The sequence below is a fragment of the Cupressus sempervirens genome, chromosome 11, assembly GCF_028749045.1.
Source record: "Cupressus sempervirens isolate cs-2001-9-10 chromosome 11, ASM2874904v1, whole genome shotgun sequence".
Lineage (NCBI taxonomy): Eukaryota > Viridiplantae > Streptophyta > Pinopsida > Cupressales > Cupressaceae > Cupressus > Cupressus sempervirens.
This window is the reverse complement of record NC_143128.1, coordinates 69298619-69370707: the sequence shown is the minus strand read 5'-3', so window position 1 is coordinate 69370707 and position 72089 is coordinate 69298619.

Sequence of the window (72089 nt, the reverse complement as noted above, 5' to 3'; positions counted from 1 at the left end):
ATATTAATGATGGAAAAGACTGTTACTCTAAAATACTGGAGAGAAGCTGTAAGTGTAGCTGTTCATACACTAAACCAAGTACAAGTCAAGAAAGGTACAAATAAAACACCTTTTGAATTATGGTATGGTCACTCACCCGATGTAAAACATTTTAAAGTGTTTGGTTGCAAGTGCTTTATCCTTAAAGATGCTAGAAATGGAAAATTTGATGCAAAAAGTAATGAAGGCATATTTCTTGGTTACTCCACTAGAAGTAAGGCATACAAGTGTTTGAATACTAACACTAACAAAATTGTGGAAAGTGTAAATATAAACTTTGATGAGCATACAGAAGTCCAAGTTGAAGAACCAAAGAGAAAGAATGAATACAAAACCTTCGTGTATTCTTATGAAGGAATTCCTATTGGTGAGGATGCTGTCAATCAAATTGAAACTCAACAACAAATTTCAGTTTCAGCTGAGTCACAACTAGTGAATGCCGAGTTGCATTCAGAAGCCGAGTTGTAGAATGAAAAAAATGCACAATCTGATTCAGAAGTCAGTACACATGACATAGATTAAGAACAACTTGACAACTCAGTACATAGTGACCCTGAATCAGAAAGATCAAACATGGAAACAAGGACAGAACCAAGATTATCCAAATATGTAAAAAGACATCACCCTGCTGAACAGATAATTGGTGACAAAGATGCAAGACCAATGAAAAGGAACAAACTGAGACATGAATCATGTCTGATTAGCAAATTTGAACCTAAAATAGTATATGGTGCATTACAAGATGATGATTGGTATAAAGCTATGGAAGAAGAGATTGATCAAATAAAGAAGAATAAAACTTGGAGTTTAGTTCCTAGACTAGTTGACAAAAATGTGATTGGCACCAAGTGGGTATTCAAGAACAAGCTAGATGAGAATGGTGAGATTAATAGAAACAAAGCTAGACTAGTATGCAAGGGTTATGCTCAAGAAGAAGGACTAGACTATGGGGAAACATTTTCCCTTGTTGCTAGAATGGAAGGAGTAAGAACTTTACTTGCATATGCTGCATATAAAGATTTCAAAATTTATCAAATGGATGTAAAGTTTGCTTTTCTAAATGGTATACTAGAAGAAGAAGTCTACATTGAACAACCAAAAGGATTTGTTGATGAGAAAAATAGGGATATGGTTTGTAAATTACATAAAGCACTCTATGGTCTAAAACAAGCACCTAGAGCATGGTATGAGAGACTTCACAAGTATCTAGTGCAAATAGGATTTGAAAGAATAGATGATAACAACAACATGTACATCAAAGTAGAAGAAGGTAAGAATAATATTGTATCTAAAATCTTTGTGGATGACATAGTGTTTGGAGGAAAGGAAGTGCTTTGCAAATGTTTTGCTGACAAAATGAAACATGAGTTTGAAATGTCTATGTTTGGAGAGATCAAATTTATTGTTGGATTGCAAGTACATCAACTAAAACATAGTATATTTGTGACACAATCAAAGTATATCAAATAAATATTCAAAATGTTTGGATTGGAGGAGTCCAAACCAGTTAGCACACCAATGGCAATAGGAAATAAGCTATCCAAAAATGATGAATCAGTTGAAGTCAATCAAACAATATATAGATCCATGATTGAAAAACTACAATATGTTGTACATAGCAGACCAGACATAGCATTAGCAATTGGAATAGTGGCTAGATTATCTGCTAATCCCAAAGAAAATAATCTCATAGTAGTAAAAAGAATAATGAGATATCTTAAAGGAACTGATAACTTTGGTCTATACTACAAAAAGAATGGAAAGTTTGAACTCAATGCATATACAGATGCAGATTGGGGAGGCAACATTGATGATAGAAAAAGCACAAGTGGAGGTGCATTATTTTTTAGGTAAAAGGCTAGTTACTTGGAATAGCAAGAAACAAACATGCACATCCCAGTCCACTGCAGAATCAGAATATGTAGCAACTGCAGTCAATTGCACAAACATTGTGTGGCTCACACATCTATTAAGAGGAATGAAAGAAGAGGTGACAAAACCTATGATATTGTATTGTGATAATACAAGTGCTATAAACATATCCAAAAATCTAGTAATGCATGCAAAAACCAAGCATATTGCAATCAAGTATCATTATGTTAGAGAATTGGTAGAAGACAAACAAGTGAAGTTGGAATACATTGCCCAAGGATACTTACGAATATCTTAGAGGCAAGTTGGGGGTAATACCCCTAACTCAAGCAGTTTAAAGCAACAAGGATGCTACCCTGCATCAACAGGAACAAATCATTGAAATATTAGAACAATGATGTAGAAGATGATAGTAGGAACATAAACTCCAAATCAGTCACAAGCATTGTGATAGAGGGAGAAAACATGAGATGCAAAGCTTATATTTTGCATGATAAAGATGCTACATCTTTGGAATTTATGTCAAAGAGGGAGAAATATGTAGAAACCTGATCAATACAAAGCAAGAGGGAGATATATATGAAAGAAGGAGATTAGTGAAGAAACTGAAAGATATATATGAGATCAGTAGTAAAGATGCAGCAGCCAGGAAAAGTAGCAAACAATTGCAAACAACATATACAATCTTGGTGGTAACTAAGTTGATCAATTGATTAGTTTGGTTTTGCCATCAATGCCAAAGAGGGAGATTGTTGGAAATGATTGAAAAGATCATAAGGAAAATTGTTGGAATAATCATATGGAACCGGTAAAGAATGTTCTCAATCATTATTTTATCATTGATGTCAAACTTGCTACTTGCAGGAATGACAATTACTTTAGTGATCCAAATACTATCAAGTGGTTGATTGACAAGGAGAAGGCAATCAATAAGTTGTAACTAGAACACCTAGAGAAATGTTGAAGTTATGATGTTGAAATGAAGTAGAGGGATTAGCTAAGCCATTGATGAAAAAGTGTATTGATGACAGACACAGAGAATAGGCACATTGAAACATATCAAAGATGTAAGGTTTTAGCTAAGACATCTATAAAGCCTAACTAAAGTTCATTAGAGAGAGGGAGCCAAGCAAGCTAGTAGGTACCGAACAGATTCCTAGTTAAAGCCGAGCGAGTGAACTTCAGATGTCGAGTGAACTTCAGATGCCGAGTGAACTTTAGGTGCTGAGTAAACTTCAAATGTTGAGTGAACTTTAGATGCCGAGTGAACTTCAGGTGCCGAGTAAAATCAAGTGCCGAGTAGATACAAGTGCTGAGTAGAAACAGATGCTGAGCATCAAAAAACTAATAGTGCCGAGTAACATAAAGATGCCAAGCATCAGTAAATCAATAATGTTGAGTTGCTACATTATTTTTAAAATCAAAGATTCACCAGATCCAAGGAAACAAGGTTGATATCTAGAAATCTGTGAATTAAATGGAAGATAAGAATGATGAGCTGGTGGCACAAAACACCATGTAGAACATTTTTGGAGATTACAACTGGAGTCTAGACAAAGTTTCTAGATAAGAGAAAGATATAGGGTAGATACATTGTATCCTACCTAATCCATTTGAAACCCTAAAGTTGGAAAGGGAGAATTGAGCAGCAAAGGCAAACTAGATTTCTATTTAAGAAGTCATAAGGTCATGAAGCAAATAGAGGAGAAGGTGGTCGAGCATAAAAGCATGAAGTGCTGAAGGAGGTGCTAAGGAGAAAGAGAGCACAATTACTCTATTTTGATAAGAAGACCCCAGATATGATTGCATTGGCATGATGAGTAAGAAGACTCAAGGAGAGAAGCTTGAGAGGAAGACAAGTTGTCAGAGCTGAAGTGATTAAAGCCAAGCAAAAGGATAGAACTAAAGAGTGATCTGAAATCTGCAAAGTATGTTGTAAGTTGTATCAGATCAACATTCCATTATTGTTACTCTCTAGCAATTTTAATAGTTAGTTTAAATCCTATAGACTTAGGTTGGTTTAATAGCCATGAGATAAATCCTTTAACAGGGTGACATTCCATGTGAATGTTCTAAAGTCCTTTGATTAGGCCCATTGTTAACAGTTTGGTGAAATCCTCTAACAAGGTCACATTTAATAGTGTGTTGTAAGCCTTTATTAGGGTAGGCTTTTAATAGGGCATGAATTTAGAAGAGTGAGAATCAAGTAGCATGTTACTAGTGGTTTTTCCCAAATTGGGTTTCCATGTAAATCATTGTGTCATTTGTTAATATTGCATGTTTTATTACTGCATGTTGATTTGATGTAACTTGCAAATATGGTTGAACTAAGTTTGGATGGATGAAAAGTGTATGATTAATGAAACTAATGATACTAAACAAAATTCTTGTAGCACCACCAAGACTATACCCATGGCTTATAGTAGGAAACAACACTCTTATAACTTAAAAATGATCACACTTTGAGAGTCTTTTGCCATGTCACTCCAATAAGATATTTCCAAATGAATAACCCAATCATTTTCTTAGATACTCTTACAACCATTCAATTGTTAGTTGTTAACTAATGCACCTAATGATACTAAAAAAAATCCTTGTAGCACCACCAAGACTATACCCATGGCTTACAGTAGGAAACAACACTCTTATAATTTAAATTAATCTAGAGAACCTCTCAAAAAATCTACATGCTCTCTATCATCCTTGCGTGCAATCTAACAAAGTCTCACAAATACCTACACTACTACTTATACTTTAATGTTGTGACTATTGCAAAAGCATGAGAAAACATTGTCATCATATTCTTGCTACTAGGAAATATGACAATAACTTATCTTGTGAATCTAATTAATTTTTTAGTTACAAAGCATACTAGTCCTTAATCTTACACATTACAAAATGCCAATAAATTTAGGTGCTAAGCTACTTCAATCAATTCTAAAAATGTGCTTGCATATTCTATCTTTTAGTTTTTTATGATTCTAAAACAGAAAATGATCTATTGAAAATTGTCATTTACATTTTTCAATGGCTACTTTCCTTTTGTATTATTCTTTCATTTTAGACATCTTTAATGATCTCATTTAGTACTTTTTAATAAATAATATTATATTTTGGCTTCTCTAATACACACAAGGATTTAGATGCTCTTGCAAATGTCGGTCACAACTCCAAATACTAAATTTGGATTTGGACCTGAAAGATGAATATTTCATATTCTATATAAAATTTTTGTTCATTATGATGAATGCCATTTTTTAATCCTTTGAATAATAATTTAGTGTTCTATATAGCACAGATCACTATAAAATGAATGAGTACAAATTCATTTTTAATTTTAGGAAAATTATTTGCTAGAGTAAATCAGAAATAATGAATCAAGAACCTAATGAATCAAGGTAGAGGTCAAGCCATGACCAGTGTAGAGAGAAAAAATATATTTGGTAAAAATTGCTCTAAAAGCTTCAAGAATAAACCTATCAGCAAGGGTTTGTTTTTATTTTGTATTCTAACCATTGGAAAAATGTGATACTTAGTTTTTCTTGAAATATACTTATAGACATTCGATATGCATCTACTCTCATTTCAAATGGTTTGGTATAATGAAAGAAATGTGATGCCCTATATCATGTTTCTCTCATTTTTCTGCTATTTTGGGATAGAAAAATAGGTCTCAATATGGGGTGCATAAGTTTGAATTCAACCATTGGATTCTCATAATTTTTGGATATGTTTTCATAAACCTAGTTATCTACAATATCAATAGAGGGATTCTCAAAATTTATAGTGGTTGTGTGCACATCTGTAAAATTGTCATGATGCTGGCAACAACAATGACAATTCTTGTTTCTCATTGATTGGTATAAATGGAAATCGATTGCAATAGGTTGGAAAATGTTTGAAGGTGATGCAAGGAGATCCCCTTAATACCATAAACTCATAATAGAAACAAATAAACAATAGCAAATGTGACAACAAAATATGGACTTCTTATTATTGTCACAACTGGGGAATTACAGAACTCTCAATTACAATATGCTAACCCAAATGGGTGCCTTCATTACAGTAATCAACAAGACAAGCTGCCAACTATCACCTAGAGCTATCCTAGACAATGTTCGGGGCTTTCTTAAATAGGCAGTTGTATGCCACTTAGGAAGGTTCTAGATGCTCAAACTTAATACCTATTGCCAACAAACCCTAAAAATACACATAGAGTCGGCCAAATACATCTTTGAAAAATTATTTTAGAATTTTGGTAGCCCAAATTTTGAAGGCCATAACTCGCAAATCATTGGTTTGATTGGCTATTATAACCACTTTTTAGAAATGCCATCTCCTAATCTACAAGCTCAAAATTATGCTAGCACCCTTCAGTGGAGTTTTTGGACCTCATTCGGGCACTCTAAAGCCTCCAAGGGTGAGCCTGAAGATTTTTCAGCAATTTTTTCCACCAAAAATCTGCAATAACTTCTTTGATACTTATGCTTGAGCAATGAGATTTTTATGGTAGGCTTACAAATTTAAATTGAACCTTCCTATAGAAAATGAGAACATTCCAAATTCATATGAAAAACTTACTAAAAATAACAAGTTCCCATAAATAGTAACCACTCTGTCTACTAGTCCTTATTAAAATAGAAAAGACTAAAATACAAATATTTTTGGGTGATGCAAGATTGCTCTTACACCGAGGATGCTCCTGCATTAGAAGGAATGTAATTAAACCTCTGGAATCCTTGAATGAAAGATTTGTATAAATGTTTAATCTTTGTGAATAAAAATTAACTGTCAAGAATGAAATAGTGATAGTATCCATCCCGAGTGACAATAAACCAATGTTGTTATTATTATTACTTGTTATACAAGGTTCAATGGATATAATATGTTAAATTAGTTATTGAAGTGGTTTAGGACAATGTGAATGTTGGTGTGAATGTTTGGGAATTGAATGGTAACCATTATCAAATTACCACAGAGTGCCTATAGTATTCTAATCCTGATCTAGACAGTACTTATCAGTCTAATATTATTGGAAAATGTTACTAACATAATATTGATACATTGCTAACAAGATAACTTTGATTAGAGCTTGTGAAGGGTTGTTTTGTGTGGATTTGGGAAAGAAGGATATTGATTGATTGATTGATAAGTGAAGTTATTTGAATTGTGCATTTGAACTTGAATGGTAGAGAAATCTTGTGAATACAATGATTGAATATAAGGAATTGGTTGGAATCAAGTACAAGAAAGTATCTTGTTGTGTGAATTAGACATTGAATGTTTCATAGAGGGAATGTAAGAGTCTATCAAAGTTCCATATTAACCTACTCATAGTAATGAAGATGCACGATTTTTAATACCTCTAACGAGTGGATTTGTTGATGAAATCAAAAGTGGATCAATAGGATCCAATGACTTAGATGTATGGAATGGTGCCTCTATATCACTAAGGGGCCATGTATCTAATTGAAAACTCAACAATAAATCTCTAAGTGTTGTGTTGCTTCCTCTAGTCAAGACTTAAGATAGATGATTCATAATATTATGTTATATGTTACTTCTTAATCATATTTGTAATATTATTAACAATATTTTCTTTCTTTATTATAATAATTTGAATAATAATATTTTATAATGTATTATCATTTATTTGATTAACATGACTAATTTTTTTTTTGGCGAAAGGCGGAAAGTCACCATAGATATATTTATATTAATAAAGCTAGTTCAAGGGCTCATGAAGGGAAGAATGTAGGAAGAAAACCTTTAGTCTTTACCCAGATTACAAAATTTAACTGATATATTGCTGTACATTTCAACAAAATTGATAACCTTTGCTAAAAAATTACATTTATGAATAATACTGATTGACACAAAGAACAGAATTATGAAGATGAAAAATTTAATGCCCAATAGCCATAGCCTCAAAATGACATGCAAAAGTTTATTACAAAACCATCTACACTATACCAACATCATATTAAATCCAATACAATGCACTCCAAAAATCCAGATGAACAAAAATGTAAACTGTCAGTATGGTTCCCATGACTATTATTATGATTATGATTATATTAAACTTAATTTTTTGTTTAACTTTGTATTTAGGCCCTATTGTCATTCAAATCTAGCTCTGAAAAGGGGACATTACATTATGGTCAAGGATACAAAGTTTGTGATTATGATCAACCATTTCAAGATCCATCAATGTATGGTTTTGGGGCTTATCCTATAATTGGGGTTATTAATAGGTGAAGTATAGCCATTGCCTACCGGACTTACTAGTCCATTATTTCCTTTTGTTATAAATTTTTTTAAAACAATTTATCATAAACATATTATTTAGTTCTTTGTTACATTTATGAATTGACACCAATTTCTCTATTACTAGGAATAACTTAATTATAGATCATTGATAAAAAACTTTCTTTTCATGTGCCTTATTTTGATCAAATTCCTATTTTTATGTTCTTTGTAGACTAAGGTTCAATAAATGTCAACATTAGGTGTAATTAAAATTTTTAGCACCCACTTGAGCATAAGGAAGAGGAAATATTTGATCCTTTGGCACCTCCATATGTTAAAAAGTGAGTATTTCAATTGATTGTGTTTCATAGTTTTTAATAGATGTGATTTTTTAATGGCATTTGATGTTTTTTGTTTAATGCAAAGGTCTATTTTCTTGACTTAAATTGCATAATCATTTGTATCTTTTTTTGAGAAGTTAGCACAAGAAACAATACTTGTGTGTGGCCAAAGTGCTCCAAATTATATTTTATAAGAGTATATCACTACAATAATTTAGAGTAGTGTAATTGACATGAAATATAATTTTAAAATGATTAATAGAAGAATTTAAAATTGTTAAATTATTATTGATAAAGATTTAGATTGTTGCATTTCATGATAACTAAAATTTGTGTTCTTTGAGAAGAGTATATCATGTTACAGTGGCCATGATCATGGTAGATCCAATGTTGGGAAGACAACTTTGTCAATTTTTTGCATTATTCTTTAAAAGATACTAACTCAATGGAAGAACAACTAATTAATAAGTAGGAGGATGGTGGTTCAATTCCATCATGCCCTAATATGACTAAATTAATGATTAAATAAACTACCAAATATATTACCAAATATACTACCATATATACCAAATATACTACCAAATATGCTACCATATATACTACTCAAAAAACTACCAAATATATTACCAAATATAGTACCAAATGAATTACCAAATATACTACCAAATAAACTACCAAAATTACCAAATAAACTACCAAGTAATAATAATAAATGACTAAATCAATGACCTAATCAATGATTAAAATAGTTTCATCATAAATTTGGTTGGGAGATAAATGTTTGGAAATAAACTACCATTGGTCATGTAATCAAAATTAGTCACATATCTACAATTTTCAGTAGTTTATTTAGTAATATATACTTATTTTTGTGCTATTGGTTGGTATAAAAGCCTTACCATTAGGAGATAGTGACTAAGTAGTTAGGGAAGAAGTGAAGTTACTCATGGGAAGTAGTTAAAATTTTTAGTTGAATGACAAAAAGGACAAAATGGAGAGAGGAAAATAATGACTTTAATAGGTTCTTAAGTTGTATACACGTTCATCTTGGAAACACCTGTAGAAAATAAACCCAAATTGTACTTGAAGATCAATTGCCACTTGTCAGTTTTTGAACTACTGCCCATCTTCCATCGAAATACAAAGAATTTTTTGCAAAAGAAAAGGATTTGATGTCTTTGTATTTATTTTTGAATCAAATTTTGACAAGTATCCTCCCTTCTATAGCTTGTATAAAATCCTTTTCTTATAAAAGGATTTCCAAGATATGGAGTGAGGATGTGAATTCTATTTTCTCTTTGTAATAATACTATTTTGTAGTCGATCCAAAGTTTGGTGTTAATTTTATGTTGTTTCAAATTTGTATTTCAATAATAAGGTGATAAATGAAACACTTATCATATCCTAACTTATTATTGAGTCTTGTATTAGATAAATGTATCATTTTGAAGAAGATTAATACAAAGGAGGGAATTACTGAATAACTGTCTTGATTTTCCATATCCTTTTTCATATACTTGTTATTCTGAAATTAAATAAGAAAAGTTCATCTCTGATGCAGGAGCATCTAGAGGTATAAGAGCAATCCTGTGTCAACCAAAAAAAAAAGTACTTAGACTTAGTTTCTGTTTCAATTGTCTTCATTTTTGGATACCCATTTGGGTCAAATAAGGGTTCCAACTCTCATAGTTCCACTATCAATGTTCTAGGATAGAGTATTTGAACACCTTGGGATATGTGTAAGTGCCAAAAAAAAGGAGTATGTAATTGAGCCACCATTTTGGTGAACTAGAAGGTGTAAATTGGTCAGAAGATTGTAATTGTAATTTAGAGCATTCCAGAAAAAGAATCTGGTTGAAAGGCCCCACGGTTTGAAAGTTATTGCAATTTTTCAATTTTTGGAGACCTCTTAAGAATGCTTCAAAGTCAGGTTAGGGGCATTAAATGACCTCAAATAGGGCTGAAAAATGGGGGACAAGCGAAGCTGGTCCATAGGGCTATAGAGTGCTTTGAGAGCTTTCCATAAATGTAAACGCTTCGTCAATCAAAGCTACGGTTCAAAAGTTATGCCTCCCGAAAGTTTGATTACTATTTTTGGATTCTTCTAATTTTGTGCCGACTTCTAATGTGACTTCTAGAGCCTTCTATTTGGTCGGTGGATGCCAACTAGCACTTTCTAGAATGTATTCCTAATCCTTAACTCTTCGAGGTCTATTTAAGAACATTTCTGGCATTGTAAAAGGTAGTTCGGAGTGGAGTTTGAGAGGAGGTACTAAAAGGAGAAATTATCTCCAAACTTATACTGTTGTAAGCCCTTAGGGCATGTTTTGAAGTCTATTTTCTCTGTACTAAAGGTAATAGCATATTTACATAGTTAATACAATTTTCCCTTTCTTGTTGTGTCCATTTTGTGCTTGGGTCATGTCCCAATCAAGTGGTATCAAAGCCAATTTTCCTGAGTGTGTAGACAGAGCATCGACTGTGAGGCAGTTTTCACCAGGACTATGTGGTTGTGGGTTTAAGTTAAGAAGATTCCTCCATGAAGAGAGCATGGTGGAAGGGTCGGAGCTATTAATCCTGAGGAGGTTAGAGCCCTCCAAAGGCAGGTACAAGCATTGTAGGAGGAGCTTCGTAGAGGAACAAATGTTACTGTAGGTGATGAAAGTGAGGACGACAATGAAGAAGAAGAAATTGGACCAGAAGGGGAATTTGATGGGGAAGTTCTAAATCAGGCAGAGGAAAGGCTTTTTAGGGCCATCACTAAGTTTGGGAAAAGACCTACAATTGATGTAGGTGTATTTTTAGGAAATTTGAAACCAGATGAGTTGATCGATTGGATTAATGAACTGGAAGAGTACTTTGAGTATGAGGATATCAGGGATCTAGATAGGGTTAAGTTTGGAAAGGCCAAACAAAAAGGCCATGCCAAAATCTAGTGGCAAGAGGTTCAATTGGAAAGAAATAGAAGAGGAAAGGAGAAGATCACAAGGTGGGATCATATGGTGGACAAATTGAAGAAGCAATTCATTCTTGTTGATTATGAGCTTGATTTGTTTAAGAAGATGCATGGGTTAAAGCAAGCAGAAAAATCAGTCCAAGAATATATAGAGGAGTTTTATCAACTTCTGATTAGAGCAGGGCATGCAGAAGAAAATAAGGAGAAGGTTGCTCGTCATATCAGTGGGTTGCAACCTAGCATCTAGAGGAATTAAGTCTGGTAAGAATGACCAGCATTGAAGAGGCATACTAGTTTGCCCTACGAGTTGAAGAAAAGCTAAATAAGAGGTTTAAAGGGAGACAAAGAGGGCATGGTCAAGGAGGAAGGGGTAGTGGTAGGTCATCGAGAGGCCAAAATGAAACCCAAAAGAAAAATGACAATGTGGGTACTAGCAGGAACCAGAGGAACAAGGGTTTCAACCGCTCCCGTGACCAAGACTTTGGAAATTAGAGAGGAAGAGGTAGAGGATGAGGACAAGGAAGAGGAAGCTTTTGTGGTACCTATTTCCATTGCAATGAAGAAGGTCATCATGCCTTTGAATGCCCTCAATGAAAAGGAAGGACAGATAGGAGAGCTAAGGGTCAAGTTAGGGTTTCTCATGTGGATGAGGATGCACAATCATCACATTCAGAGGATGCAAAAAGAGGAGAGACTTTAGTAAATGAAAGGGTCCTACTAAGTGGCGAGATTGAACCAGGAAAAAAGAGGAGTTTATTCTGTACCAGGTGCAAGTGTGAGGATAAATGTTGTGATGTGATCATTGATGGTGGTAGCACCGATAACTTGGTATCAAAGGAGATGGTCTCTAAGCTGAAGCTCAAGATGGAGAAACACCCCCAGCCCTATCGAATTGCTTGGTTGAAAGATGATCATAAGTTCCTGGTAAGTGAACAATGTTTAGTGAAATTCAAAATTGGGAGTTACCATGATGAAGTTCTCTGTGATGTTATTCCAATGGATGTTTTCCATTTATTGTTGGGTAGACCGTGGCCATTTGATAGGCATGTAGTACATGATGGTCATGCAAACACATACTATCTAACAAAGGGTGGAGTTCGCTACAAACTGAAGCCCATGAAAAAGGAAGGTGAAAAGGTATGTAGCAGTGCTAGGATTTGTCTTGTTGATGGAAGGAAGTTTTTAGATGGCATGAAGCATCAACATATGTGCTGTGCTTTGATTCCTAGGAAAGATAAAGAAGGTAGTAGTGAAATGCCACTTGAAGTTTCAGATTTACTAGGTGAGTTTGGAGATATCATCTTTGATAATGTTCCAGAAGGATTACCACCAGTAAGGCAAATCAGTCATCAGATAGATTTGATCCCAGGAGCTAGTTTGCCTAACAAGGCTGCTCACAGGATGACTCCTACTGAAACTAAGGAGCTAAATAGATAGGTTCAGGAGCTATTGAGGAAGGGTTTGATTCAGGAGAGCCTGAGTCCATGTGAAGTACCTGCAGTACTAGCACCAAATAAGGATGGAGAGTGGAGGATGTGTACAGAATCTCAAGCTATAAATAGGATAACCATCAAGTATCAATTTTCTTTGCCAAGAATGGATGATCTTATGGACTGCTTGAGTGGAGCTCAATACTTTACAAAGATAGATCTCAAGAGTGGCTATCATCAGATATGGATACAAGAAGGAGATGAGTGGAAAACTACCTTCAAGACCAAGGAGGGTCTTTATGAGTGGTTAGTCATGCCCTTTGGATTGATGAATGCCCCAAGCACCTTCATGTGGCTTATGAATGAGGTACTTAAGAATTTCTTGGAAAAATTTATTATTGTCTATTTGGATGATATTTTAAGTTTCAACAAGACTTTGGAAGAACATTTATTGCATATTCGTAGTGTCCTTGAAAGGTTAAGGTAAGAAAAACTATTAATTAATTTCAAGAAGTGTATCTTTGCAAAAAGGGAGTTAGTCTATTTGGCATTTGTTATATCACCTGAAGGTCTCAAAATGGATCTAGAGAAGGTAAAAGCCATATTGGAATGGTCTACTCCAAGGTTTGCTACTGAGATAAGATCATTTCATGGTCTAGTTATTTTTTATAGAAAGTTCATTAAGAATTTTAGTGCATATGTGCACACCTAACTGACACAATAAGAGGGGATAGAAAAGAGTTCAAATGGATTGCGATAGCTGTGAGAAGTTTTGAATTACTGAAGAAGAAGGTGATAGAACAACCTATGTTGGCACTTCTAGATTTTAGAAAGGTGTTCCAGGTGGATTGTGATGCTAGTGGCAGTACTATTGGGGCTGTATTAAGCCAAGAAGGTAAGCCTATTGCATATTTTAGTGAAAAATTGAATGATGCGAAAAGGAAGTATTCTATTTATGATCAAGAGTTATATGAAATCGTTCAGGCGTTAAAGAAATGGAGGCATTATTTATTGCCAAAAGAATTTGTTTTGTATACTAATCATTAGGCATTACAGTACTTAAATAGCTAAGGTAAATTGAATCAGAGACACATAAAGTGGGTAGAGTTCTTACATAGCTATATATTTGTGTTGAAGGATAGAAGTGGAAAATCTAACAGGGTTGCAGATGCACTAAGTAGGAGATAGTTGTTGCTTACAGTAATGCAGGTTGAAGTAGTTGGGTTTGATGAGCTCAAGAATCTATACCCTGAGGATCCTAATTTTGCTGAAGCATGGAAAGCTTGTAAAGATCTTGTTGTTGTAGACAGAACTAAGTGGTTTGACTATTTGATTCAGGATGGTATGTTATTCAAGGGCAGTCAATTATGCATTCCAAGGAGTTCCATGAGGGAAAATCTGATTAAGGAGAAACATAGTGGAGGGATGGTAGGACATTTTGGTCGAGATAAAACCATTGCCATTCTTAGATAACATTATTTTTGGCCTCAGATTTCATAGGATGTGAAGAAGTTTGTACAGAGTTGTCAGATTTGTCAAGTTGCCAAGTGATTTAGTCACAATACTGGACTATATCAGCCATTGCCTATTCCATCAAATCCATGGGAGGAAATAAGTATGGATTTTGTTCTTGGATTGTTGAGGACACAAACGGGTAATGACTCAGTATTTGTGGTGGTTGATAGGTTCTCCAAAAATGGCACATTTCATTCCATGCCACAAAACTCATGATGCTATCCATATTGCAGACTTGTTTTTTAGAGAGGTGGTAAGACTACATGGTCTCCCAAGGAGTATAGTTTCTGACAGAGACACTAAACTTGTGGGGTATTTTTGGAGAACATTGTGGAAAAAGTTGAGAACAAACTTGAAATTCAGTTTGACACATCACCCGTAGACTGACAGCCAAATAGAAGTGGTAAACATAAGTCTAGGCAATTTGTTGAGATGTTTAGTTGGGGATAAGCCCAAGGGATGAGATTTTATTCTACCACAAGTGGAGTTTTCTTACAATAACTCTATAAATAGGAGTACTGGTAGATCACCATTCCAAATTGTATATGGAAGCAGCCCAAGGACTGCACCAGAGTTGAGGAAGATAGAGCAAGGGGAGAGGACAAGTGCTGAAGCTGAAGAATTTGCTGAACATATCAAGCATCTACATGAGGAGGTTCAAGCACACATTACCAAGATGAATCAAGAGTATAAGGCTAGGGCTGATCAAAGGAGAAGACATAAGGAATTCCAAGTAGGGGATCTAGTCATGGTACACTTAAGAAAAGAAAGATTTCCAGCTGGTACTTAAAACAAGCTAAAAATGAAGAAATTTGGCCCCTACAAAATTCTGAAGAAACATGACTCAGGAAATGCATATGAGGTGGAGTTTCTAGATGGTATTCACATTTCTCCTATTTTCAACATTGCAGACTTAACAGAGTATCATGATGATGGTGCAGATGAGGAGCTGATGTTAGAGCCATTTCCAATTCGTACTTCTAAGAAGGAGGAGATAGAGGAGATTCTGGATAGTTGTGTGGGTAGGAGTACCAGAAATAGGCAGTATGAAGAGTAATTTTTTCAAGTGGAAAGGATGACCGATAGAGGACTCAACTTGGATTTTAGCAGCTGAGGTTTCCCATTTGGGATTTCCTCTACCATTCATAAAGTGACAGGGTCACTTTTCAATCTACCTTGGGTGTCTGATACAGGAGCATCTAGAGGTATAAGGGCAATCCTATGTCAACCAAAAAAAAATGTACTTATACTTAGTTTCTATTTCATGTGTCTTCATTTCTAGATACCCATTTGGGTCAAATAAAGGTTCCAACTCTCACAGTTCCACTATTAGTGTTCTAGGATAGAGTATTTGAACACCTTGGGATATGTATAAGTGCCAAAAAAATAGGAGTATGTAATTGAGCCATCATTTTGGTGAACTAGAAGGTGTAAATTGGTTAGAAGATTGTAATTGTAATTCAGAGCATTCTAGAAAAAGAATCAGGTCGAAAGGCCCCACACTTTGAAAGTTATTGCAATTTTATAGTTTCTAGAGACCTCCTAAGAATGCTTCAAAGTTAGGTTAGGGGCACTAAATGAACTCAAATAGGGCTTAAAATGGGGGATGAGTGAAGTTGGTCCATAGGGCTATAGAGAACTTTGAGAACTTTTCGAAAATGTAAACGGTTTGTCAATCGGAGCTACGGTTCAACAGTTATACCTCTACAAAGTTTGGTTACCATTTCTAGATTCTTCTAATTTTGAGCCTGTAGGGCCCATTTGCCGTTGCACCAAAAGCCATGACTGTTAGTGAACATGGAACACCACATAATTAACCACCTGTGGGCAGGGGAGCGCGTTGCATCACCCAACAATCTCCCCCTCGACGCGCATACCAGGTGCTTACGCGGGTCGGGAAGGCACCGGGAAGATTTGAACCCATGACCAAGCCAAAACCAGGCTCTGATGCCACTTGTTAGGATAAACCACGGACAGAAATAAAAACTACATGAAAATATAACCAATAACAGAAAATAATAGAACACACAGAAATGAACACAAGGCACGAAGATTTAACGTGGTTCACCCAATCCCTGGGCTACGTCCACCAAACAGCAAGTCCGATCTTATTACAATCCAGTGATTACAACCTGATTACAATCCGTAATCCCTTACAGCTCAATACCGCTGCAAGAACCAATTTCGTATCACCACACATCAAAAAATACCCAACCCTAAGCCCTTTTTATACAAGTATTAAACCGCTTTAGGGTTATAACATGTCGGCCATATGTCGGCCATAATATGTCGGCTAGCATGTCGATGTCGGCTACTTCCAAAAATTTTTTTTTTACCCCACTATTTATGAAGTATGTACAGTACTTTCCTGATCAGTCACCACAATCTAACAATCTCCCACTTGGGGACTGATCAGGCTCCACACTAAACAACAATCTCCCACTTGGAGACTGATCCTGTAGCAATACAACTACCGCATGGGGCTCCCACTGGATCAAACCACCCTGGACTCTGCTGTTCTTTTATTCACATTTAGTCTAAAAGACCAACTGAAGCTGAAGAGGAGTTTAGCTTCTCCCTTGTGACAACCTTTGTCAACATATCTGCTGGATTTTCATTGGTATGTATCTTCTCCAGCTTTAACTGTCCATCCTCCAAAACTGACCGAATGAAATGGTACCGCAACTGTATGTGTTTGGTCTTAGAATGCAGAGCTGAATTCTTAGCAAGATGAATGGCACTCTGACTATCTATGAACAAAAAATTATCCTTCTGAGGATGTCCCAATTCTTCCAAGAAGAACTGAAGCCATATCATCTCTTTGGCGGCCTCTGTAGCAGCAACATACTCTGCCTCTGTAGTGGAGAGAGCATTAATCTTCTGTAGCCTAGGAACCCAGCTCACGGCTGCCCCACCAACAGTAAAGACATAACCTGTAGTACTCCGCCTGGTATCAATATCCCCAGCCAAATCTGAGTCAACATAGCCCTGTAAATCAGTAGTAGAGCCCCCAAAGTGTAAACACTTATTGGATGTTCCTCTCAAATATCTGAGAATCCACTTGACAGCATTCCAATGCTGAAAACCTGGATGACTCATATACCTGCTAACGACTCCCACTGCATGTGCAATATCTGGCCTAGTGCATACCATAGCATACATCAAACTTCCTACAGCTGAAGCATAGGGTACCTTGGACATCTTATCCTCCTCTTCCTGTGTCTTGGGACACATCTCCTTAGTCAATTTCAAATGACCAGGTAAAGGTGTGCTGACAGCTTTAGCATTCTCCATAGAGAAACGTTGCAACACCTTCTCAACATAATCAGCTTGAGATAGCGTCAATGTTCTGTTCTTCCTATCTCTGCAAATCTTCATACCAAGGATTTGTTTTGCTGCCCCCAAATCCTTCATAGCAAATGCATGTGCTAATTGGCGTTTCAGCCCCTTAATATGATCCATGTTAGACCCAGCTATAAGCATATCATCAACATATAAACATAAAATAATGTAGCTATCATCATCCAACCTCTTAAAATAAACACAGTAATCTGAATGACACCTAGTATATCCATGCTCATGCATAAAATTGTCAAATTTCAGATACCATTGCCGAGGTGCTTGCTTCAGGCCATATAAACTTTTCTTCAATTTGCACACTAAGTTCTCCTTACCGTTGACCTCAAAACCCTGTGGCTGAGCCATATATATTTCTTCATCCAAATCACCATGAAGAAAGGCTGTTTTAACATCCATCTGCTCTAAATGCAAATCTTCAGTAGCCACAAGACTTAAAACAGTACGAATAGAAGTCATTTTAACAACAGGAGAAAATATTTCATCAAAATCAATTCCTTTTTTCTGTGCAAATCCTTTTACAACTAACCTGGCCTTAAATCTTTTCTTACCTCCTTCCTCTTCTTTCAACCTGTAAACCCATTTATTCTGTAAAACCTTTTTACCTGCAGGCAACTTGCACAAATCCCATGTCTTATTTTTGAGCAAAGAGTCCATTTCATCTTTCATTGCAGACTCCCACTGAATCTTAGTATCCACCTGCACAGCTTCATCATAACTTTCAGGTTCACCAGCATCAGTAAGTAAAATAGAATACAAAGAGGGAGAAAACCTTTGTGGAGGTCTAATTGGCCTTGTTGACCGTCTAACATTCATTGGTGTATGTGGTATTTGTTGTTGCGGTTGTTGCACATCATGAGGAATGGCTGGAACATCAGCTTTTGGAGTATCATCCAGCACTACATAATCATCTTCTTTCTTCTCATGTTGCTGCAACAGATCTTTGTACAACACTTTTTCATTGAATATGACATCCCGGCTTCTTATAATTTTATGATTTTCAAAATCCCAAAGCCTATAACCAAATTCATTAATGCCATATCCAACAAAGACACATTTCTTTGATTTAGCTTCTAGCTTGGTTCTATTTTCAGAGTCAATATGAGCAAAAGCTTCACAACCGAAGGTCTTGAGGAAAGAATAACTCACCTTCTTACCAGTCCATGCTTCCTCTGGAATACCACAACCCGAAGGAGTAGAGGGACCTCTATTAATCAAATATACTGCAGTATTGACAGCCTCCGCCCACATGTGTAAGGGCAACCCAGCATGCAACCTCATGCTCCTTGCGCGCTCCATTATAGTCCTGTTCATGCGTTCAGCCACTCCATTTTCCTGTGGAGTCCTTGGAACAGTTTTTTGTCTACGAATACCATTAGTGGAGCAATAATCTTCAAATTCATGACTGCAATACTCACCACCATTATCAGATCTGAGACATTTTAATTTCTTACCAGTCTCATTTTCAACCAAGCATTTCCATTTCTTAAAAGTTTGAAATACATCAGATTTCTGTTTAAGGAAATAAACCCATACTTTTCTAGTTGCATCATCAATAAATGTAACATAATAATGAGAGCCACCAAGGGAAGATACCTGAGCCGGTCCCCATACATCTGTATGTACAAGTTCTAATTTCTCCTTTTTGTTTTCCTTCCCTGTCTTTACAAAACTCACTCTCTTTTGTTTTCCATACACACAACTTTCACAGAAATCCATATTCACACATTTTAGACCTGGTAAAACTTTCCTTGAATGAAGTACTTTCATACCTTTCTCACTCATGTGCCCAAGTCTATTGTGCCACAGCGCTGTATCAGAATCCACAGCAGCTATTTGTTCTCCCTGCTCATCTGCAGTAATTGTTCCTGAATATTCATTTTTCTCTGAAACAATCAAAGTAGAAGGAACAATATGACCTGTACAAAGATATAAGGTGCCTACTTTCACACCTTTTGCTACTACAAGGGAACCTTTTGAAACCTTCCAATTTTTATCAGTAAAAGTAACTACACAACCCTCATCACCAAGTTGCCCTACTGAAATTAAATTTCTACTTAGTTTTGGAACATGTCTTACCTCATGTAGTAGCCAATGATTCCCATTCTGCAACTTAATCTTAATTTTTCCCTTTCCAACAATCTGACAGGGTTCATTATCCCCCAAATAAACAAGCCCAAAATCCCCTTGGACATAATCAATGAAATAACCTCTATGAGGTGTAGCATGAAAAGAAGCACCAGAATCTAAAACCCATGAATCATCAACACTCTCTAAAGACAGAAGCAAAGCATCCTCTTCGGATTTGTTACTTACCACATTTGCCTCTTTGTCTCCATCTGATTTATCTCCTTCATTTTTCTTTCGAGTCCAGCAATCTTTCTTTTTGTGCCCTGGTTTCCCACAGTACCAGCAATCATTTGGTCCTCTCGATTGAGACCTCCTCCCCTTTGACTTTCCTCTTGATTTCCCACGATTTCCAGAGTTACTTCCTCTTTCAGTCATTCTGCCCCTGCTTTGTGCATTTAAAGCACTTCTTGATGTAGATCCACCTGAGGATTTTCTACGAGTTTCCTCACTTAAAATAACACCGATCACATCATCATATTTTAGGGTACTAGATCCAGGAACAGAATTACTCACCGCCATTACCAAGCCATTCCAGCTTTCAGGCAAAGAACACAAAATCAAGAGAGCCCTAATTTCTTCATCAAAATTGATACCCACAGAAGATAATTGACTAGTAATAGTATTAAACTCATTTAAATGATCTGCAACAGATCCACCTTCTGCCATTTTCATATTAAATAAACGCTTCATGAGAAATACCTTATTTGAAGCGGAGGGCTTTTCATACAGTGTCGCTAGGGTTTTCATCAAATCTTCTGTCGTCTTTGCTTTTGTAATATTAAATGCCACCGATGGTGCCAAGCATAACCGAATGCTTCCAAGTGCCTTTCTGTCCAAAAGATCCCATTCAGCCTCTGACATAGTTCCCTGATTCTTGGCTTTTCCTTCCAACGGCTTCCACAAATCCTTCTGATATAAATAGTCTTCCATTTGCATCTTCCATAACTCGAAGTTCTGCCCATTAAACCTATCAACCCTCAGCTTACCATCATCTGCCATTGCTCCCACTCAACCGTGAGACTCCCACTTAACCGTGAGACTTTCCTGCAGAGGATAACTAAGAAACAACTAGGCTCTGATACCACTTGTAGGGCCCATTTGCCATTGCACCAAAAGCCATGACTGTTAGTGAACATGGAACACCACATAATTAACCACCTGTGGGCAGGGGAGCACGTTGCATCACCCAACAGAGCCGACTTCTAATGTGACTTCTAGAGCATTCTATTTGGTTGGTGGATACCAACTAGCACTTTCTAGAATGTATTCCTAATCCTTAACCCTCCAGGGTCTATTTAAGAACATTTTTGGCATTGTAAAAGGCAGTTCAGAGTGGAGTTTGAGAGGAGGTACTAAAAGGAGAAATTATCTCTAGACTTATATTGTTGTAAGCCCTTAGGGCATGTTTTGAAGTCTATTTTCTCTGTACTGAATATAATAGCATATTTACATAGTACAATTTTCCCTTTCCTGTTGTGTCCATTCTGTGCTTGGGTCATGTCCCCATCAATCTCAATTAAAGTAGCTTGGATAAGTTGTATATCAATTCATTGTTTCTTTTAATTCAAGAAATTAATTAAATGCTTCTGTGAATTGATATGGTTTCTAAGTATTTGGGAAGGATATCATAAGAATTAGATTTAGGGTTAACAACTAATAAGTTTAAGTGCAAGTCAATTAAATAGATCAAAATTCAGTGATATGACTCTATGTAACAATGGTTAAGGCATTGATCATCAGTTAGGATGCGAATTGAGGCAGCCTTTTAGTAGCACAAATAATTTTATGTCAAATCAATATCTAAAGTTTTTAATAGAGAATTATATGTTTTCATACACTTATTGAAATAACTTTTTGAATTTGTAGTTAGCTGCTATAACTCAATAGGTATTTCAATTCCAAGAAGATTGAGAGACCAGATCTTCTTAAGGGGATGTGTAGTGTGAAAATATGTTGAGATTGCAAAATCTCTAGGTAAATCCACCTTGGTTAGAAGAGACTAAAGTGTAGGAAGCACTATTGCTTCGTTAGTTGGTCCAGATTTGAATGGGCTTTTTGCTGAAAATGGGAAATAGCTAATTCCTAGGTATACCTCTTTTTCTATATTTAGGTATTATTTTAATTTGTAGATTTAAATGCCAACACATAAAACATGTCAAAAGTAGGCATGGAAAATAATGGACCAAAAGAATCCATAGTGGAATAGAAAGTTGAAGAGAAGATCTGAAAAGGACCTTAAAGATGTGAACAATTCAAATAGATACATTTTATTCTAGCCTTGTTCTTACCACCACTATGTAAAATAGATCTAATATATTTGAATTTTATCATGAATTCCTCAATATAGGGAAATTAATCAAGTACCAAAGAAGAAAAATTTACCTTAATATGAAGTTCTCTAAACTCATTTATGGTGTGTGAAATTCCTTCAAACTTTTTACATATATCTCAAGGATTGAGACAACCTTCTAGATGAAAGAGTAGATTGCCAGTGACATGCAAAGATAAATAACTCATAGCATGATCCATATTTTTCCCATACTACATAACCTCAAATGTCATGTCAACTTGGATGGAAAATCATCCAAAAAAGACCATAATCCTTGTGAACTTAGAAGTATTGCCAAGCTTTACAAAGATGATAATTATGTGGAGTAAGTGACTCAATAAAAGATAAGTTTTTCATAATGAACTATGACTCAACTACTTTGATTCTGTGATTTTAATGATCTTTTAGAACTAGATAGAAGATGTAGAAGGGGTTGATTTTTTTTATAGATTCTACTTTTCTCATATAAATGACAAAAAGAAAGAAAGAAAGAAACACCTCAATAATTCAAGAAATGAAACTCCAATACAATCTGAAAGTTGGAATAGCATGAAATGATTATGAAAAAGTATGTTTATTGAGAGGAATATATGATGAAAGAATCATAGATTTTGATAGACTACTACAAGACCTTAACAGTGCCTTTTTTTGGCACTAGGAAAAGCTCATACACAAAAGATATGCCTCTCAGAGTGTGACAATGAACTTCTTTCTTTGAATGAAAATAGAGATCAAAATGATAATATTTAGAAATCAAAACTTTATTATTGGAAGTTTCTCAAAATCAGCTTTTTGGTGAAATCATGTTTTCCCATTTTTGACACTGTATGTTAGAGTTATGAGAAAAAAATGACAAGGTGCTCTAGAATGCAAAGAAAGGTATGTAAGTTGTTATGTTCTACTAATGTCAACATTGCACCAACCTAAATCTAATGTCGTATGACTATTAGAGACAAAAAGGGTATGCTAATGTGGCATGCCACATGGTAATTTAACTATGTAGATGAAGATATGGCATATGTGACATGGTGCTACCTAGGTGTGCACCTAAATGCAGATGTGGTAGGGGGCCACATGTTAGGGCTAATGTAGCATAGGGCCACATTTTAGTGTTGACATGTCACCTACATGTCCATGGATATGTGTGGAAGGGGCCATGTATTAGGTACAATGGTAGGGTTGAGCAATGATGGTGACACATGAGTAGTTCACCAAAATTTTCTCTTTTTTTCTCATCTCAAGATGTGTGCAGAAGTCAAGGGGAAAAATCCCTTTTACCTCATATTTTGACAATGTCCAAGTGGGATGTATTCTATATGGAAATTAGAGAATTTTCATATAAGGAACCCAACAGTGTGGTCTATTTGAGCTCAAAGTTGTCCAAAAAATAAAACCCCTCCAAATCCAACCAAAATACTCCAAAAGAAAAGAAATTAATTTAAACTCCAACTTTGTCCAAAATGGAGAAACTATGTATAAATTTGGGGTTTTTGGGTGCTATGAATCCAACGGTGAGGTCCATTTGAACTCAAAGAGCACCAACAAAAACCCATTTAGATCACAACAAAAAAGGGTATCTAAACCTTCAAACTATGGAAGCTCCAAAAAAATCTTCAAAATAAGAACACACAATCATAGAAGAGATATCATGTAGAAGTTGATTAGAACAACTTCATAGAGGCCAAATGAACACTTGCAAGTAAATAACCCTGTCATAAGGAAGAATGAAGCAAATGAGAGAAGAATGGCTCTCAAACATGAAAAATGTATTGGAGAGAGAAAATAATGAATGAGAGTTGTTTAAAAATAAAATAGTTAATATTCTTATAAAAGGAGATTATGCAATCCCTAGAGAAACCCTAAAGAGATAAAATCATTTAATAAATGAAATAATTGTTAAATTTTAATTGCATAAAATACAATATTAAGAGCAGATCTATGATCTAGTAGTAAGATTTGCATCCATGATCAAGGAGTAATAGAAAATCTAGTCTAGTTTGATGAGTAGCATACTGGAAAGTGTTCTTCTAATTTCATATGTAATGGTCAAGGAGATTGTTTATTTTGACTTGTCTAAAGCACTAACGGAAAATTTATGCATAACTTTAGAGATGATAAAAACTAACACGAGAAAAAAATGAATGTACAGTCAAGTATTGATGGGTTTGTTCTTCTACTTTTAGAACTTCTTTTGTGGTATTGGAGATATCCAATGGTCTAAAATTATACCAAAAATTGTGCAAATTAGAAACTAAATTAGAGTTCTTGGAAACAAATTTACTAGTGCATTTTGGGGATATTTCAAAGATTTCTAATAGAAGATGAATCAAAGAGATAGAATTTCATTTGTTGTGGTGGAATAGTACAAGGATTCTATTATTTTCTTGGTAAACACCGTTACATGCCTGATAAAGGTAGCATAACCAAGGACATCATGGATGATGCCCATGGGATATGAGGTAGAGGATAACGTATTATATGAATATGTTGAATTTTCATTTCCATGCAACTAAGAGATCCCAATAATCTTAGGTTTGGAACCTATGAAGATAAGGTTATGGAAGTACATATGAAGCACAATCAACCAACAATTGATCTAGAGTAGAGGAAAGGAGTAGAATAAATTTTCTATTAAGCATATGTTGACAAAAGAGTAAATTGCATAAGAAAGAGAAAAGTATCCAACTCAATAGGTAGGAATATGTGTTACTACAACAAATGAAGAAGTGGAAGTCATTTCTTCTACTAGGAAAGTGACAACTAGGAGATAGACTACGAGTGAAATATTGAAGAAAGAAAATGATATTACACTGGGGAAACTATATATAGAGAGTAAATAATTTTTTTTCTAAGGTTGATAAGCTTGAGCCTAGAAAGAAAAGAAAGTAACTAAATACTCAAGTCTATAGGAAGGAGAAAGAAGGAAAGTCCATAAAGAGAAAATGAGGCTTATGTGTTGGAAATGTACTATAGACTAGGTGATTGAGTGGGGGGGGGGGGGGGGGGTGGGGGGTGGGGGGGGGGGGGGGGGCAGGTGAGAATTAGGAACCAATGAAACTTATACTTTAATTCACCAATTAAATCATCACCATGTAATTTGATCGAATTGGATCTATGAAATAATGAAATCAATAAAACATTCATAACACTTTGACACAATATTTGGTAACCTATAAACCTTCCAAATAAGAAATAAAACTGGGTTGGGGATGATACCCACAAGTTTTAGTACTATAGTATAAAGTTAGCCTATTAAGCTTACAATTGGTCACTTCTAGTGATCTTCCTTGTTACGAGCAATAAGGACTATTAGGTCCACCTTGTGAAAGGATTTAAAACATACAATAAAGTGTGTACTCTGTTAGGAGATATAGAATAAGACTGTTAAGTCCACCTTGTTAACGGATTTGACTGATGTACCTATTAGGATGAATTAGTGATTGATCTTTGATCTGCAACTTGGTTTACTAAATGAAATTCTTTTGAATAATAATGATCATCTTGCTATGATAGATAAATCCCTTCTTTTCCTTACACAGCTTCTAGCCTTCTTTAATTCACTCTCATGCTTCATGTGTTTGTTCACATACTTATTTTGATATGATATAATGCATTACATATATACCAATCCACTTAATTTCCTTTTGGAGTTAGCTACAATATCAAACTCTAACAATCTTCACTAAGTCAACTTGCTTCTAGAACTTGGGTTCTAAAGACAACTCTGGTGATGTTTTTACACTCGTCAAACACTATCAATGCTCGATAGACTCTGGCACTTGATTGACATTGAAGCTTAGTCCATAGTGATCACTTGGAGTAGCAAGAACTCAATCAAAAATGGATGACTTAGTGAACAATGAAGAACTTAGTAGATACTGAACTAATCAGTTGAAACTACATGTCTTGGTCAACACTTTCTTCATTCATTTCATTAACACTGCAAGCTTGTTACACATTGCTATGCTTGGGTAACACTGCTCTTTGTCTTAGAATCTCAATAGACATGTAAAGCTTGACAAACACTATATTCTATCTTAGATGCTTGGTAGACACTATGAAGCTCAACATGAACTATAATCTATTTGATTAGCTTGGTAGTAACTAAAACACTTGGTTTACACTACTAGTAGTATGATAAGCTTAATAGAAACTATAGAGCTTGGTAGCATTTTAACTAACTAGCTAAGTGTTAAGTCACTAATAGACAAATGATTTGAACATAAGGTCAAAAATCTCCCCTTTTTCCATTAGCGAAAAAAATTCTTATCATACCAAAACATTTGAATACTCAAAATACAAGTCAAAACTCCCCCTATTAACATGTCCAAGTTTGCAACTCAATTTTGACTGCTACTGCTCGACAAACTCTGACTCAATTTTTTATTTTTCAAAATAGTTTTTGTAAATATATCTTTTTCTATGTATATACATCATTCATACTATACATGTATTTCCTTCCTTATTTCCCTTGTATACATATATCTGGTGCATGATAACACAACTCCTCCTTTCTGACACAAATGCCAAAAATGCAAAATTACAATGTAACACCAAAATGTGAAAGGAAATAATTGTGTACCTTCAAAAGTATGGACATTGTCTTGTCCTAATTCTCATGCAATACTTATGAAATGTCCAAAGCAATCTGCACCTCAATTGATAGCTCCATCATGTGATTAGATATAGAGAAATTGTTGTCATGGATCAATATTTTCCCATGTGCTATATGTTTTTGCATTGCATCCATGTTGGGAAGTATCATGACCTAAATTTTTGTTAGTGTAGCCCTTATCCTAGCTTCTTCCATCAACAATTCTACCTATAGATCTTTTAGATATCTGATTTTTAGAAAATGTACAAAACTGTTGCTACGATCAAGTGACAATTTATGTGCACTTGCCTTCATATCAACATCTATCTTGGATAACATATCCTTAATTTACTTAGTGAAAATTTATGTGTAAGTTAACTTCACAAACAAAGTAACAAAATTATTTACAAAATTTCAAAATTTGCAAGAAAAATGGACAATTCTACTTGATTAATGGCTATCTTCTGAGCCACCTTCTCCAAAACTTTATTTTCAAATTTTCTTTCTACTCTCTATAGAAGTTTGTCTTGGCCATTCATTTCCTCATTATACTTGTGAACTACTTCAACAAGTTGATCCAAAATTGGTTGTTTCTCATCAACCTCAATGTTCAGTGCATCAATGAATATGCCTTTGATATCTTCAAGCACTTGATTTCTCTACTTTCTTTCATCTCTTAGCATTTGCTATTTTCCTATTTTATTAAATAGTTCAACAAGGGTATCCATCTATTTAAGAGTGAGGTTAGAGGTATCCATATTTGGAATAAAAATGTCCTTATCTAGATCAATCTCTTCTTTAGAGGCTTCGACCTCTTTACCCTTATCCCTATGTTCAACAGAAGGAATGATTTCCTTTTCTTTGTTTAGAAACTTTGTGCTTAGTTGAGGCTTAACCTTAACTATCATTACACTTATTGTGGAAATACTCAATAATGAAAAATAGAAGAAATAATAGTTATTATAGGAGAAACAATACTAATAGTAGAAATACTTGAAATACCTTGTTGTTGCTTGGTTTGTTCTACTATTTTAATAGCCAGAGTCTGCAACTCAATAGATGAAGTGATCTACATAGCACTTGGTAGATTGGCTCCAAGAATTAGTTGGGTACTTGGTAAGAAAATTTTTACCTCAACTGACTTAGTAGCAACCTTCTTTGAGTTGGATGACACAAAAGATTTTCTTAGAGAGTTAGGAAGACATGCCATTACCTTTGGTGCTATCTTTTGTACATCTGTGTCTTCAATACTCTATATTTTAGGAATATTTTTGGAATTAACAATGGGAAAGTAAAATCTAAGTGAGGGGGGGTAGTGAATCAACACTTGAAAACTTTAACCATAAAAATATTCACCACACATCCATCTCTTAATTTGCATGTAAATTGAAATAGCTAGCTACACATGGTGATGGCATGAAGAAATAGAAGTCTTATTAGCCCTTTTTGTGAACATTTGTCTATTAAATACTAAACTTTATCATCTTTTAGTATAGATGTTTTTGAACTTTTGATGTATAAAGTATGGACATAGGGCATAAAATGATAATAGGAATTATATCCAAAAAGGGGTTCATTTTGTGGTAAAAATCTTTCTTCATGAATGTTTGATACAGGTAGATCTTCTTGCAGCTGAAGAGATTGCAAAAGCTGTTCATTGAATAATTAATGCCTTTTCTTTATAAACTAATAAATGAAAATAAATATTTGCAAGAAGTCTTGTGTGTATTAAATATTGATCGTAGGGATATAAGCTAAGCGGGAGTTAATAAAAAAAAAATGCGAGTGAATCGCACTAAGGCATTGATGGTATTAAAGAGAAGCGTTATGACACCGTTGTAGCTAGAAGACTTGGTAGAAAAGTCAGAAGGGACCTATTTTAATGAATAACAAAGCAGGACCTGATTAAGTGGTTGAGAAAGGAAGCAAGCATCAAAGTGATCAATTAAACATGCAACATATGATACCTAGATTCTTAGAAGTTGTTTAAAGACAAATAAAAGAGCAGATCTAGCATTTGCTATGATCTATAAATTTGTGGGAAATTTAAGGGATAATTAATGTCTTTACAAATTGCATGTTTGCAGTCTTAAGTTGTAACTGACTTTCCTTCATGAGGAAGTCGTAGTTTTAGGAGTTTTTTTATTCTTCCTTCCTTTTAAATAAGACCTTGTCTGTATCTATGAGGTTAAGTAGTGAGTAGACAGACAGAGTCAAGAGACATCTTGTTGTTCTCCCTAAGTTATTGTAAAACTGCATATTTGAATGAATACATGCCTTTGTTGAGTTTCTACACTTTTATTTGAGCTTGTCTTTTCTTCATTCTTGTGTGGGGGTCCACATGGAAGGTGGAGTTTACTTTAGTAAGTAGGAGTTAGACCCAGTTTTCTAAGTTAAGATCAGAACTGCTATTCCTGCAGCCACTGGAAATAGAACCAGTCACTATTCCTATAGTAGTAGGTGCATAGATGTATGGTTAAATAATTAGAATTTCCTTCCAAGTATTTGATAGTTTTCTTTCCTTTGGATAAACTAGATTTCCTTAATGGTTATTGCATTCAAGTTAGTAGTGACTTTTAGCAAAAACTAGAGCATATACTTTGTAGACATCATCTCAAGTTCATGCTCCTGGATTGACATTTAATGAAAATCAACATAGTACTTTGGTAGTAAGGGATGTCCAATCCTGTAACTAAAAAGGTGTTATATTGATTGACACATGGAAATCCATAGCATGAAATAAATAAAACATAATACAATTAGTTTGTTATCAAGAAACCCTCCAATGAGAAGGTAAAAATGGAGTGGGGATGACACCCACAAATCTTCACTACTACAGTTGTAAAGTATATCCAATGAAGGCTACAATTTTTGATCATAAACTATGATCTACCATGTGAAAGGTCTGCCCTATTAAAGGCTTACAAAGACTATTAAATCTTACCTTGTTAAAGGATTTCAACACCTTGCTAAAACTGTGCCTTATTAGAGGACTTAAATTTGCAATAAAAAAAACTCCCTGTTAAAGGATTTACAAAACCCTGTTAAGACTACTTAGCTAAGAGATTTTCATTGTTTCACTTGTTAGAATGTTTCAATATTGATCCTTCGATTAGAACCTCTCTACTAGATATTAGATCTCCTCTTTCCTCATGTGTACTTGATCCTCCTCATAAGATGTATCTCTTTTGTATGTTAACTTCTCTACTCTATTCTCTCTAATTGATTCTGCAATTCATTCCTATCTCACAACCTCCTTAGTCACGATGTATGCTCTCTCTACATTTTTTATTTTCCCTTCTCTTCTCATCTGCACATTACAAACCCTTTAGGGTTTTTCCTCCTTAAGAAGACTTAGGTGAGCTAGGGTTAGGTAGGAATCAACAATTGTGATTCACCCATTTTGCTACTTAGAACATCCCTTTATCTGATTGGTTGCATGCACTATGTAGGGATTCTCAAAGTACCTTCATAGATATCTTCTAGAATCATAAAAAAATCCTTAAGTTGGCCCAAAAATGGTTTACATAGGAGTTTATGCCATTACAAAAAACTATGCCAAAAACTGTTTACTTGACACTTGAAAGCTTTAATGCTCGAGATTCACTATATCCTAAATGTTGTAACTCAGCTCTTGAATGACTTGATATCCACTATTTTACTTGGCATATGAATCACTCAGCATATATGACTTTCTTGGCACTTGAGTGACTCGACACATACTGGTGCTCAACACTAACTGCATATATTTCTTGACATATACTACTTACTCGACACATACTAGGTTCTGTTAAGTAACGACTCAAGTGTTTTTTCACAGCCTCGTTAAAATCAAAATGAGATCAACAATCTCCCCCTTTGACATGAGTGGAAATTTTTTTTGTCATGCATATACAACCTAACTTATGTGCATTACTCAAATAATCTGTATCTTATACAAAATTTCAAAATTTCAAAGTTTTTGCACAACTGATGACTTAATTGTCATACCTCTCCAAAATTTTATAACTCCCCCTGAGTTGACTATTCCTTACTATTTCTAAATTTTTTATAACTCCCATTGAGTATATGTGTTGTCATAATTTCTAAAATAGATTGTAAGAAATAAAAGGTATATTAAAAAAAATAAAAATTCAATGTTATTATGTTTTATTAGTTTTGTTTAAAGTGACCAATATTAACAAAGACCATAAAAGATCAAATTGAATCTATTGACAAATTTAAATTTTGCTACCACATTTGTCATTCCACTCAACATCAAAGAGCACAATTGAGCCCACTGAGTAAATGTGTTGAACTACTATTGTACCCTATTTCTGTCTCAAAGCTATGCTATGCATAAATTCTATAAGAATGTCATAATTTCTAAAATAGAATGTAAGAAATAAAAGGTATATTAAAAAAAATAAAAATTTGATGTTATTGTGTTGTATTAGTTTTGTTTAAAGTGACCAATATTAACAAAGACTATAAAAGATCAAATTGACTCTATTGACAAATTTAAATTTTTCTACCACATTTGTCATTCCACTCAACATCAAAGAGCACAATTGAGCCCATTGAGTAAATGTGTTGAATTACTATTGTACCCTATTTCTGTCTCAAAGCTATGTTATGCATGTGTAGTTCCTTTACTATCTACTTTTATTCACTATAACTCCTCATAGATACTATCCCCATTGTTTGACACTTATGTCATTTGGGTGGTACAATGATAGTGTGTTTGTCCAAAAAGGTTTTGTGGACCACCATAATTTCTAAAATAGAATGTAAGAAATAAAAGGTATATTAAAAAAAAATAAAAATTTGATGTTATTATGTTGTATTATTTTGTTTAAAGTGACCAATATTAACAAAGACCATAAAAGATAAAATTGACTCTATTGAAAAATTTAAATTTTTCTACCACATTTGTCATTCCACTCAACATCAAAGAGCACAATTGAGCCCACTGAGTAAATGTGTTGAACTACTATTGTACCCTATTTCTATCTCAAAGCTATGTTATGCATAATTTTTGTAAGAATGTCATAATTTCTAAAATAGAATGTAAGAAATAAAAGGTCTATTAAAAAAAATAAAAATCGATCTTATTATGTTGTATTAGTTTTGTTTAAAATGACCAATATTAACAAAGACTGTAAAAGATCAAATTGACTCTATTGACAAATTTAAATTTTGCTACCACATTTTTCATTCTACTCAACATCAAAGAGCACAATTGAGCCCACTAAGTAAATGTGTTGAACTACTATTGTACCCTATTTCTGTCTCAAAGCTATGTTATGCATGTGTAGTTCCTTTACTATCTTCTTTTATTCACTATAACTCCTCATAGATACTATCCCAATTTTTTGACACTTATGTCATTTGGGTGGTACATTGATAGTGTGTTTGGCCAAAAAGGTTTTGTGGACCATCATGATTATTTTCAATACTGCATCCTAGTTATTGCATGCTACCTCTAGAGATCGGTATTGAACATCTAGCTAGACAACAAGGTCAACTAAGCCATCATGCGATGAAAGTTGATTATCTTTCTTCAACAATGTTTTAGCAAAGGCTAGGTTCTTATGAAATACTCCCATGTGTGGGGTCAACATGTATTGGATACTAATCAAGGTAGCCCTAATGTTTTTATCTTGTGAATGTAATATTTCCAGCTAACCTTGAGTAGAAAGAAATCCCTAAAAATGAAACTGGCTTTGATAAAGAGATAGTTTCAATGTTGTACTATGGATTGTAGATCTCCTTGCAGCCAGTCAATAGCCCTTTGTACTTCTTGTGTGAATAAATTTACATCAAAAAGATTTGTATATAGAGAAAAGATATTCTCCAACACCTTTTTCACATCCTCCATTTTGGTTACTAAGTCAACCCATCTGAGTGAAATAACACTAGAAATCTTTTCAAGAACTTTAGAATGAAACTTCTTTTTAGACCATTCTATAAGTTTAACATTGTAGTCTAGGTCTTCATGCCTAATATTATCAACTATATTGACTAGTTTCTCAATGATTGGTTTTTCTTCACTCATCTCTGGTAGAATAACTACATCAAGAAATATCTCTTTGATTTCATGAAGTACTTGTTTTTCCTTATGCTCTTGTCTAAGAAATTCTTTATGTTTCTTCCATTAAAAACTTCCTATAGAATGATCATTTTTCTATGGCGATTGTTGCAAGATCAAACTTTGGTAGTTTAACCATCTCATCTAAGTTTACATCTCCATAATATGTACCTTCAACATACTTTAATGTGCTAGTACTAGACCTTGATATTTGTAATGGTATAGCATTTGTACTTGGTTGCTAAAGAGTTTGAATAGTAGGAGGTGATATAGAAGATTGCAAGGTAACCAAGGTCTATATAGCAATATGTTCCTCTATCTAAGTAGTCAACACTGACTCTTCAGTCCTATCCGTCTCCTTCTCTATGTTGTCATCTTCACCTAGAAAATGTGAGATAGGTGCAAGGCTGGCTTCTTGACCTATGTGGACTTCTATCCTATCCTTTTCAATAGTTAACATTACTTGCAGTGAAGGATTTGGCACTAATGTACTGACATATGGTGTCACTATACACTTTTTCTGATATACCACAATGGGCATTGTAATTTTTTGTTCTGTAGATTGAGGGGGTACTTTGGATGATTCTTGTGATTTCTCCCCTATAGATGCCAATTTTTTCTTCTCAATATCATCAACTCTCACCAATATATGATGACTACATAATTTAGCTGTAGTGGTAGAGTCAATCAAAAGTTTCTTCATGTCTTCCTCTATCAAGGGATTGATGCTCTGAGAAGAGTTTTTAGGTACATCCTTAATTTGTATTGAGTCCTAGTGACTCACTTGGTCTACATGTGGAAGACTAGCACTCAAGATTTGTACCTCTGGTACATTTTCATCATCCTACTAGTCATCATCAACTAGAGCCTCTACTACTACTACTATTTTAGTGCCTACCACATGATCATTCTTGACTTGGATTTCTTGTCCTTTTTCATCTTTCTTATCTCTAACTTCCTTAGAAACTTGGTCACTTGGATTTTCTATTGTCAACCGTAGATGACTTTCCATATCTAGGTGCTCTATTTGACAACTTCTTCAACATCATTTTGCAAAATATTAAAAGCTCCATATTTAGGGGACATCTCCCCTTGAATTTGTTCATGGCTCTCATCATCATTGCTTTATCAAAAGTAGGTATTACTTTGGCAAGTGTAGTTTCTCTAATCTATTTTTCTGTTGTTAGACCATACTACCACTTTTGCTCAACTTGGTCATAAAGAATTTTTGGTAGTGAGTTGGAAATCTCTATAGGTGTGGTCTTAAATGTAGTCATCATCTTATATATAGCTTGTTCCATGTTATTTTGATCAATATTTCCTAACTTATCAGATACAACATGTGCAAAACTAGACAAATCTGCATTATTCTTAATGTTTTCACACAAGTTGTCTATATTTGATGAGGAATTGTGACTTACCACCTAAAATTGTTTGATGTCATCTAATTCTATCCTCTCCTGCTCTGACTCAACTACAAGAGTGTATTTTGTCTATGCATATTTCTTCTTTGTAGGATGAAATGACTTTGCTAAGGCAATAATTCTCTTTCCTTTTGGTTTATCTGCTTCCTTTACTTTCCTGGTGGTTTCTCTTGTGCTTGACCTAGTAGCAAGTACTATTGGCTTTTGTTGTGAAAGTTTCACAAGCTTCTTGTTTGGTTTCTCCACTTTATTCTCCTTTTCTTTCCTCTTCTTTTTTTTAGATGGCTTAGGTGCTTCTTTGACTTCTTCTCCATTGACACCTTCAAAATTTTCTTCTTGCTCTTCTCCTTGGCCTTGAGTGAGTGCCAATGGGGCTTTAGCTTGATGTTCTTCTTCATCATTTTTATCATTATCATCTTCTTCTTCCTTTCCCCCTTCACCAAATCTCTCCATAGCTTCTTCACAAGCTTGTTTTCCTTCCTTATCACAGTAGCTATCTTCAAATCAATAATGATTCTTGATTTGGATTCCTCATTGTTTCCAAATGAGGTGGCACTCTTGTCAACTTCCTTTGCTAGTAAAGCTGTAATAGCTATAGATGCCTCATCCACATTGATTTCATAAGGCAATGGCTTGAGCCATCTAACCCTAGGTATTGTAGGCTATACATATTTATAATTAGCATCCACTAAGAAGAAAAAATCATTATAATGTTTCTCAACTAGTAACACTGGAATCCTTGGTCTTTACTTCATAGACTTCTTGAAATCTTCAAAGTAGCTTGTCATTACTATTTCAAAATTCTCTCCAAGTTGCTCTATCAAATTTGAAATCTATGTTGCCACTAGCTCTTTGGTCTTCCATTCTATTTGACCAAATATGGGAAATGTATTTTTCACATAGAAGAATGTGTAGACAAGAAGTGAACCAAATTTGGGTTGTGCACTCTTTGTCTTCCTTATGGCTTCCAAGTTTTTTGATAACTACTAAAGTTTTAACTTGGTAAGATCATACGTGTGGTCTTTCTTCACTATCTTGTAACCCAAATCCATAGCCATGCAAGATACACTATTCAATCCTCTCGATTGAAAGAGCTTTGAGCAATTACTCTCACTAAAAAGTCAATTAGGGGATCATAAATTATATCTATGGACATCCCTCTCTTATTCCATATTGCCCCTGTATTTCTCTTTATTACCTCCTTTGCATCACTTTACATGGTTTTAGGTCTATCTAGGGTTGGATACCCTATCACTTGGTTGATGATCCTTTTAATGATCTTAATGGGTCCATTCTCCAACCAAATATAATTCTTATGATATGGCTTAGAACATGTGTATCCAATCATTCTTAAAGACTTGGGAAAAATCTAGGGCATTATTTCACCCTTTTTGTTCAACAATCTTGTACTCTTCCCTCAAGACTCTATTATCACATAATTTACTATATGTGTCTCTTATTTCCATGTCTCCTACTTCTCCTATCTTTCCAATATAGAAACATATGACATCTTGAATCATTAACACTTGTGGTGGTATCACCGATAGCACACCAGACAGGTCTCCCTTATATGCTATCTCAGGAATAGCTCGGAAGGGTGGTTTTCTAATCTTATTACTAATTAATTGCACATTAAAAACTTCTTTTCCTTCCTTTCTAACATTTGGAAAAGAGATAGACACTATTTTATGTATCTAGGATTCATCAAAATTCAAACAATGAAGCTCGACACTTGATAAATACCTTATGAATCTGATGAATGATTATGAGTAGCAATTGAGTCCAATTCAAAAACACTTGAATTTTTCTCCTCTCTTCAAGCAGTCTTCAATCTTTGAAGAATGTCAATGAGTCAAAAATTGACCATATGACCCTTGATATTCAACAATAAATGCATAATGCTTATACAGTTGTAAGCTCAACTATCATAGGATTTCCACTCACTTGGCTTACACTGGATTTCCACTATGCTCGATAACCACAATGAGCTTGGATACTACTAAAATAATTCCATCACTCAAAAATAATATGAAATCTAAAAAAAAATATATTTCTTCTAGGTTCTAACCAATATATTGCATCTTAATTCATGCATATATCAACTTTTCAAAACTTAGATTCTTGGAACTAATGTATGAAATAAGTTTGAAATATCAGTCCCACACATACCTTTTGATTGCTTAGTTGGGGGTGAGGTGATCACCTAATCCATTAGATGAAGTTATCTCATCTGAACTTGATGTGCTACAATCTTCGTTCTTCTTCCATGTTTTGTTCATTTGCACTTTGACCTTCTCAACATTCACCTTTCCTTTACCTTTATTGTTACCATTAGTCCATGCTAGTGATCTGGTTGGGTAGTTTCTATTGATATGACTAGTCTTCAAACAACTAAAACATGTAGTTTCACTCAACTATCTATTGTAGTTGTCTCTAAAATGGGTTATAATACAATTCTTAGGAACATGTCCATACTCTTGACAATAGTGACAACTGTAACTTATGTTGTAATCCCAATTGTAGGATTTTTGATTGTGTTGTACCTTTTTCTACTTGTTTGATGTCCACTTGGCATTTGATATACATTCATATTCTTTGTATCCATACTTCTAACAATTGTGGCAATATCCTTCAAATCTTTGTGTGCTTAAAGTCTTGGTCTTGCATTCATGTGCATGATGCCCTTGCTTGTTTCACTTATGATAATAACCCTTGAATTTCTACTTGGGATTCTAATTTTCATTGTTTCTCCTATAAATATTTTCTGTATGACCTAACTTCCCACAATTATGACAAGTGGGTTTATAGTTCTTAACTTTTTTGTTTCTTTGTTCACCACTTTTAGATGATTCTCCTTCCTTAGTGCTGGTGTATCCTAACCCAATAGTATCATTGTTAGATATAGGAGATCTCATCAGTCTCACAAAGAATTTGATGGCTTCATTAGGTTTGTTGGAACTTTCAATGAATTCCATTTCTTTTCTTAGTTCATTCCTTAGTTTTTCATTCTGTAACTTTAGGGTTGTGATCTCAATGTCCTTTCTATTCAATTCATGATTGGAAATCATTAATTGATTCATTGTTACTAGTTTCATGTTAGCAATTCTTTGTACCTTTGATGTCTTCTCTTCTAATCTGTTGGTCAATGTCCTTTGTCATCTTCAGCCATGACTTTTTCTTCTTCAACTTTCTTTTTCTTCCTGGTGACCTCACATAGAAATATTGATTGGACTTCTTGTTCTATTTTAATATTTTTGACCTCTTCAGTTAGGGTACCATTTGTTTCCATCAAATCTACAATTTCTGAATCAAACCCACTTTAGTTCCCATTTTCAAATAATCCAGTAGTGTCTTGCTCTTGGTAATGTGTGTCATTTTTCTCAATAGCTATCTCTTTCCTTCTCTTCAATGAAGAATTTCAATATTTTGGTTCCTAGTAGTCTTTCCCAACTTGTAGACATCTATCTTCAAGATCTTTCATCAAAGTTGCAAAGCTTTCATTTTCTACAGAACAAGGCTTTGATACCAATTGTTGGAATTAACAATGGGAGATTAAGCTCTAAAGGGTTTGGGGGGTCAAATCAACACCTCAAAAATTCAACCATAAAAACACCACACATTCATCTCTCAATTTTCATGTAAATTGAAATAGCTAGCTACACATGTTCATCCATAACATGAAATAAATAACACATAACACAATAAATTTTTTACCTAGCAACCCTACAATGAGAAGGTAAAACTAGGGTGGGGATGACACCCACAAATCTTCACTACTATAGTTGTAAAGTGTAGCCAATTAAGGTTACAAGAAGTTTGATCATAAATTATGATCTACCTTGTGAAATGTCTTCCCTATTAAAGGCTTACAAATATTGTTAGGTTTCACCTTGTTAAAGGATTTAATCACCCTGCTAAAAGTGTGCATTGTTAGAGGACTTTAATTTGCAATAAAAAAAAGACTCAGTTAAGAGACTTACACAAACCTATTAATAATACTCAGTTAATAGATTTTCACTGATTCACCTATTATAATATTCTAGAATTGATCCTTTGGTTAGCACCTCTCTACTAGATACAAATATCCTCTTTCCTAATGTGTACTTGATCCTCCTAATTAGATGTATCTCTTCTATAATTTAACTACTCTCTCTGTTCTCTCTAACTGATTCTACAATTCATTCCTCTCTCACAACCTCTTTAGTCACCATGAATTCTCTCTTTTCACTTTGCATTCACCCTTCTCTTCTCATCCACACATTACAAACTCTTTAGGGTTTGCCTTGCTTAAGAAGACTTAGGTGAGCTAGGGTTTGGTAGGAATCAATGATTTTGATTCACCCATTTTGCCACTTAGAACATCACTTTATTTGATTGGTTACATGCACTACATGGGGATTCTCAATATACCTTTGTAGATATCTTCTATAATTGTAAAAAAATCCTCAAGTTGGCACAAAAATGGTTTACATAGGAGTTTTTGTTATTACAAACAACTATGCCAAAAAATGTTTACTCGGCACTTGAAAGCTCTGATGCTCAATCCTAAATGTTGTAACTCAGCTCCTAAATGACTCGACATCCACAATTTTACTCAAAATATGAATGAATTAGCATATATTACTTTATTGGCACTTGAGTGACTTGAAAATACCATCTATTCGACACATATTGGTGCTCGACACCAACTACATATATTGCTTGACATCCACTACTTACTCAACACATATTGAGTTTTGTTAAGTAATAACTTAAGTGTTTTATGAAAACCTTATCAAAATAAAAATAAGATCAACAAAGATCTCCACCCATAGCTTCTTGAAATTCTTCATCTTCAACATCATCTCGTTCAATATTTTCTACTTCCTCATCATCTTTTTCTTCATCATCCTTATCATCAATTTGAACAACTTTTTCACTAGGCTTGTGCAACCTGTATATGAGCAATGTTAGTATGCTAATAGAAACCAAATTTAAATAAAGCTTCTAAAAACTAAACAAAATTCATAAACTTCAATATAGACTAAGATGAGCTCTCAATTGAGAATATGAGCCATTAATGGGCTCTCTCAATGAGAAGCTCTCTTGTTGAGTGGCTTTGTCTAAATAGATAGGATGTATGCTCAAGCTTATGCTTCAAAAAGGGCTTCAAGTGGAGTTGGAATTTGGGTGTGAGTGTATGGTTTTGATGTAAAATGGCTTCTCAAAATGGCATTATGACTTTACTTCATAGATTGTGTTATTTTGCAAAGGGGAAGGATCCAATTTATAGGCAAGAGGCTTGAGGGATTGAGGGCTAAGATGCAAGGATGGAAAAAAGCTCATGGAGGGCTTAGATTGCATGAGAGGAGAGCACATGGATTGTGCTTCCTTACAACCAATCAAGGAGTGACACATGTCACATGGTGAGAGGATGGAGGAAAGGGGAAGGATGAGTCAACAAAGGAGGCTCAAGGGATAAAATCTTCATAAAGACCCTCATAATGACTTGTAAGAGCAATAAAAGGGCTTGGAAGAGTCATTTATGGCCTAGTGGGCTTCATAAAGTTTTATGGTTGAGATATTTTGAGGGTGATGAGAGCAATTTTGACTTGGACTTGATTAGGAGGGTTTTAAGCTTGCTTAGTCTTGTGCAAATGATTAGAGGATGGATTAGGATGGTTTAGAATTAGCTTAGGGATAGGCAAGTGGATGGCATTTAATAAGGGTGGGTGAAGGAGGAGATATTTGTTAACTTTGGCTTGGGTTAGTAATTCTTAACCCATGTTTAGGGAATGTGACAAGGTTAGGAGGGGATTAGGATTAGGTTTAAAGACATCTTCTAGAAGAGTCTAGACTTTGGATGAGGATAAAGACTTTCTAGAATAGTCTAGAATTTCTTAGGATAAGATTTTATGAAATAAATAAAGTTTTATTTATTTCAAGGGTTTGGGTTGAGGAGATATTTATTAAAATATTTCTAATAAACATGAAGATTAATATTTAATCTTGATTAAATATTTTGAGTTGGGATTAGGGGTAGGAAATGATGAGATTAGCCTTTAATCGAAATTAAAGAAGGATTAGAAGATTTTGGAAGAGGTTAGTGGTCTTAAGGAAATTGGCCAAGTTTTGGGTAAAAAATAAATTTTTTATTTATTTTGGGTTTTTTGGTCAATTTATTAATTAAATAATTAATAAATAATGAAATAATGTTTAAATAAGATTTTAAACATTTTTGGGAGGGATTCCTTAATTAAATATTTTTAATTAAGATAAAGGGATTTAATGGCATAAAAATAAATAAATAAATAAAATAATTAATTAATTAATAAATGATGATGTCATCAGGGCTTTTTCAAAAAATAAAAATACTTTATTTTCTAAAAGATTTTTTTAGGTGTCTACATTTTGCCCCTCTTTGATGTGATGCCGCAAGTGGCATGACATCAAAGATAAGAAAATGAGATGCCCAAGGCTAGAGCAGAAGAGGAGAGAATGGACTGTGAGATGCCCCCTCAAGAAGGCAGTGGGGAGAGAAAGCGAGGCTCAACGACTTCTTGAAAAGTACAAGAATTTGAGATGAGCAAGAAGACTCAGATTTTCTTAAGAGAAGAGGTTTGGTTAGCTCAAATTCTCACTACGGGAGAATGATAAAGGGAGAATCAGAGGCATAAGAGGAAGCAAGCTTAAGATCTCAGGGATTGTAAAGGATGAAGGAGCAGAGCGCTATAAAAGGAATCCAGGATGGGGAGATGGATGAGGGGATTAAAAAAGCTGATGCAACAGGATTTCAAAGAGTCAAATTGGCGAAAGATGGGTTTCGGAGATCCCTAGGACTAGGATTGTGGATCTCGAAAGATGAGGCTTGAAGGATCCCTAAGTCTAGGATTATGGATCCCTAAAGCTAAAGGTGAGGAGTGATTTAAAGAGATACTGATGCATAAGCTGGGGTAGGAGAGACAGATGTTGGATATGGATGGGGGATAATGGAGATGAAGGAAAACCATTGAAGCTTTTTGAGCAGGGGGGATACTTCAAAGAGAAGTACCACCATGTAGTTGAGCACTCTAGATTTGCTACAGGACTGTTGGTTAATTGCCAAGGTTACCAAGAACATCAAGGCCTTTTCACCAACTGTCCAGAGGACTGACGAACTTACTCAAAACAAACACGCAAGGATTGCCCCAGTATCACACATGAATCCCAGAGGAAGTAGTGTGGAAACAACACTGGGTAACCCACAAGCAAAAAAGAAAACAAGCAAAAGACATGATCAAGACCTTACGCTCTGATTGCCCCATTCACAGTATACCATGATATGGAAGATCGTGGCAACCTTGAGGAGGGAACAAGGAGATTTTTTGGAAAATATATTTCAAGACCCAAAAGGGAAGATTCCAAATCAAAAGAAAGCGAAAATCCAAAAGAGAACCGTTTGCCAACGAGATGGGTAGGACAAGGTACTAACGGACCAAGATCAGACATGAGGAAAGCTATATCCTGCAAGGACCTATCAGAGAGCACCTAAGCTAGTGGATTTGGATGAGTGATGCATCTGGAAAGCTGAACTAAGAAAGATAACACTTTGGTGATAGGAAATCTAGCTAAAGGATGCATTGGAATAGCTAACCAAGATGTGTGATGGGTGCAAGATGCTGATCAAGGATGAACTGACATGAACGCTGGATAGATGCAATGGTACTAAGCTAAGGAGGATGTACAAGCTGACAGACCAAGATATTTACAAGTGAGCTAATCAAGATATGGTACAAGCTAACAGGCCAAGATAGTTACAAGCAGGCAAAAGCTCAGGATGATAGGATAGCGGGATGGTTTGATGTTGTGCAAGATGCGAAAGCTAAGGGTGGGGTGATAGCGAAAGATATGGATTTGGCAGGATGCATCCAATGATGATGAGAGATTTTGTGACCAAGGATAGCTAGAGGAGCAGGATGAGATGGCTAGATAGGATGGTAGATAGCTAGGATTATGATGGATATAAAGAGATGACATTGGGTTTGCATGAGGATAGCCTAGAGCTAGATACCAATGACAAGGGAGGATGGAAAAGATAAGATCTCCAAGGAATATAGTGCTCCCAATCAGAAGATAACATGTGGAAGGAGATCTTATGATGGATGTGATAGGATTGAAGCTAGGATGGAAAAAGCTGAAGGGGCTAGGGAGATGGATGATAGCTGAGATGATTGGCTAAAGCTGCATAAGATTAGTGGATGGTGTGAGATGGAAGCTGGAGGATGGAGGATAGGTGGATAGATTGGAAGATGGAGTTGGATGTCAAGAGATGACCAAAAGCATGAGGGTGATAGGCTAAGCTGGGGATGGCGGGATTACGCATGATGCTTGTTTTCCAAGTTTTCATCATGGTACTTGTCCAAGGCGCTTGAATTGCCAAGTTTTCACCAGTGGATGCTTCAGTTTTCTTTTCTTTTTTGAATTTTTGACTTTGGACTTAGCTGGAATGATTTTGGCTTTCTTCAGCTATTTTGGCTTTTTTGGGATTTTTCACTGGCTGTTGGAATGTTCAATTTTGTTGCTAGCTGTTGGTACACCGGATGTGTGATTTATGCAATAGATTGGATTAGATGGGATTGATGGTAGGAGATGGAGGGATTTAAATGCTGAAAAGGAGCATGAGATGGGGATGCTTGCAAGAGCAACATTGGCACATGTTGGAACGAGTGTGAAAAGAGCATATGGGGGATAGATGGTAGATGCGGGCGTGATGGAGGATTTGTGGAAGCGTGCTTGGGGATATAGGCACCCAAGATGGAGTTAGGAGATGGGGACATGAGTCACTAGATGGGGGATTAGCAATGGTGGATGCCATTATGCATTGGGTTTCAACTTTTTTCTTGGGGATCCACATGGTTTTGGATTTTCTTTTCATAAGCTTTTGCATTGTTTTGCATTCTTTGATTGGATTTTGCCTTTTTGGAGTATGTCTTTTAGAATAGACATATGATTGCCTAGGATGTGGATTTTTAGCTTTATGCATTTTGAAGTTGGCATTCACATTGCTATGGTAAGCTTTGGGAAGATGGTTAGGAAAAGCTTTATGAGATGGGGAGGATATGAAAGAGCATGTAGGGGGATGATGATGGATGATGTGCCCTGATATGTGCCTTTGTTGATATTGCATAGAAATGGATGGAATAGGATTTTTATGATGGCTGATAGGAGGATGGAGGATGGTAGATTTTGGGACATAGGGACCCAAAATGGATTTAGCAGATGAAGGGGGGATATGGTAGGTTGTTTTGGGTTGCAAAGATGGTGGAGGGGGGATGACATAAGATTTCTTGAAGGAGTGATGGGAGACTGGCATGGTGGGCTTGGAGATAGGCTTTGTTTGGGGGTGTGGTGTACCAACACATTTAAATGGTGAGCCTTTGGATACATATCCAAGACCATGAAATCCTAGATTTTTATTGTGCAATAATAGGCTCTCTGATTCCTTGCTCTTGTGGTCCTAAACCTTGACCTTGATAATGCCATCGATTGAGCATTTTAACAAGTTGAGGAAACTTTTTGCTTGCAGAAAATGGTAGAAGTGATTTATTAGGTGTATTGCAATGGGGAGATACTATTCTTAATTCTTCTTCTGAGAGAGGGCCACCATGGATGAATGTAAGTGAACCAAGAGGGTAGATTATAGATGGTGGAATAGCTTGGATAGGTGGTAAGATGGAAGCATGGAGCAGGGGAGATGGAAGGATAGGATCTTGATGTAGCTGGTGGGATGACAAGATATCTTGTAGTGGAGGAGATATGGCTCGAGGTTTTGGAGATGGAGGAGATGGTGACTGCACTATGGATGGAAGACATGGTATGATGATATCTTCATTTATGCTTTGGGGGATGTCAACATGCTTTTGGGCAGGATCTTGATAGGATTGGTTTGGAGTGGATGGTGCAATAGGAGGTGAAGGGATGGATTCTTCAAAGGCAGCGGATGGATAGATGGGAGATTCAGTAGTGGAGATGGGTGAGTAGAAGATGGATGCATAAGGGTCATTACGAGAGATTTGGGAAATGCTTGGATGCGATGTGGATAGGATTTGGAGGGATTCGACAGGTGGTGGGATTTTGATGCTTGTGAGAAGTCGAAGGATTTCAAGCAATTTGATGTTTGGTATGGGGATGATAGCTATGGGAGATGGAGGTGATATTATAGATGGGGAAGCTTCATCACTGACTACTTCACATGGTTGGATTAGATGACATGGCTTATCGACTGTTGGAGGCAACTTTTCTTGTATTTCCTCTAGGAGATTCCTTGGAGACTCGTGTGTCGAAGGTGGAGGTGGATTGATAGGAATAGCTAGTGTGATGGGGGTGGAAGATTGGAAGCTTGGTTGATGGGGTGATGGAGGGGAAGCTGGAATATCAGATGGCATGACTAGATAGTGTGGAATAACTCTTGGATTTTGGGGGATGCTTGGGGGAATGTTTCTAAGGCTTTCAATATACCCGTCATAGTCAACAAGATTTTCATCATCATTGGAATAGGAGGTGGCAGGAGAAAGGACAATGCGACCAAACACATCATGATAGGATTGGTACTTCATGCTTTGATGATGAGTTTGATGGGGATGGGGTCTTGCGTATGGATGAACACGGAAGCTCATGGTTGGATTTGGGTTAAGCACAGATTTTGGATTGGCTGATGAAAGATTTCCTAGGGAGAGTCAAAGTTGCATGATAGACCTAAGGAGGATTGGCTGTAGATTTTTGGCTTTCCTGTGGATGGAAGACTTCAAGGGCATGCTGTCAAAAAGTGAGAGTTTTTCTTTCCTATGCGCTGGATTGGTGGAGATTGTGTCAACCTAAGAATAGACTAATGATCCTATGGGCTTGACACGAGATTGATCACTTGTGGATCCCAACCTTTAGCTCAAGGTGATGAGGGATAATAGGTGACAAAGCTAGATTACCCTAGACAAAGCTCTGTCAAAAGGATAACCATGGTGAGGCTGGTGGATTGGTCAGATTGATTGGATAACAAATTCTAGCAGAATGACAACAACTCTCTAAAGGCTTGGGTGTGATTTTGGATTCGGTTTCTAGCTGGCTAGGGCGGGATGATTTGGAGAGACTTTGGATTTGGGATTGTTCTAAAGCAAGGAACTAGATAGATTTGGTTGCAGCGGGGGAGCTTGGATGATTTTCTGATGAGGTAGTGACTATGCTAAGTATGCCTTGAGCTGGGAGATTTTTGCTTTTTTGGGATTTTGACCAAAGTTGGAAAACATTCATTCAAAAGATATGAACAAATAAGCAGACAAAAGTTTTGAGCAAGCACGTCAAACACACCAACATCCTAGGAAGCTTTCTACAAGGATGAAATTTTTTATAGCTAGAGAGTCCTCGATATACGCAAGGTATATGAGGCCCAAATCTGTAGATGAAACCAAAAAGATGTCACATAGCCGAGAGGAGCGGTAACCCACTTCTCCTCTTTCACTTCTCAAGGGTATAAAGTTCCTTGAGGCTTAGCCCGAGTGACAAAATTTTGATCCCAAGAGAGGTGTCTTTGGATTCACCTCCCGATCTTTATACTCCGTCAAAATGCTGGAGTTGAGGTCATCCCAAGGGGTGATGAAATCCCCAAGCAGGCCTCCTAAAAAGTGTAAAACAAGACCACATACATGATCTTGGGCTTTAAAAGACATGCGTTCATTCCAATTGATGATTTAAATTTTGTAAGCTATGATTGAAGACACTTGTGATTATGGCATGCAATGTTCATTCCAATTTGACAGCATCATTAGCATAATGAAAGTCGAGAGATCGTCAACATAAGAAATGCGAGCACCATTGAAAATGCGTCAAAACCATGCGATGTTCATTGATTTTTAGGCATTCAAGATTGAGTGTGAGTTTATTTTAAGCCCAAAACAAAGATGTGTGAAACTTGATTGCCAAGCACGCACCCGGAGGCCCTCCATGTCAATAGTTGTTCAATTTTTATGCCCAAATGAAGTGTGAGCGAGATTAATGAGCATTCAAGGAATTTTCTAACTTAGAAAAACCACTAAAAACCCAAGTGAGTGGAGTTTGATTTGCGTGGAGCACTTAACACCGTCTTAGGTGGATCTATCCCCATAGATGGCACTGAGATTGCAACCAATGGTTAAATTGATGGGTGATTAAAGAGGGTGAGTCCAACGACAAACTCACTCAAAGCATTTTTTTTTTTTTTTATAACTTAAAAGATTACAAAAATGTAGATTCTTTTTATGCTCTAAAAGATGATTATTTGATCTATGGCATTCAAGATTGGATTTTTTGTTTTAATCATGCATTCATAAAAAAAAAAAACTTTGATTTTAATCCAAGGCACTCAAGAGTGATTTTAGCAACATGCATTCAAAGATAAGTGATTAAACATTCAAGTTTTTTCCTTTGAGCATTCAAGATTGAGATTTTGTGTGTTGTTTTAAGAACTTTGAAGTGCTTTGTTTTAACCTTAGATCATTCAAGATTGTTTTTGGACTCAAAAGTGAAAATGACTCTTTGGACTTTGCTTTTCATTCAAGATTTTGTGTTCTAGTTTGCATATTTTAAGCCCAAAAATGATATTCCTAGATTGTTTTGATGCATGAAAAACCTAAGAAACATTCAAGATTTTGCAACAAGACATTTGTTTGGAACAAATAACAAATCTTTTAGGACAATTTTTGGCAACCATTTAGGACTCTTAGTTTTCATGAGATTTTTAAAAGAACTTTAAAATATTTGCAAATGAGGTTCATTTTATCCTTGATTGATGCTTTGAGTTTGATTTAGATTTTAGTGTGCACTTAGTGTTGATTTTGAACCTTTTGAAATGGAAACTTGAAGTTCTTTTTAAATTCCCAAAAATGAAGTGTTCCTAATTTTGCATGAATGCATCTAAAACCTTGATGTTGCAAGGATGCAAATGATTAGATTGGTTTAGTTTCACTTGTTAAAAGATTTTTTCTTTTTTGCAAATTTTTAATTTTTTAATGGATTTAAGTATGATTTGGGGGTTCATTGTAAGCACTAAAAAGAAGTGTGTATGATTTTACTTCCTTAATAAAAAATGGCCAAGATCTCCCACAAGAAGAAGAAGAAGGAGTAGATGGAATAAGAAGAATATAGACAAGAAGATGAAGAAGAATTCCAAGTGCTTTGTCCACCTATAAGCTTGAAAAATCTGCAAATACTATGAGATAGACTATGAGTTCCTTTGTCTTCTTCATGCTTATGTGAACCTACAAAACCAATTTATACAATCCTACCAATCACAAAAACAAGCAAAATTAGCCAAAATCAGCAAATGGCATACAAAACTTGACTAAAAAAGCTAATGAAGATGACCCATGCGGAGTCCCACCGGGCGTGCCAAAATGTATATGAGCAATGTTAGTATGCTAATAGAAACCAAATTTAAATAAAGCTTCTACAAACTAAAAAAAATTCATAAACTTCAATATAGACTAAGATGAGCTCTCAATTGAGAATATGAGCCATTAATGGGCTCTCTCAATGAGAAGCTCTCTTGTTGAGTGGCTTTGTCTAAATAGATAGGATGTATGCTGAAGCTTATGCTTCAAAAAGGGCTTCAAGTGGAGTTGGAATTTGGGTGTGAGTGTATGGTTTTGATGTAAAATGGCTTCTCAAAATGGCATTATGACTTTACTTCATAGATTGTGTTATTTTGCAAAGGGGAAGGATCCAATTTATAGGTAAGAGGCTTGAGGGATTGAGGGCTAAGATGCAAGGATGGGAAAAAGCTCATGGAGGGCTTAGATTGCATGAGAGGAGAGCACATGGATTGTGCTTCCTTACAACCAATCAAGGAGTGACACATGTCACATGGTGAGAGGATGGAGGAAAGGGGAAGGATGAGTCAACAAAGGAGGCTCAAGGGATAAAATCTTTATAAAGACCTTCATAATGACTTTTAAGAGCAATAAAAGGGCTTGGAAGAGTCATTTATGGCCTAGTGGGCTTCATAAAGTTTTATGGTTGAGATATTTTGAGGGTGATGAGAGCAATTTAGACTTGTACTTGATTAGGAGGGTTTTAAGCTTGCCTAGGCTTGTGCAAATGATTAGAGGATGGATTAGGATGGTTTAGAATTAGCTTAGGGATAGGCAAGTGGATGGCATTTAATGAGGGTGGGTGAAGGAGGAGATATTTGTTAACTTTGGCTTGGGTTAGTAATTCTTAACCCATGTTTAGGGAATGTGACAAGGTTAGGAGGGGATTAGGATTAGGTTTAAAGACATCTTCTAGAAGAGTCTAGACTTTGGATGAGGATAAAGACTTTCTAGAATAGTCTAGAATTTCTTAGGATAAGATTTTATGAAATAAATAAAGTTTTATTTATTTCAAGGGTTTGGGTTGAGGAGATATTTATTAAAATATTTTTAATAAACATGAGGATTAATATTTAATTTTGATTAAATATTTTGAGTTGGGATTAGGGGTAGCAAATGATGAGATTAGCCTTTAATCGAAATTAAAGAAGGATTAGAAGATTTTGGAAGAAGTTAGTGGTCTTAAGAAAATTGGCCAAGTTTTGGGAAAAAAATAAATTTATTTATTTATTTTGGGTTTTTTGGTCAATTTATTAATTAAATAATTAATAAATAAGGAAATAATGTTTAAATAAGATTTTAAACATTTTTGGGAGGGATTCCTTAATTAAATATTTTTAATTAAGATAAAGGGATTTAATGGCATAAAAATAAATAAATTAATTAAATAAATAATTAATTAATAAATGATGATGTCATCAGGAGTTTTTCAGAAAATAAAAATACTTTATTTTCTAAAGGATTTTTTTAGGTGTCTACACAACCCATATATATTCTTCCATGCAATAGTGTTAGACTTCACTATAGATTCATTGTCCTTTAACAAGATCAGGAATGCATTGAATTTGGGTATCAACTTTTGCTCATTCTTCTTTAGTGATTCCTTCACTTCCTTATCATATAAGCTTGGCATAAGTTGCTTGAAAGTTCATTCTTTGATATCCTTTGCAACATTTAATGCATTCTCCCATACAAGTGCAATTTCCTTTAGAATGACATTAGGAACTTTCTTGGTCAGTTTTGTTGGTTTGATTTTTCACAGTATAAAAAATCAAAATTGAGTCAAAATTATAGCCCCAGTTTTGCAAATTTTGAGAAAATCAAGCCCTTTGAATGCCTATAAATGCTTATGTACCTAGCTGTACCTTTGAGCCCTATGAGGTGTTTAATGCTTCTAACACCTTCCATTTAGCATATCCACTTATTTAATGAAGCTAAATCAACATTTTGATCCTTTTTGTGAAGTCTTGTTTTGAGCTAGTGTCAAATCTGCATTTTCACCAAAATGTCAAACAACAACAGGAGGCTATGTTTGCATGTGAATATCTCGCACTCAGTATTGTTTCATGACTCATCACTTTGGGAATGTTTAATTTCCATATCTAAGAACCTATGTTTCATATTTTGAGTCATTCTGAATCTGTTTGACTAGGTTTTGAATCCCTCAAAAATGGTAGTTTACTATTTTCATGTTGATGCAATTGATTTATAATTTTGGGAAGCCTTGTTTGATGTGTTATAATTTTGACCTAGTTGATTGAAATATTGATATTCCATTTGAATTGCATTTTAGAGGTCAAAAACTTGTTATGTTTCAAGTTTGAGCTTATGATGAATCTGTATGATCAGTTTTCAAATGCGATTCCAAATGAAAATTCTAAGTTTTATTAGTGTCAGCATTTGCAGATTTATTGGAGCCCCTATTTGGGATGTTATATTTTGAAATCTATGATAGGTGAGATTGAATGGATTGTACCATTATGTTTTCCTCTGAAAATACTTTAAGTATGCCAAGTTTCAAGTCTTGGCAAATCCATTTGCACACTTTTCCAAGTCAATTCCATTTTCAAAAACTACGTTTCAGACATTGTTTCCAGTTTGCAAAATCCAAGTCACCTACTTTGACCACTCTCCATTTTCTCCCTATTATTCATCATGAGCCCCAAATTGTAGATTCATACTATCCTCATGACATAGAATCAATGCTCCAGTTTTTGTTCTCCCAAATGCCAATTCACCCAATTTTCAAAACCAAATCCAAACACAATTTATTGTTTTCTGACATGTTTTCTTGCAGGTAATTCTGAAAGGTCAAGTTTGACAGCGAATATCTTTTGACCCTGAATTTTTCATGAGACAAGATTTGATAGGGTAAGAGAATGTAGAAGAAAGAATCATTGGGTCAGATTCCAGAGCCTGATCAGGTGTTTAGGTCAGTTTTTAAGGCTAGTCAACAAACCTTCTAGCACCAATTTGATAGTTTGTAGATCAGTGGTAAAATGGGTTTTAGTTGATTAATCAATGGTCAAAATTGGTTTTAATCAATTTAAAGTGGTCAATGAATGAATTTCCATATCAGTTGATCAAAAATGAATATTTTTTTTTAATAGTCAGACCCACTTTTGGGGGCTCGACTAGTTGCATCTAACTGATTAGAAAAGTTGGGGTTAATAATATTTTGACAAAGATTATTTTAGGGAGCATCATTGGTTGGTATTTAAAGAGGTGCTTGTTATTGGACATGCTACAAGAATATCCTTTATTCTTGTGCTTGATTTGGGGAGCCAAACTTTGATATATTTGTTGCAAATCCATTACGAACAAGAGAAGAGCCCCATGTTAGAGAGCCCACGTGGGCAATGAACAAAGAAATGCTATCAAATAAACCATCCAACATTACCAAAGACAAGGATTAGCCTCTAATTAATAGGGAGCTCTACCCATGCATGAACCAAAGAGACCCTACATAAAAGAAGCACATAATAAATAAAAAATAATGCTAATCTCAAAGTTGCATGAAAGAAGAAAGCCATCAATATCTCCACAGAAGCCACTAAGAGAAAAGGAGCTCTACGTAGGGTTAAAAAAGGCGGAGAGCAATTTAAAAATGAAGACGCTAGTTAGAAGAAGCCTTGCCCAAATTACTTAAGGGACTCCAAACACATGTTTAAAGGGAAATCCCATATTAATAGCTATAGTTCCAACATGAATGGAGGTAGCAACAAAAAAGAAAAGAACAGTTAATGTAGGGTAGTAGATAAAGTTGCCCACATCAATGAAGCAAAGAACAAGCCAAGCAATGGAACATGGATGACTTAAAACAAGGAAGTGATGAGCCAAGGAAAAGAGATCCACAACATATGAAAGAGCAGGAACTCATGCTAGTAAACGTACCATCTAACACAAAGAGGTCAGGGATATGAATGGAGTGTTGAGGAGAGGGTGATCATAAGATTGTGTCTTTGTATGCTCTTTAGAGAAATCCCAAGTGGATAAAGAGGCATGCTATACAAAGGAGCCCGTCCATCAAGAAAGCCTTACGCTTGATAAAGAGCAGGCAAATCCACATGCATTGAAGGAATACCATGCATTAAGCAAGGGTAGGAGTTGGCACATATAAAGAAGTAGAGACATCAAGAAGAAGAAGCCCAAGTCAAAGCAGCTGAGCATCTCACATAGAGCTCCACATCCATGCCATTTCAGGCACAACCCATGAAATAGAGGATTAGAAAACTAAAAAAAAAATGTCCACGCAATGAGAAATAGTCAGCACATAACATAAACCACATGTCCAAGAAGGAGCTTCCAACATTTAAAAGTAGCACTCCACACATGAAAAGGGGCAAAGAGCCAGTAAAGACCAATATCCCACATTGGTGCCATGGGAAACCTTTTATCTTTTTAAATACTCAAACACATGAACCTTATTGTGTCCAAAAGATAATGCATTTTGAAAGGCCACAGGCTAAAAGGTGGCCCCATGTGCTAGTGGATGCTAGCTGGGAGATGACATCAGCATAATTTTGAATGAAGTTGCACATGAGCTAATGTGGTGTGAAGTGCATGGATCATGCCACATATCAGCATTGAAGGGCTATTGCAAGCTCACAAGATGAAGGTGCTCGGGAGATAAATAATGCAGGTATGCAGGATGCTGACACATGTCAGTAGGCCTCACTTAAATGATGATGTGGTAGATGAAAGTTTTGAACCAATCAATAGATCACATGTGGCACTCATTGGAAGTGGTTGACCAATCATGAAGTGCCATGTGTCACTTAGTCAAACAAAGGTTGACCCTAGAATTGGAGGCTAGGAAAAAATAAAATAATTTTAAAGTCTCATTTTAAAATTGTTTTCAGAAAAAGGGCTTGACATGTAGAACTTTTAAATACAAATGGCTTTTAATCTAAAGTTCAGACTTTAGATTATTTAAATTTTTTCAAAATTTAAAATTCAAGATGTTGTAGACTAGGTAGCTATACTAGAGGGATATTTTTCAAACTGACTTCTTGGGCATTTCTGGTAGGCTAAATATGTGATATTATATATCATCGAAATTGAGAGAATCTGAATTTTTTGATTATTTAGTTAGTTTTTGCATAGGAAGCATTCTATTCAAGCTCTAGGAGGTTTTCTCCCAGATTCCCAACTTGCAACTATATTTAGGTGACGAAGATTAGAACTATTTTTTGATATGGTAATGACCTGAATATCAGTAAAAGGTAGTGAAGATGTAGTTTGGGGTTGAATGTAACCATTTTCAAGTTAGTTGAATCAAGGTTTTATCAGCATTCTTGATGCATACCAAATATTTTGGCAAACAAAAGGGGTTTTCATCATTGAACATGAGATTTTTCCAAGTTTGTTACAAAGTAATAATGAAGAAAAAATCAGATCAAAATGGTAGAAAGATGAAAGAGGTTTTCAGTTATAGGGAATGGAATTCCAAGTGGACACATGTCAAGCATAGATCAAATTTGGGAATTCATCTTCTTCTATATCTTGCTTTCTTTCATCCATGGTAAGGGTTCCAGTTTTTTGTCACTGAGAAACTAGTTGGTTCCTATTTTGAGAAAAAAATCACTCACTACTAAAACACCATTCTTCAGCATTTAAGTTTTTATGCAGATAGTTCTTACTTGTTAGGTGATTTGTGAGTCATTTCTGTACATTTTTCATGTATTTGATTTCAAGGAAAACAAATAAAGAGCAGCAAAGGGATTTAAATTTAGTTTGAATCATGTCTCTTGTTTGTGGATCTGTAATCTCTTCTAATTTGTGAACCAACAACATAAATTAGGTTGCTTTTTATTTTGAAGTGTATGTGATTGAAGTGTCTTCCTAATGGAACAAAGAACCATGTAATTTCTTGATGCTTATCATAGAGTTTTCAGATTTTGTGAAAGGATAGTCTAAGTATGAGATTCATTTTGAAGCAAATTCTATTCACAAGGTGAAAGATAGATCAGGGATCTTGATATAGGAATTATATCAAAGGTTTCCAAGAGATGTATGATTGTAATTCATTTAATTTCCCAATAGATAAGGCATTGGCCAGAGATAGGATCATTAGGTTTTGTTGCTTATACTTGGGTCTTGCTGATATCAACATCATTTATCAAACATTTCCCCTTTCATGTTGAAGAGCTACAATAGAATGCCCTCACTTAGCTTATGAATTTCCTAGATTTGCATTTAGCTACTATAGATTTGTGTTATTACATGAGTCACCAGGAGATATAAGGGCTAAATCTACTATAATAGATCTAAGACTATGTCTTTGCACTGATACCATATTGATTGAATCTAAGGTCCACCCGCCTAGGTTTTGCAGAACCTAAAGTAGAAGAAGGGTCACGCCTTATAGTTGGCATGATGTCTAAAAATATATGTCAAAAATGGGAGTTAGCTGCCCCTAGATATGTCTCATTCTCATCGAGGTAATTGGAAATTGGCAACTTTTTCAAACATCAACAAGTTCATCTAGAGAGTATTTATATTTGCCCATTTTTGCCACTAGGGATTCCTCTATTTGTTTCTTCTCCTCTACACTCTTAGTGCCATATTTTAGAGATTTGAAATAAGTCATACCCTCTCCTTCTTGAATTCTTTGTAGTCTTTTTCCCAATGTAGGGAAGTCTTCTGAAATATAATCTTCTCGACTTAATCTTCATCTTCATCATCACCTAGCTTCAATTTCTTCCTTGATTTGGCAATCCTCCTAGTAAATAAAATAGGGGGGATTTTGCAAGCTTAGTGATGATAACCTTCCCTTTCTTCTTGGGAGGCTCCTCCTCTTCAAGCTCCTCTTCCTCTACATTTACTTCATAACCTTCCTCTCAAAGCTCATCTACTTTGCCTTTAGTCAGCAAAAGTGGGGAATTGGATGATTTGTTGTCTTTAAGTATTTTCTCAAATTTCCTTGTTCCTCTTTTCATGGCTTGAGGAAGTTTTATTTCTAATGCAATTCTAGCCTTAGCTTCCTCATAGGTGAAAGGTCCAATGGCTCATTAATAAGACCTTCAATTATATCCTTTGTATCATCGATGTTAACCTCATATCCTAGAGGCTTAAACCCATGCCACCCTTGGCCTTACTACCTAGATATGAACTTTATCATAGTAAAAAAGAAAACATATGTCTTGTTCATAATTTTCACTACCTTGAATGCTAGGTCAAAAGCTTCACGTGGAACATTGTTTAGATGGCTCAATTTGTATATCTTGTGTGCAATCACATGGATACCAAACTTTATCTCCATGTTTGTAACTCCATTCAGTTTTATCCCTCTGCCATCCCACTTGGAAAGAGTTGTTTCACCTTATTAAGCATTAGCAACCCTTTGATTCTATGTATCATCTTCTTGGTGATTTGTATAGGATGATCTAACCACAAACATGCATATTGTGGACTCGGCTTAAGATACACCTAATCCATTTCCCTTGGAAATCCCTCGACATATGTAGGATATGTATTAAACCTTTGTCTCTAAATTCTTTGCTCTAGTTTTAGTTTCTCATCCACACATAGCTCATTGAATGCTTGGTTCATTTCTAGGGTTCCTAACTCTTGGATTGAATAGTGATAATATGATCAAATATCATGAATTAAAACTACCTTGGGAGGAATCGATGATTATGCTCCAATAGGGTCAACTTTTTCTATGATTGTTAGACTCAGTTTGAATGTTGGGATTTTACAATCAACACCTTTGATTAACATTTTTGAACCCTTCTTTGTCTTGCTTTTGGAAGATACCATTATTTCTTGGTAATGCTTCAAACATGAGAGTAAACTTCAACAATAATTACTTCAAATCGCTTGAGGGATTTGGAAATTCACAGTGAAACAAATCATTCAATTTCTCCCTTTTAACAAAAAGTTGTCTTCAAGTCACCATTAATGTGTCATACCATAGTTCACTCAGTGATAGACTATTCACCACTTGTTTAAGCCATCATCGCTTGAAAGAAACCTTCAACTTAGTAAGGTCTCTTGACTTGGTAGGAACTATCGCCACTCTATCTAAACTTGGTAGTTAGTAGAGTCACCAATTTGACATCTACATCCAAGCTCAATAAGGTCTTGCAACCTAACCTTTCTCAATAAGAACTTCAAATGTCTTCTTCACTCGGTGATCCTTGTGCATCTAAAATGTTGATATGGATCTTCTTGCTTGCCGACTAGAATTGGTATAACATACTTCCTTAGAATTAAAGTTCTAGTAATCTCCATAAGTAACTAGGTTGAAATGGTTGAGTCACCCAACTCATTGACTTGGGTGTCAACAATTTCAGGATTATGACTTGCATCCTCAGGATATTTCCTTATCCATTTATGCCTCATTTTATTTATGATATTTTCGACCTTTTCTTTCTTTTCATCTTCAACTCTTCCTCTATTCATAAAGTTCTTGGCAAGATGTCCAAGTACTCTACAAACAAAACATCTCTTTGTTGTGTCTCTCTTCCTTGTGTGATGTTTTACACGAGTTTCTCCAATAAGCCCAAACTCACCATAGTAGTGACATTTGGACCATGTGTTGTAATCCTAACCAAATATAGATTTCACAATTTTTTCTGTTGGGTTTCATTTCTTGGTCTTGCATTCTAAGGATTTGTACCCTTGTTTATTGCAATTGAAACTCTTTTCATCAAAGTTGGTTTTCTCTTTGAATTCACTTGCTCTGTGTTCATGATTGCTTTAATTGTAACATTTTCCATTGAAATTTGATTTAACATTGCTCCAACACTTGTTTGATGTATTTCTTGTCTTTCCACAATGATTGCAAGTAGGTCTTTTATTCCTTTGAACTCTTGCTCAGATGATTCACCTTCTTCTATGTATCCTAATCTAGCTTTTCCTTTGTGTCTAAATTGATTTTTCTTAGTCAAGTGATTCATGCTTTCTTGAGATTTCATCATCCTCTCATTGGTTTTTTTCTCTATACTGAGATCATTTTGCAATCTTTCATTCTCTATTCTCAATTTTATGAGCTCTTGATTTGCATCATTGAGTTGATCAATAAAATCTACTTGATGAAGGGATAGCTGATGGATTTCATTATCCTTTTCTTCTATCTTTTTAGTAAACAATATTGTCTCTTCTTTGGCTTTGTCCATTTGTTCCATAGTTTCACACATTCTAACTAATTGAATTTCTTGTTCTCTTTTTAGCTTTTTGACTTCTTCATGAAGTGTGAGATTCTTCCAAAGTAGGTCCTTGATTGTTTTTTTTTGTTTTGGCAAAAGTGGGCTAGCCACTAAATATATTTATTAATAAAATTATTTCAAAGAGCTCAACTAGGAAAGAACCAGAAAGAAAACCTGGAATCATTGCTTATATACAAATCAACATAAAGATATTTTTTGATATTTACAATAGATATTATATCAAAAAAATTGAGGCTCATAAAACTATACCATTGAGAAATTTGTCTTGAGTCAAGCTTTACATCTAAATTTAATGAGCATGATAAACAACTTTCAGATGCAATCAATGAATGTAATTGTTTGAATTGTTCAATAAATGAGTTGGGTTGATGTGTGTTAACACTGACACCATCACACTTGAGATTAGATATGAAATCAGCCACTTTATTTCCTTCTCACAGGGTATGTGATATGGTAACTTTTGAAAATTGATCAATCAAGTAACAAATTTTCTTGAAGATATATTGCAAATGCCATGAATAGGATTATCATTTAGTTCAACTATTAATAACCATTTGAGAATCACCTTCAATATGGACTCTATGAAAATTACCTCTTTTAAGCAGTACAAGGCCTGCCAAGAGATATTGTGTTTCTGTTGAATTATTAGTCCCATCTAGTAGTGGGGAGGATGAAATTGCTAGAACTATACCTTTACTATCTCTGACACATGGGCCGAGACCTGATTTACCTAGATTTCCCCTTGAAATGCCATCAAAATTAAGTTTCACTATACCTGACTTACGAGGTAGCCATTGCACAACTTCTCTATCTATCTTAGAATGTTGATTGTTGCTAATTCTACTCCCCCATGGAATAAGAAGAGATTTCCACTCTTGAATGATGAAACTATCCCAAACTGAGATTGTAGGGTTGATTTTGCATAGGTCCTTGATTGTTGCATCAGCTTCATCTGAACTTCTATCTTGGCAAATGTCTTCAATTATTTCTTCAATGCAGATATTTTTATTCAGTTGTGTTGAAATATCTTTTGTTCTTTTCAAGGATTGAGAGAGCTTCTCCTTCACTTTCTTGAATTGATTCATGGCCAATTGTAGATCCAACTTCTGATTATCAATAGCTTTATCCAATCTATACACTTCCATTGCCTCTGATCTTTTTTGAATATGCTAAACTTATGATGTGAAAAAAAGATGATTTGGTACCAATTGTTGGAAATGTAGTATAGACTAGGTGATTAGGAGGGGGGGAGGTGATTTAGGAACTAATGAAAACTTATACTTTAATTCACCAATTAAATCATCGCCACATAATTTGATCTAATTACATGCATGAAAGAATGAAACTAATAAAAATTTTGTAACACTTTGACACAATATTTGGTAACACATAAACCTTCCAAATAGAAAGTAAAACTAGGGTGGGGATGATACCCACAAGATTTAGTACTGCAATATAAAGTTAGCCTATTAAAACTTACAATTGATCACTTCTAATGATCTACCTTGTTAGGAGAAATAATGACAGTTAGGTCCACCTTGCGAAAGGATTTAAAACATACAATGAAGTATGCACTCTATTAGGAGCTATGGAATAAGACTATTAAGTCCACCTCATTAGAGGATTTGACTAATGCACCTATCAGGATGAATTAGTGGTTGATCTCTGATCTGCAATTTGGTTTGCTGAATGAGATTCTTTTGAATAAAAATGATCACCTTGTTGTGATAGATAAGTTTCTCCTTTTCCTTATACTACTTGTAGCCTTCTTTAATTCACACTCATGATTCTTTTTTTTGTTCAAATACTTATTTGGATATTATATAATGCATTACATATATACTAATCTACTTAATTTCCTTTTGGGACTAGCTAAAATACCAAGCTCTTACAATCTTTACTAAGTCAGCTAGCTACTAGAACTTGGGTTTTGAAGACAACTTTGGTGATGTTCTAACACTTGACAAACACTGTAAAAACTCAAAATACTTTGGCAATTAGTTGACATTGAATCTCGGTCGACATTGATCACCTAGAGTAGTAGGAACTCGGTCAACACTACATGAATCAATGAATACTAAAGAATTTGGTAGGTACTAAATTACCCAGTTGACACTGCATGACTCAGTCAATACTATCTTTATTCACTTTATTAAGACTACAAGCTCGGTAGACACTGTTGTGCTTGGGTAACACTTCACTTTGCCTTAGAAACTTGGTAGATGTTGTAAAGCTCGACAAACACTATATTCTATCTCAATGCTTAGTAGACAGTATGAAGCTTGACATGAACTGTAATCTGTCTGATTAGCTTGGTATCAATTGAAACACTTGGTTTACACTTCTAGCAGTATGATATGCTTGGTAGAAACTGTAGATCTTGATAGCATTGTAACCAACTGACTAAGTGTTAAGTCACTAATAGAAAAATGATTTGGCTATAATATCAACATAATGATCCTATGAAGAGGAAGGACAAAAAATATATGAAGTCAACAAGAAATAAAAGAAAGTGATAAGAAATCCAAAGTGATCGGACCCCCATAATGAAGATTGTATAGGTTGAGATAAGAAAGTATTACCCAACTAATAAATTGTTGATCAATTAAAAAATGGGGTATAGTGGCTAATGTTACAAGATATCATGGTATTTATTAAGGAGGAAGAATAGAAAATAATTGAGGATGTTGGTGTGTATAGTATGAATAAGATTCAAAAAGCATTGATAGAATTATTAGGTGAAATTCCAATATCATTTTTAATAAATTAAAGACTAAATGGTAGTCTTCCTTAAAGAAAAAAAAAGGACTTAGTAAAATATGACTTGGTACAACTCCAACCAAAGCTATCATGTAAAGAACTCAAGAAATTTCTAGATCAAAAATGCAAAATTTTAACACCAAGAAGAGATTGCCCAAATTATTTTGTGGAGAATACCAACTAGTTAGGAGAATGAGGAAATCTTAAAAAATAACATTAAAGTTGGATGAAAAGAGGAAGAAGAAGAATTTAGGTAATTGATATTTAAATAGAATAAAAAGAAGATGAAAAATTATATCCAAAGTTTACAAATATTTATATAGGATGGGATGTTATAAGAGGAAAAGTAATAATTGATAATATTGATACTCAAAATTCTCTAGAGGAACCAATGGAAGTACTAGACATAACAGGAATAAATAAATTGATGAAAGAGTTATCTTTAGGTGAAACCACTGTCAATCCTACTATAGGTGAGTAGATGCAATAAAAAGAGAAAGAGGCTATCGATAATGATGGAAAGATAGATGAACAAGAAAAAACAAAGAGTGTGGAAGTTGAGGAGTGTTAAGAGAAGAAAATAGAAGAAAGAAAGGATATTGATGACATGGTAAAAGAATATGAGAATATCATTCAAACACTACTTGTATTGTAGAAAAATATTGATGCTGTGGATTATAACCTGCTAGTTATCAAATGTACAATTGATATAAGAACTATGACCCCTAAGGATCTATGATGAACATTTCAATAGAAATCAAATCAAGAGAGATCAAAAGAAGAATGAAGAACATATTATTGAACCTGCTAGGGAAATTCTACCAAGTTTGGTGCTAGATGCAAAATGTGATCAGAATGCCATACCAATTGGGAAATCATGCCACATAGTGATAGCTATTATGAATAAATCCAAATTTTTGAAGAAGATTCCATAAAAAGTGTGGAGAGAGGTTATGAGAAGAAAAATCTCATAAACTAGAATAAAAATATTGTATTGGAATGAGGTGCATTGACTATGGGAGACAATCAATTGAAGGAAGAATTAAAAGTGGGTGGTAAGATACTCACTACCATTCCTAATTATGAAAATTTTTTTAAGGATATTAATAGGAAGAGGTTTAAATATCAATAGGATCTTAGGTTATTAATTTCTAATTTTGACATTGTAAATCAATGTGTTACAAGTTTTGGAGCATCAATGAACATTGTGCATCATAAGATCAAAAACTATATTAGTGAAAAGGAGAATAGGACATGTAATTAGATTTTTAGAGTCAAATAATTCCCAAAATTGATACTTTGCCAAAGGGAGTCAATGAACCAGAGGTGGTTGTAAGAATTTTTCTTAGGGAAAAATTTACCCAAGAACAAAGAACTCAAACACAAGCACAATTGTAGACGAGAAAGAGTATGATCAAAATATTGATATGTATTCGATTTAATATATCCAAGAGTATACTAGGAGTACTTGAATACAAAGGCCTCTGAGAAGCATCTAGAATGCCTAAGAATCAACATCATGATAAGTCATACAACTAGGCACATGTCCATTAGGTATGGATTATCCTTCATTAAGCACTAAAGTAAGTGTGATGATGAGAGGATAAGCCTACAAAGGTGTAGCAAACAAATTTATGTTGTAGACAACATGTGCTAAAAAGGGAGTGTGAATAACTATGTTTTCAACATGACAACTCAGTGAACGATGCAAACTCCTAAGTGTCTCACAAAATAAATAATAAAATAATGCACTATAATAAAATAATGCATTAACCTAAGTAAACTTAAGTAAATTGTAAATAGTAAATATGTATTTACACCAACACCCACCCTTAAGTGTAACTTAGGGGAATGCCCTTAAGCTTACAAAAACTAGGATGAAATGCAAGATGGGTCTTGGCTAGTAGGCCATGTTAGGTACCCATGTACATATTGCAATGCAATCTCTCATAAAGTAGAGAAAGAGGGAAAACCTCATGGGAAAAACCCTCCCCAAAAAGAGAGATGAAAAGTAAGATGCATGGATGGATGGAGTAATCAAGATCCCCCCATTATGACATACATCAAGTACATAGACTAGAGAAATGTGAGAAGAACACTATCCCAAAAGAGGAAAAGGTCCCCCCCACAAGAGAGAAGAGGAAGAGAGAGAAGATAGTCTCCCCCCCAAATGAAGAATGCAAACCAGTTATTGCTACTCCAAGGAAGAAGCTGGTCCATGGGTGTAGAATGATGTTCCTCCCATTTGGAAGAAACAATGGAAAAGGTACAATTTTGAATATGTATGGTGGACCCAAAACCTACTCAAATGTCTATAGAACCTATTCTAGAAATGTCTCCTCAAATGATGTAGAGACCTCCTCCAACTTCTATATATAAGTATCCACAATCATGCCAACCTATAAAGATTGATCATGTAGAGAATAGACACAAGGGTTAGAGTGAGCCCTTGCAACAATTGTCAAAGGATCATCTTCATCAAAGAGAAGATGTAAATCATCAAGGTTGTCTCCCAAATTTGCTATGTGTGACTCCACAAACAAACCTGCAATGTCTACTATGTAGTCATCCATTGCCACTGGAACTGGAAGACAAGGTGTACCTTGTTGTGTTGGACCTATCAATGTGGTAATATATGCATGTGGACTATACTGATGTCATGACCTCTTGCTGCAACTATTGATAGAACCCCACGTATCTGAATATGTTGAAGCACTATCGCTAGTGTCACTATAAGTTTCCACAGTGTATGAAGTGTAGAGAGGATTAGAGGATAAGTTGGGTGAACTTTCCTCAAATTGAACATCCTTCTCCACAAAAATCTCATAAGTCTCTAGATCCATAAGTATGTATGACTTAGTACTGTCTTCATAACTAATGAAAGTACAAGGCCTAGGTGCTAGTACCTTGCATCCTCTGGAAGATAGGTTTCCCATGTTGGACAACTAAAGACTCTGAGTGACTCACAACTAGTTTTCTACTACACCATTCCTCAAAAGGAGTCTTCCCATCTAGGGAATCATGAGGAGAACTATTAAGTATATGAGTGGTACTGCTAATAGCTTTGACTTCAAATGTAGGATCAAGAGACTTGGCTTTAACCATGCAATTTGCCATGGACTTAAGAGTTATAATCCTCAGTGTTGCAACATTTGTCTTGTGCAGACTAAATGCTGGTGGATTCTAAAGATCAATTCCCTCAAGTTTGCAAAAGGCTTTAAGCCTTTTGTCCACATACCTACATTCATTGTCCATCTATAGAACCTTGATGGCTTTCCTTGATTTCTGTTCAACATGACTCTTGAAGGCTTGAAGCTTATCAACCACTTCATTATTATGATGAAGGAAGTAGACCCATGTGAAGTATGAAAATTCATCAATGAAAGTAAGGACGTAGTGGCCTTGGCTAACTAATGTCACTACAAAAGGATCTGCTAAAACCATGTGAACCAACTGAAGAACAACTAGTACTCTTGAAGACTTCCCTTTATCATACTTCTCCTTGAGATGCATATCCACTAAACATGATGAACACTCACCCTTAGAAAAGTTGATGTTAGGTAGATCTTTGACCATGTGTTTTGAATAAAGTTGTTGAAGATAGCGAAAGGCTAGATAAAAAAACTACTCATGCCATAGGTTGATTTGTGAATTAGATTAAGATATCAAGGCTTGTGAAGGAGATTTAAGCACAAAGTGGGAGAAGGAATAAAGCCTCTTGTCATGATTGACGTTTTCCACTACAACTAATGAATCATATTTTAGACTTTGCACCATCACTGAATATGGAAGGAACTCAACTTTGTTGCCATCTCCAAGGTGAGTGATTTGGTAAATTGATAGGAGATTAGAGCTGAGATTTGGAACATAGAGAACATCCTTGAATTCATTATTTTCCATTTCCACATGTCCTTTCCCTTCAACTTCCATATCAATATCATCTCTCACAAAGATGTGCAGTACTTGTGACTACTTCAATGAAGAAAAGTCTCCCTTTGAAGAACCCATATGATAGGAGGCACTTGAGTCAAGTGTCCATTTCGAAGAAGAACTTGTATTTTCCATAAATGCTTGCCCTTTTCCCTTTGAAGAGGTTAGAGTTGAATCCTTGGAAGTACATGGCACTTGAATTTTGTTCTTGCTAAGTAGGTTTTCCAACTCATTGCTTCTCTTAGTCTTGCAATGATACTCATCATGATTTGGCTTTTTGAAATATGCACAAAAAAGTTTGTCCTTCTTTTCATTACTTCCCTTCTTGTTGGAAGAGAAATTGCCTTGCTATTAGGAGGATTATTGTGTCTCAGATTGTTATTTCTGCTTCCACTGCTTCTTCTTGCTATTATTAGAATTTTTCCCTCCTTGACTTGATTGGCTCTCATCACTAGCCACCAATTCTTTGGTCTTCGATGTTGTGAGAAGTTCCAAATCTATCAAGTGAGATTGTTCAACAATCAACATCTATGAAAATGCATCAAATGTAGGCTTTTGAAAAGCACTTCCCATGGTTAACTGATGAGTATTATAACTTGAAACAAGGGAAGCATACTCTGAAGGTAGCCTCTTCGGGATGTGATGAATCAAATTTTCATCTTACTCATTGGCTTTGTTGATATAATCCTAAATTGTGTCAAATTTCTTCGGACCCAATAGAAGTAGATCATCCTCAATCTGAAAAACCCTTTTCCTCATCCACCTTATCATACAATGATTCAAGTTTGTCCCATGCAGGTTTGGCTTCCTTGAAATTGACAATGTGGAAGAAGAGATCTCTATGTACACAGCTCTTGATAATTCCTAAAACCTGATTGTTTATAATTTTCCAATCAATGAGTTCTTTAGCATCAGTGGGTTTTGGAATTGTAACATCAACATAAAGATTTAGACCTTTTGCCATTAATCTACTCCATACAATATCTTTCCATGCAGAATAATTGGGTGAAGTTAGAAGTGGACCTTTAGGTGAACCCATGATGCAAAAAATGAAAAGAGCACAAAAGAGAGACACAAGAACACAATACACACCCCCTCTTTTCACTCAATCAAAAAGATCCCCCCAAAAAAGATGTTTTTGGCACTTTATATGTAGTGCGTGTACAATAGGCCACTTGTCAAAATATACAAAGTAGACTTATGATTTTGATTTTTACAACTACCTTTTGAGGCCCAAATCTATCACTACACATTGTAGCTCAGATGTACAATAATTCTATAAAGTAATCAAACCAATACAATGCTGAAAAACCCAAATTTTGAAAGTGATATTTTTGTCAACACAACCCTAGAATCTAACTATAGATCTAGAAAGTAAACAAAAAATAATGCACTTTCAAAAAAATGGAACCTGAAAAAGTTTCTAGATGAGCCTGTATGAAGCATTTAAAGTTGTAAAATATAGGATTGAGCAGGTATAGTTGCAAAAATGTGATTTTTATAAAATCCTTGGACTAAAATGGGAAAAGAACACCACCACTAGAAAGTTTAGGAAATTTTACCCAAAATAAGAAAAATTGCACCTGATTTGGAGTCCAGATGACTGAGTTATGGCCTCACAAAGTTAGACTGCCAAATCAAAAATCAATCTGGAGAGGGGTTTGGGCAAAAAATTGTAAGCTTAAATTTGATGATCAAATGACCATCATAGTAGTTATAAAATGCCTAGAAATGACAGTTAGACGATCATCAAATTTAACCTCATGTCTGACTGATGTCAGCAAAAAAATAGTGCCTTGGTGACATGGCAGCTGACTAGGATGTACGAATAGTTACGTGGAAAAATTATAGTAGCTTATGTGGACTATATGATAGTACACATGTAAGGACACTTGCATGTCTAGTGATGTGGTGAAGACTGTGTACGTGGTTGAGTTTGGTTGGTTTGCATGGAAGACAACTATACTTCTAGCTATGTGGGCTGTAATGCTAATGCATAGTGAGGTACAATGATGAGATGCTAGTGTCACCATGTGTCCATGTATAGGGGCACCACATGGCCAAGAAAAGGTAGACATTTAGGTGATGACTGTTGCCTGTGGTTTTCAAAAGTTCAATGATGTTGGGGGCCAATGAAAATGTAGCACTGGGAGGAATACTTTTGGTTGCCAGAGAACAGTTCTTCTATGGGCTGAGAAGCTTGTATGTGCTGTTGATGGTGTCTTTGTAGGTATGAGAACAATTATGTGGCTGGTGATAGACAAAATCTTGTGGACGAAACAATTTTAGTCCCACATGCAATAATATTGTGTGTTTGACTTGTTTAAAACTGTGAAGCCCATAGAGTTAAGTCAAACACAAGGCCACCGGTTGGAAGACACTTGCCTGTGAGTTGGCTAGAGTAGTTGCCAAATTGTGGAGTGTGGTCAATGGTGGATGTTGTGACCCACCAAATTATTGAAGATCCACCTGATTGGAATATACTTTGCAAACAAATGGAACATTGTAGATAATGTGTAGGGCTAGGGTGTGATTGCCCTGTGCCTGTATAAATTTTTTTTCTCTACTACCCAAAGGGAAAAATAAATTTTGAAAAAATACAAATGAAAATGGTAGAGAATTTTTTTTTAAAGATTTGAATAAAATATTGCAAATCTAAAAAAAGATCATACTCGAACTTGCAAATCGGGGCCTCTAAGTATTGATTTACAAAATTTTTTGCCTTATGATCAAATTTGGCCTAACATAGTTGAATTTATAGAAGATCTTCACTGAATTGACATTCTAGATGTAATGGTGAGATCTGTTCTGGATCTAGATGCTCCCAATTTCTATAGTACTCTAGATTTGGGTTAAGGTGATGAAGCAACGATGGTCTCAAATGACTATGTGAAGAAAGATTCTTTAAGCTCTGATACCATGCAAGAATTTTCTCTAGTGAAAAATTCACCCAAGAACAAAGAACTCAAACACAAGCATAACTGTAGACCAGAAAGAGTATGATCAAAATATTGATATGTATTCAATTCAATATGTCCAAGAGTACACTAGGAGTGCCTAAATATAAAGGCCTCTTAGAAGCATCTAGAATGCTTAGGAATCAACATCATGATAAGTCATACAACCAGACACAGGTACACCAAATATGGAAGAAGAATTGCTTATCCCTATTTTCATTACTTACCCTTCTTTTCATTACTTACCTTCTTGTTGGAAGAAGAATTACCTTGCTATAAGGAGGATTGTTGTGTCTCAGATTGTAATTTTTGCTTCCACTACTTCTTCTTGCTGTTGTTAGAATTTTTCCCTCCTTGACTTGATTGGCTCTCATCACTAGCCACCAATGCTTTGGTCTTTGATGTTGTGAGAAGGCCCAAATCTATCAAGTGAGATTGTTCAACAATCAATATCTATGCAAATGCATCAAATGTAGGCTTTTGAAAAGAACTTCCCATGGTTAGCCTGTAAGTATTATAACTCAAAACAAGGGAAGCATACTCTAAAGGTAGCCTCTTTAAGATGTGATGAATCAACTTTTCATCCATCTAGGATTACCACAATATTTAAGTAGTGCCCTATACTCATTGGCTTTGTTGATATAATCCTAAATTGTGTCAAAGTTCTTTGGATTCATTAGAAGTAGATCATCCTCAATCGAAAAACCCTTTTCCTCATCCACCTTACCATACAATGATTTGAGTTTGTCCCATGCAGGTTTGGCTTCCTTGAAACTGGCAATGTGGAAGAAGAGATCTCTATGTACATAGTTCTTGATAATTCCTAAAGCCTGATTGTCTATAATTTTCCAATCAATGAGTTCTTTAGCATCAGTGGGTTTTGGAATTGTACCTTCAACATAAAGATTTAGACCTTTTGCCATTAATCTACCCCATACAATATCTTTCCATGTAGAATAATTGCGTGAAGTTAGAAGTGGACCTTTAGGTGAACCCATGATGCAAAAAATGAAAAGAGCACAAAAGAGAGACACAAGAACACAATACAAACCCCCTCTTTTCATTCAATCAAAAGAGACCCCCCAAAAAAGATGTTTTTGACACTTTATATGTAGTGCATGTACAATAGGCCACTTGTCAAAATGTACAAAGTGGACTTTTGATTTTTCTTTTTACAACTATCTTTTGTGGCCCAAATCTATCACTAAGCATTGTAGCTTAGATGTACAACAATTCTAAAAAGTAATCAAAGTAATACAATGCTGAAAAACTCTAATTTCTAAAGTGAGATTTTTGTCCACACAACCCTAGAATCTGACTATAGATCTAGAAAGTAGACAAAAATAAATGCACTTTCAAAAAAATAAAACTTAAAAAGGTGTCCAGATGAGCTCGTATGAAGTATTTAAAGTTGTAAAATGTAGGATTGAGTAGGTATAGTTTCCAAAAGATGTGATTTTTGTAAAATAATTGCACCAAAATAGGAAAAGAACACCATCACTAGAAATTTTAGGAAATTTTACCAAAAATAAAAAAAAATTGCACTTGATTTGGAGTCTAGATGACCGAGTTATGGCCTTGCAAAGTTAGACTACCAAATCAAAAATCAATTTGGAGAGGGGTTTGGGTAGAAAACTACAAGTTTAAATTTGATGATCAAATGAACATTGTAGTAGTTATAAATTACCTAGAAATGAGAGTCAGATGACCATCAAATTTAACCTCATGTTCGACTGACGTTAGCAAAAAAATAGTTCCTCGATGACATGGCAACTAATTGGGATGTATGAGTGGTGACGTGGAAAAATTACAGCAGCTTATGTCGACTATATGGTAGTACACATGTAAGGACACTTGCATGTCTAGTGACATGGCGAAGACTATGTACGTGGCTGAGTTCAGTTGGTCTACATGGCAGATAGTTGTACTTCTGGTTGCATGGGATGCAATGCTAATGCATAGCAAGGTATAATGACGAGGTGCTAGTGTCACCATGTGTCCATGTATAGGGACACCACATGGTCGAGAAAAGGCAGACATGTAGGTGACAATTATCGCTTGTGGTTGTTAGAAGTTCAACAATGTCAGGGGCTAATGAAAATGCAGCACCAAGAGGAATACTTTTGGCTACTAGAGAATAGTTCTTCTGCAGGCCAAGAAGCCTATATGTGCTACTGGTGGTGCCTTTGTAGGAATTAGAACAATTATGTGGCCAGTGATCCGATGGAGGAAACAATTTTAGTTGCACACACAAAAATATTGTGTGTTTGACTTGTTTAAAACTATGAAGCCCATGGAGTTAAGCCAAACCCAAGGCCACTGGTTGGACGACACTTGCCATGAGTTGGCCAAAGTAGTTTCCAGATTGTAGAGTGTGGTCAGAGGTGGATGTTGTGTCCCACCAAATTATTGAAGATCCACCCGATTGGAATATACTTTGCAAACAAATGGAATATTCTAGATAATGTGTAGGGCTGGGGTGTGATTGCCTAGTGCCTGTATAATTTTTTTTCCTCTACTACCCAAAGGGCAAAAGAAATTTTGAAAAAATACAAAATGAAATGGTAGAGAATTTTTTTTTAAAGATTTGAATAAAATATTGCAAATCTAAAAAAAGATCATACCCAAACTTGCAAATCGGGGCCTCCGAGTATTGATTTGCAAAATTTTTTGCCTCATGATCAAATTTGTCCTAGGGTAGTTGAATTTATAGCCAATATTTACCAAATTGATGTTCCAGATGCAATGGTGAGGTCTGTTCTGGCTTTAGATGCTCCCAATTTCTACAGTACTCCAGATTTGTGTTGAGGTGATGAAGCAAAAATGGTCTCAAATGACTATGTGAAGAGAGATTCTTTAAGCTTTGATACCATGTAAGAATTTGCTTTAGTGAAAAATTCACCCAAGAACAAAGAACTCAAGCACAAGCACAACTATAGACTAGAAAGAGTATGATTAGAATATCAATATGTATTCAATTCAATATGTCCAAGAGTACACTAGGAGTGCCTAAATATAAAGGCCTCTTAGAAGCATCTAGAATGCTTAGGAATCAACATCATGATAAGTGATGCAACCAGGCACAGGTCCACCAAATATGGAGTATCCTCCATTAAGCATGCAAGTAAGTGTGATGATGAGAGGATAAGCCTACAAAGGCATAACATGCAAATTTATGTTTTAGACAACATGTACTAAAAAGGGACTATGAATAACTATGTTGTCAACATGAAAAATTAGTGAATGATGCAAAATCTAGTGTTGTAGACACCATGTGCTTAATTAGAGTTATGTACTTCTGTGTTGTCAACATGACAATTCATAAAGGTATGCAAACTCCTAAGTATCTCACAAAATAAATAATAAAATAATGCATTAACCTAAGTAAGGTAAAGTGTGAATAGTAAATATGTATTCAAACCAATAGTGGTCTTAACCCTACCACACCTAACTACTATGGATGTCTTAGAAGAATTGAGAATCTAAGGATGTCATGGGAGATTGAATTGCAAGTGTTGAAGATGAACTTTGAGCAATTGTTCAAGAGGCTTTAAACCTATGCAACCAATACATTTTTTGCTATCCAATTTTTTTTTTAATGCATTATGTTTTAAAGTATTCAATATATTTGTTTTAATATTTTATGTTTCCTAAGAGCTATATCTATATATCATCTACATTATGCTTCAATTGGAACATTAGAAAGTTCTCTTAATAGTGTACAAATATTTAAAAAGGAGTTGTTTAACCTAGGAGAAAATATTTCCTTATGACATGAGAATAACCATGTGCCAAGGTGTTTATAGTATCACCAAGCCTAGATATATGAGGGAGACTAATTGAACAAAAAAAAAAACTTACTTATTCCAAGATCAAGTCCTGGGATTAAAAAAATAGATCAATAATCATTGATTTGACCCTAATTCATTATACAAAACAAATTTCCATTTACCTATATTTGGCCATTTGATGCATGTTTACTGAAATTATTGAAATCTTCTATACAAAAATCAAGGTGACAATATTGATATATGTTGATATGTTTCTATTGAAAATTGTGAGTTCCTTTTTTACAATTCTGAAAACTTCAATTTTTTAAAACATTTATGTAGCTTAAGCTTCTAATCATAACCTTGAAAAATAATATAAGAATTGTAAAATAGATACTTATCAAATACAATAAATAATCAATACTTATCTATCCATATAAGAACAAATAATAGACTTCTACATTATCCAAGAAGTGCACAAATAATCATTTTGTAATGATCATAGACAAAAAGAATTGGTTATATTGCTTATAGAGATTGTCACAACCCATATTGTACTTCACCAAATTTTTTAATCATTTTCTTGCCACATAGATTTACAAAATTCTTGATAGCATAATTAGTTAGATATAACTTGAATCATTATTTCAGATAAGGAAAAATTAGTTGGGTTAGTTACACCACGATATTCTTGTAAAGAAAAAAGAACACAATGATTTGGGATTAATGGTAGGGGCTCGAGTGTCATATAGTGGTGATTCATTAGTTTTTGTAGCAGCATGAGAGGCCTTTTCTTAGGAGATTTGAAGAAGATCCAACAGTAATTGGCATAAATGATTTTATCAACAATAGCAAGGATATTCTGCTATTTTGGCCTATTGGTTTTTTTTTCATAATTTTCAGGTGCTTCACATGAAGCCTCAACATGCCTTTCAATGCTATCATAAGAAATGTATCAATGAGATCATATGCAATGCGATGCTTGGAAAAGTAAACAAGTTGCCTATCGAACGAGGTGAAAGAGGAGTTACTCCTTGACAAAGAAGAAGAAGACATAAATGACAATGATGAATGTAGTGGTGAGGTTTTAGAAGTTCAACCCATATGGAATTAATGAGCATCAAGTCCTAGGTTCCTATCTTCATCATTAGAAATTCATTGAAACTTGTTTTATCTTTGAATTCAGAAGGGTGAAATGCAAGAAATGTGGTTGCTTGTGGTTTTATTAATTTTTCTATATATTAAATGCTTCCATAGCCTTGTGTGTGAAATGCTTCATAAGGTTCTAACCAGATGCTTAAGGGGAAAATGGGTTGTGGTTATGGAAATAATCTATTATTAGATGCAACAACTTTAAATCTATATTAGATTGGTTAGGAATGTCACTTGTTTTTGTTTAAGGGTTTGATACCAAATTTTGTGGGGTTCCTTTAACTTCTTGCTTGGAAAATATTAATTGTTAACACTATCCAAGACCAACATGGGATTAGCCTATAAAACCCTTGAAGCTGATGGATAGAGGAGATTCACAATGGGCATTTGGGTCTAAGGGTAGTTAATACCTTCCATCCACCCAGGACTTAACTATGATTTGAGGATTGTGTGCCTTTTGGTCTGTTTTGTGCATAGTTTTATGGATATCTTTAAATCATATGAAGTTGAGCTAAATTATAAGAGTTTTATTTCAAAGACATGGAATAGTAATGAACTTGATAGTCAATAGTTATTTTTATATAGCTCTATATTTGTTGAGGTTCATATCTAAGGAAGAAAGTTGCACTTAGCATTTTGAAAGTATGATATGTTATAATTAGACTAGAGATGGAAATGTTCAC